Genomic DNA, 70,038 nt, shown 5'->3' with positions numbered 1-70,038 from the left:
CACATACAAACCGATCCCAAACACTCTCAGACAAACACAGAGATCCTAAACCACCATATATATATATATATATATATATATATATATATATATATATATATATATATATATATACACACACACACACACACACACACACACACACACACACACACAGAGATCCCAAACACTCTCAGACAAACACACAGAAATCACAAACCCTCACATACACACACACACACACACACACACACAGATCCCAAACTCTCTGACAAACACACAGAGATCCCAAACCCACACACACACACACACACACAAACACAGAGATCCCAAACACTTAGACAAGCACATAGAAATCCCAAACCTTCACACCCACCCACACCACACACACACACACACACACACACACACACACACACACACATGTACAGTTCCCAAACACTCTCAGTCAAACACACAGAGACCTTTGTAACAGTTTGCAGAAATCCCATGGCCCAATACATTGAGATTGTACATATAAGGGTTTGTTGAACATGTACAGTGTGTGAAGTGGTTACATGTGAGGAATAAACCATGTTCATCTGTTATTAATGTACAGATTACGTCCTTGTGCACGTAAAATACACACTATAAATGTGCACCTGGTTTTACGTTCTAGTGTCGAAAACTAGGGTAAAGCTTTATAATAACATTAGTACAAGGCTGTCCACGTACACACACACACACACACACACACACACACACACACACACACACACACACACACACACACACACAATGAACACACACTTGGCGCACTGATACTATACTGCCATAAGACCATTAGATGTTCTCCAGCTGTTCGTTAAGCAGCACTCAAAATCATTAATCAATTTTTTTAGGAAATTGGCTCTAATTGGCCTCCGGGGGGCAGAAGAGCTCCACCTTTATGGAAATACATCTTTCTGTCCAGACTAGATCATACATTGGTCTGCTTTTGGTTGAGTTGTGTGAGAAATTGTCTGGACACATCAAAAGCTTTTTTCAGTTCCTAGTTAAAAGGAATCTTAACCCAGTTGTTTGCAAACAGCATTAAAGCAAAATATGTAGTAAAACAAATATGAAAACCGAACAGAGATTCAGATCTAAAGTCATGGATTACGCTGCTGCACAGCGACCAATCGAAGCAGCGGTTAAAATACATTGTGCAACTCTGACATCATGGTCCAAGTGGGTTCTGGAAAGTATCTGAGCACTTGGATCCATGTGTTCCAATGTTCTCTGATCACACAGACATCTGACTTACCTTCTCTGAAGTTCTTACCTTCTCTGAAGTTCTTACCTTCTCTGAAGTGCTCATTATTGTCATTATACCGTAATGATGTGCAGGACCTCAGGGGCAACCACAGCTGACTTCAACCCTGTTGGTTAATGTTTATACCAGAGTCTAGTTTGAAGGTGTGTGGATCCAAAGCGAACTTGCATGAAGTTACATCGTATGGACAACGCACCAGGACATATCTAGCCATATGTGGCTCTTTCACAAAGTCTTTGAATGCAGTAGCATGAAAATTTCCCTTTACTTGAACTAGGAGATCCAAACCTGACATGACAATGCCCCTGTGCCCAAAGCCAGCTCCATGAAGATATATGAATTGCATGGGTTGGAGTGGAAGAGCTTCTGGGACATGGGTTAGGACAATGCTGAGGATGGAGCTACCAGGAAGGAGGAAAAGAGGAAGGCCAAGGAGGAGGTTCATGGATGTGGTGAGTGAAGACATGCAGGTAGTTGGTGTGACAGAGGCAGATGTAGAGGACAGGGGGGTATGGAGACGGATGATCTGCTGTGGAGACCCCTAACGGGAGAACCCGGAAGAAGAAGACGAAGGTCAAGCGCAGCACCAGAAGTCCTGGTCTTAGACTTGGAGCATTTCTTAATTTTGTTTAGGGATATTAATGTAAGACAACCGTGGGAACGAAATCAAAACTTGCAAGAAAGTAAAAAAAGAAAAAAAAAGATTTATTGTCCAACTCAAGCACTCGTACCGACAATAATTGCAACGTCATCATTTTTTTTTTTTTTTTTTATGAGCAAGGTCCCATTTCAATAAAGAGGTTAAAAAGAAAACTTTAAATCTTAAGAGTTTATAAAACTGTCAGCTGTAGCCATCATCATCATCACCACCACCACCATCCTCATTACCAACTCTGGTCTCATTTACTGCTGCGTTTAACGTTTTTACTTTACGATACTCTCTCTATACAGAATACTTTTAAAAAGCATCATCCAGTAGTGCGACGTTACGTTCCCAGTTCGTCTTTCACAGCGCAGACTCGTGGCCCGAAGTTCGTCTCTTCCAGCTCTCTTAATCCAGCTCGTAACTGTCTGAGGACGTTTAGTAACACAGCTCAGCCTTGTATATCACTTTTACTGCCTAACCCAGGACTCAATTCTCCGTCCACCCTAATGGAGCCAAGTGAGTGAGTAATGCATGCAGTTTCCAGCTGCTCTCCAGCGGCCTACACAGGCTTTCATCAGGGAATTCCACCATCCAAAAAAAGATGCAAGAGATTTATAGAGTCTCGATGCGTCCCTCTGTCCTGCGAAGATATTGTTTTTGTTTGAGGGGCAAGGAACCATTTTGACCCAAATCGAAACGTACACAAACGTCTAAACACGCTCGATCAGACGCGACATGTTTGCAGTTTGCTCCTTTAGTTTTGCGCCAGAGCTGAGAGGATAACGTCAGGAGCAATTAAGGAGGAGATGGATCGAGAAAAGTTGAACATCGACTTGTTTATGCACAAAGATATAAAAATAGACAAAAAGGACGCCACGGAGATTAAAACAGGCGCCATCTTGGATCAATTTTCTCACTTAGGACATAATCCGTATGAGATAGAAATGATGCAGATGATGAGCTACTTCCAGACTGAGTTATAGATTTAGTTATGGACAATTGCACAATTTTTTGGAAACATTTTATTTTGAGGCAAAGGTGTGTATATGTGCTTCACTCTCTGGTTGTAAAACTGAGGAAAGAGAAATCAGCCGAACCTCAGTAACAATTCAGATGTGAACTCTAGATGACAAGGAAGAAACAAACAACCAAAAAAAAGGTCTCCTTGTGACATGGTGTAATCCGTGCTTTTTCTCCAAAGTGTTCACGAGAAATCACCATCGATTATTTGGAATTTGCGCTCGGTCGCTTGTGAGTAATGAACGAGTCTCCTGCTCTGTCGATTGTGAGGATGTGATTAATTACCATCCTGCTGGTGATCAGGAAACAAAATAAGCTTCATGGTCTTTATTCCAAGAGGGAAGAAAAAAAAAAGGTTCACGCCTGGAATGGATTAAAACAAACTCGATATGATGAAGAAATCAGATACACTGTGTGGACAGAAGTGTTGGAACATCTGAATTTTCCAGCCGTATGAAGTTTTTCCCCAAACAAAGTTCTTCTTTGGATGCAGAGGCATGAAATCTTTCCCTCACATGAACTAGGAGACCCAAATGTGTGTTCCAGCACCACACTGCCCCTGTGCACAAAGCCATCTCTATCAAGATATATGGTTTGCATGGGTTGGAAAGGAAGATCTCCTGCTATATGAATGTGAACGCTGACTGTATCCCAGGTCTTCTCACCTTCTCACCTCCATCACTACCTGACTTTACTAACAACATTGTGGATGAATGAATTTCCACCAATCTCCACAGGCACGCGTCAAAATCTACTCGAACATCTTCCCAGAAGAGTGGAGGTTTTTATAACAGTAAATGGAGACTAACTGTGGAACGGGATGTTCAAAAACCACAAACCTCTGTCCATACAGTGAACGAAAGATGAGGAACGAACACAAACACCTTGATCAATGTCCATGCAAGCGCTCTCCATACAAGCCCCAGTCCTCTTATCCAAAACGCTGCTGGACTTCTGTGATGAAGACGGGGTACAAACGTCCAAATCTTCAGCTTTCATCTCCACTATCTCTCCCCAGATCTTCAAAGTCCTGACTCTAATCGAACACATCTGATCTGGCTAATGAACAACTTCGGGAGCATCTGAAAAATCTGCTTCTCATTAGGCTCACACCAGCACAGAGACCACCTGGGGAACGCTTTCAACACACACACACACACACACACACACACACACACACACACACGGCCTCTGAGCCTCCAGGGGCGTACGGGAAAACATAAACGGAGTGTACTGCAGAGAGAAGTGTGTAAACACTGAGACATCACGCTATGAAGCAGAGGCACGACAATACAGACTCAGAAACCATCTAAAGAGTAGCACTGAAGAGATGTGCTGAATAATCACATGTGTGCTCAGTGATTTTACAATTAAAGGTAAGGTGAGCAATTTATAATTAAAGGGAAGGAATTTTGTAATGAAATACAGGAGGGAAAAAACACTAATATCCCAAACCAAGCAGGACAGATTCAATAAAACAATGAATTAAATTACATTTTATTTGTATAGCACTTATTACATTAGACATTTTCTCAAAGCAGATTTACACAAATCATTCTGTATATATTATTATTATTATTATTATTATTATTAATCATTAAATCTATTCTAAATGATAAACTGCATTTCATTGCTGCGTACCTGTACTATGTAATTCACAATAACGTTTTCTCTCTCTCCATCCACCCATCCATCTATTTCTCTCCATCGACCTACCTACCTATTGACTTACCCATCTCTCTCTCTCTCTCTCTCTCTCTCTCTCTCTCTTCCTCCCTCTCTCCACAGGAATGAAGAAGCAATTAGATTAAATAATTTGTCAAAAAAAAAAGGGGATTGGATAAAATGAATTAGTGAAAATAGTAAAAAGGTGCTTTGCGGTTTACTTAAAATAAATTAAATTGTAAAAAAAAAAAAAAAAAATTAAAAATCTACAATAAATAAATAAATTTAAAAAATGTAAAAAAATTTAAAAAGAGAGGACGTTTTTTAATCGAAAGCAGTGTAGACATTTAAAGCACTGGTTTGATTTAAAGCTGGAAGTCCTGGGATTTGAACTTGGAGGAGGTGCAGAATTTGGAAAAGTGTCTAAAAGTGGAACTCGCTGCATTATTAGCACTCAGCACTGAAAAAGGCCATGACGTCGCCTCTGAGGCTCTCGAACAGAACACGTGGGAGGATTTGTTTTTGTTTTTTCCACACTCTTCTGTGGCACAGATGTGTGTTCCTTCACCAGCATTCTATTTAATGTTTTGTGCAGTTTACATGATGTTTTTGAACACACACACACACACACACACACACACACACACACACACACACACACACAGCAGGCAAACATTAGAGAAACATCATTTAAAAAAAAGTTTAGTTTTGATTGTTTGAAGGTCTTTCATAGTTTTCTGTGTACATTTAGAACATCTCTTGCACAAACTATAAGCTGAGACTAAGACACACAATCTCACACACACACACACACACACACACACACACACACACACACACCAGCTTGATCAACAGCACAGTGAGGACACCATGTCGCTTGACTAACAGCACAGCGAGGACACCATGTGGTTAAAACAGCGCACTGCAGGAGAACGCTGCCAGCACGCAGGTGTCCACCATTAGAAACAAGTACGCAGAGTTTGAGACAAATAAAGAGATATCGAGACCATTTCAAATCAGATACTACACACTTTTAATGCACAATCGTACAAACGGGACAAAAGATCAATCTGGATCAAAGTAATCCGAGCTCGTACATGTTTCCAGCTCTGAAAACGAAGTAAAGTGGTTACTTATTGTGCAGCCAGTAGTTATGATCAGATACATGGGGAGCTTGTAAAATGGCGTTGCACTAAACACAGACTACTCTGCCTGAGGAAGCGAGAAGATAAAACTTGTTCAGCGTGCTACCAACAACACCGGTCACATTCTGCACACGCAGGAAGTGTTTTCGCTTATTTACACAAGTGGGTTAAATTAAAAGGAGTGGTCCAGAGACAATACATCTACTTTATGTCTACTGGTGTGGGAAAAACGGGCACTTCTTAAAATGTATATGTGTATACACAAACTAGCATGTTAGCATTAAAGAAAAACTCCATGTAGGAACCTGAATGTCATGAAGATGAACAGATTGAAAGCGTGTGCCTTTGGATTGTGTAACTCCTGTAAGTGAATTAGAGCTGAAGGATAATCATTGGAAACCAGTGAACTTACGACTAGAAGTATGCAGCAGGAATGGGTTACAACCAAAAACGTTGGAATTTTGCCTTCTTGTGAGTGATCAGGTTTCAGAAATAAGTAACCAAGCTCCACAGGGTTTAAATGACTACTTTGGTTGTATTTTGGGAATGTTTATTGGGTTGGTTGTCTACATTTTCAGCCTTATGCTTAGAACGAACAGTGGAGGGTTTGCGTCCTCGCAGTGGCAGGTTGGCGATGCAGGGATCTGAACTCACGACCTTCCACGCAGATGTCCAACGTTGTAACCGCTAACCTACCTCTTCCCACAATCAGCAACCTATCAGGATTAGTCAGAATTCCTTTGGGTTGAGTTGGATTGGACAGACTGCGTTTAGATGGTTTATAAGTGTACAGAATTGCTCTGACTTCTTTGGGACGGGTCAAAAGTTCATCAAAAGTTCTTGCAAAACCCAGTGTGATCATCTTCCAGCGTCACTGACCAACACAGATCTGCATCAAGCACAACGCTGTGTGCTCCGAGATCAGGAACCGCTAATGGTCATCAAGCGGACATGTACTATATGGAAAAAGTGTTGTGACTCCTGACTTTTCCAGCTGTATGTGGTTCTTCCACAAATTTGGAGGCACACAATTTTACAGGATGTCTTGGATGCAGTAGCTTTACATTTCGCAATCCTGTTCCAGCATGACGACGCCCGTGCGTGCAAAGCCAGCACTATGAAGATATGCTTTAGACGGATTGGAGTGGAAGATCTTGTGCTATAAAACGCCGACCTCAAATGCTGACTGCATCCCAGACCTTCTCACCAGCACCTACATCAGTACCTGACTTTACTAACACCCATGTGTCTAAACGAATCTCACACAGATCTCCATAAAATCTAGAGGAACATTTTCCCAGAAGAGTGAAGGTTATTATGACAGCCAATTTGGACTAAATGTGGAATGGGATGTTGAGAAATGGTCAGGTGTCCACACACTTTTCTCCATGTAGTGTAATTGGTTAAGGAAAACAAAACATAAGGGTTTTTGCTCAACAATTGTTTACAGTCAATAATAGTAGAATGTTAATTTAGTAATTTCACTGAAACTTCTCAAGTTTTCTTAAAGGCCCCCGAAACGACTGTTGTATCGGGTTCTATTCGTTTTTTTCCCCCACTCTCTTTTTTTAATATGCAGCACGGTTCCGATGCAAAAGCTGAACTGCTCGCAAAAGGCACTTAAATGTCTGCAGAGAACAATGATCCATCATCACTTCGCTTTCTCCGTGTAAACTCCACGCAAATTAACACGGACCGGAGCTGCCTGATGTGCTCTTACAGGAAATGGACACATTTTTATCTTTTCCCTCACAACCGTGTCCTTAATTATATATACACATTAAAGAAAGAAAAAATGTAAATTTGATCTGTATTACTATCCAATTCACTTAATGTCCAATTCTCAGCCCTCTGAAAAATAAAACCCCTCCATCAGTAAAATTTTAATTACAATAAAATAAACAAAAAAACCTTAAAATAAACGAAAAAAAACCACAACTGACTAAACCACGTGCGTCCCATTTACACCAGGAACCTCTTGTTCGTGGCTTAAAGAGCGTTAAAGTCTCATCAGTTTAAATCAAAAGTATTGATTCCAGCATTGTTTATATTAATTATTTTTTTCTCATCCATCTTTACAGGACCTGAACTGCATTAAGTGTGAGCAACTTGCCCTCCAGAGCCTTTATTGTGAAGAAAAAGAGAAAACTGTGTCCATTTTTTCCTACCAAACAGTCACAATTCCAGCTTTCATTGCAATATAAAGGCTGACAAGATTAGCATTTTTTTTGGCAGGTGTTTTTCTTTGTTCCCCCCCAACAATCGAGTCCAGAGCAAATATAGAGATTAAGACGGATGAGACGAGGACAGACGAGGAGAAGGAATAAAAATAAATAAAAATCTTTCAGACATGTAACATCACTTTTCGGATGTGTTGTTGAGAGGAATCGGTCCAGAGGAGAGAAGCCGAGTGTTATTAGTGTTTCAGGATGAGCGCGTGAGAGGGAATGTCCACCAGAAAGAGTCCTTACCATGAAGGAGCTGAGACGATGGTGCGCTGAGGAGAGCGGCACGACGCAAAAGTGTCGAGAGAGAGAAAGAGAGAAAAAGAGGAGGAGACAAAAGAGTGGAAGAAAAGACTCAAGAGGGTCCTGTTCTCCCACGGAAAAACACTGTGCTTTTACTAATCATTTTGCACAATTTAGTTCTCAAGTGAGCTCAACATCTCTTATAAATACAACCAAATGCACAAAACACACTTCCTGAAATGAGGCATCAAAGGAGGCACTAAAATATCTATTGCATTGCAAGATCACTGCAAAACGAATGATAATTATAAAAAGGTACACTGAAAGCTTTAAGATAAAACGAGATCCAGAGCGTCGCAAAATCACGATTGTTCAATTTTTTTGGAATATTACATTTACATTTATGGCATTTGGCAACGCCCTTCTCCAGAGCGACTTACAACTGAGCAGGGGAGGGTTGAGGGCCTTGCTCAAGGGCCCAGCAGTGGCAGCTCGGTGGTGGTGGGATTTAAACCTGTGACCTTCCGATCCAAAGTCTTAACCACTTCCCCAAAATTTGCCAACAATAAAGTTCTTTTTAAACACTATGTACAAAAGAATTAGGCCACCTGCCTTTTCAACCACGTGATTCTTATCACAAAGTTGGAGGCACACAATTATATATATATTGTCTTATATAGATTTCATATGAAAACTTGGACTTTAATTACGAGTCCCAAACCTGTTCCAGCATGACAATATCCCTGTGGACAAAGTCTCTGACTATATGTTTTACGTGGGTTGGAGTGGAAGACCCCAGGCCTCCTCACCTTCATCAGTAGCTGACTTTACTAACACCCTTATAGCTGAATTATGACAATCTAAAACTTAATCTAGTGGAACATCTTCCCAGAAGGTTATTATAACAGCAAATACGTACTGAATGTGGAACAGGATGTTCAAAAAGCACACAATCTTCAGGTCAGGTGTCCACAAACTTTTATGTGTATAGTGTAAATAAGGCACTAAGCCGTAATTACACTGTATACAATCATTAAAGATTAAATAAATCAAAGACGTGAGATGTTTTGTCTGCTCAACAGTGATGAAGAGTGAAAAAGGATTGTCAAGGCACATTAATATCTCATTACTATTCGTTTTTTTCAGTAATTAAGTGCGATTGAGCTACACTATGGGCTTTTTTTGGAAAAACCTTCGCCTGAGTGTCCACATCAGTGCAGAAGACCCAAAAACTCCTTCTTCAGTGTTTAGAAACCTAAAATAAAAATTCAAATTTTAAAAAGTACAAATTTAAAGCGGCAGTTTGTAACTCGTAAATCCAGTCATTGCACATGAGATCAACTGCAATTGCAAGGAAAACTCCAACAACGTGACAAAGGCTTTGTGAGGTGCTGAGAGAAGGTTTAAATGAAGAACATGCACTGATCAGGCATAACATTATGATCACCTGCTCAATAGTGTTAGTCCCCCTTTTTCTGCCAAAACAGTCCTGACCCATTGAGCATCAACAGCATTAACTAATCTACAGTATCTCATCTGTTGGATCGGACCACATGGACCAGCCTCGGCCGCCCACGACCCTGTCGCCGGTTCACCACTGTTCCTTCCTTGAAGCACTTTTGATAGATTTTGACCACTGCAGACCAGCAACATCCCACAAGAGCTGCAGTTTTGGAGATGCTCTTACCCAGTCGTCTAGACGCCACAATTTGTGAAACTCGCTCAAATCCTCACACTTGCCCATTTTTCCTGCTTCTAACACGTCAACTTTAAGGGACAAAATGTTCACATGCTGCCTAATAAATAAATCCACCTACTAACAGGTGCCATGATGAAGAAATAATGTTATGCCTGGTCAGTGTATCTCCAACTGTACATGCAACGAGACCAAACCCACATGTGGACCAAGTCAAGTTTTGCTCTGTGATGCTTTATGGAGCATCAGACTCTGCTGTCATGTTGGATTGGATATTTTTAGATGACCTTAAATCTGTATCTCAGAAAAGGCATGTGATCATGTGCTTGAAGATCTACATATCTTTGTCCTTCATATACATGTTTTATTATATATATATATATATATATATATATATATATATATATATATAATCTGCTGTTGCGTCGATTAAAAACAAGGCTCTGACGAGACGTGCACGCCAACCTGAACAGTGCATTTTGACGTGAGAGAACAGGGTTCTCAATCAGAGAGGGAGAGAGAGGAGAGAGAGAGAGAGAGAGAGAGAGAGAGAGATGTTGAGAGTAGGGCTTGGTGGTGGTGGTGGTGGTGGTGGTGGTGTACTTTGAGACAGAATGAGGTTTCTGAGGTTTCTGTTTTGGCCTTTAAACAACAACAAAAAAAAAACCACAAAAACAATTAAAACGGCTTTCACGCTAGCTCAAAGCAGGACCAGAGGCTGGTTATAGGTGGAAATCCAGGGTTTGGAGCTTTGTTCGGACCATGGTTTGACTCCGAGAAGGGGCAGGCCGGGGTTTTGGCTGCAAGGTGAGACGCAGATGAGGCGAGGATAGCGGCTTGTCCTCTCAGCTCCTCCGGGATTTTGAGTGCTGAATAAGCCACTGCAGTGTGATGTCTGAGGCAGAGAGAGAGAAAGAGAGAGAGAGAGAGAAACTGACATTAGACAATCCCAACATTTCCAGTACAAATAAAACAGAAAGAAAGCACTGTACACATCTCTAGCACTTATTCTTCTTAATTTGACAGAGAAAAAGCCCCCCACAGCTCATAATGAGCAGATCAATATAACCACGGTTACAGAAGCAGTAGAACAGTGCAGGAGATCCAGACTGACCTATTACACCAGCATGAAGTAATACTGTACCATAAACACACAACCATCAGCATTTAGTCTATAGTTATAAAATCACACTGTACATTAGGGGTGTAACGGTACACAAAATTCAAGGTTCGGGACGTACCTCGTTTATTATTTCCCCCCGGTACAGTTACAGGGAAAGAAATGCAAAGCATAAAACTGCTTGTTATTTTGTTTTTATTAACGCCGTTTATTATTATTATTATTATTATTATTATTATTATTAACATTCGTGAACATCGACAGTTTACATTTTTCAAAAATGTTAAATCGAATTACGCAACACACGTTTTAACTTAATTCAATTTCCAATAAAATCGGCACAAATTATTGATATATTAATTAATTAGATAAATGGAAAAAGTACATTAAATAGTAATAGTCGGGTAATACAGATGTGTATGTGTTTTACATTTAATATTTAATTTTCTAAAGCTATGTCGTACTTATTTAAGGATACTTTACTCACGTCCTTTTATCCACTCAATTTATCTATTTATAAATGAATTAATTCCACCTTTCATTGCACATAAAACGCAAAATAGTCCATATCGCTACACTGTCGTAAAAACACCGCGATGACGGGAAGCGGCAGTGATTTCATGCATGTGCAGAACAAGATCCGAGTTTTCGCACGTGCGCAGTACAAACTGTGTTTCTGATGCGGACTGAGTACCATTAGACCCTTACTGTACAATAATAATAGATCAGATCTGGAATCCTCTGATTCTCTTCATAAAGTGTGTGGGACAAAAAAAATATGAATTTATTCTCTGAATTTGATCTCTGAATGGTACTTTTTTTTTATATCGTAGATGTATGAACATCACAAGTCATCGTTTTTCTACTTCCTGTGATTCCTGTGCTATGCAGTAAGGATCAGCCATAGGTCCCTAAAATATGGTTTATTCCCAATATATTGAAGCGAGGATTTAGCATAAGGTTGAGCGCAGCATTGAGAAACAACACTGGACTAAAATCAGACAGATTTTTATCTGTGCTGTTTCTTTTAAGCTCATTTCCAGCCTCGTTTCATGAGCGAGTGCATGCTGATCTCATCGCATTGATTTTCTCATTATGCGCTCACACACATGACGAGGCAAAAACAATCTCGATCACCGGCGTGTCGATTACAAACCGACACACAGAATGAGCAGTGAAAGCACAATATCAGGTATCAGCCCGTTAGATCCGTCACACTCACCTATATTGTCCTTCTCTTTACATGAGATGGAGTAGCAGCAGATTTCTCGGTCCTGTATCGCTGCCAAGTTCCTGAAAAGCGGCACAGACACAAAGTCATTTTCATTTTAACCACGTGGTGATGCTTGTTCTAATAAACACCATTGGAGGATAAAAGGAAAGGGCTGGGGGTTTCACGTTGTTGAGAATGTAGATTGTGCACAAACGAAGAACAAAATGTCATGTTTATTTAATTACTGCTCCTTTTTTTTCCCCAATTTCATTTCACTGCCGTCACATGACTGTAAACGAGTGTAATATGAAACACGCTTTCGGCTGCACGAAACAAGCCATGTCAGAAAAGAGAAAATGTGGAGCACACGCTTACATTTTCTCAATGAGCTGCTTCTCTTCCAGAGCGTTCGGGAGGTCTCGCTTGTTGCCCAGAACGAGAACCTGAGAAAACATGCACATGAGCTCAGAAACTCCAGTTAAAATTCACAACTTCATCATAATGTAAGATTATATTCCTGAGCTTGTTCTAAATCTAAGCAGAGATTGGGATTGTCGATATGGTTTTTTGTGAGGAGATGTTTATGAAAGGCAGATCTAATCTTACAGGAGGGAAAGTAATGTTTTATGCAACTATAAACGGATAAAAGAAGAATACATGATCTATCAATTAAAACAATTGTAATCACCGGTACAGTATGAAAAAAAGAATAAAACTTCACATAAGGAATACTCGATTGTAATGTACAATATTGATTGTACTGTGCAGCACAAACACAAAAGTGTAACCTCATACAGGAATGCCTTGAAGCTGAGGTTTTTCTAACAGATTGTGCAGCTCGTTTCTGGACGGCTCGATCTTGTCCCGATCTGCAGCGTCCACCATGTACCTAAAAAAATCCACAGGTGGAGATAAACACGTGAAGCTGTACTAAGTGTGAAAGAACAAATTACATTTATTTTATATCGGTTTAGGAAGCAGCACTTACACTATAGCGTTGACTCCTCTGCAGTATCGTTCCCACATGCTCCTGAAACGAGGCTGTCCTCCTATATCCCAGATCTACACAACAAACAAACATATAACAATCAAAAACTTAATGCCAGGTGGTTTTAACAGGGTTCGGATGGATGGATGGATGGATGGATGGATGGATGGACAGACGGATAAAAAGGTTTGTGGACACCTGACTACAAAATTTGTTATTTTTTAAGATCCCATTCATTTAGTCCCCATTTGCTGTTATAGTAACCACCACTCTCAGATGTTCCACTAGATTTTGTGGGAATTTTTGTGGAACACCATAAATAGTATTTGATAGACACCCTTATCCAGGTTTATATATGAAGGTTAGGGCCTTGCTCAATGACCCAGCAGTGGTAGCTTGATGAAGATGGGATCTAAACCCATGACATTCTGATCAGAAGTCCAACATCTTATCCACTGAGCTACCAGTTCCCATATATAGTTTTGAATCCCCAAAAGTAAGTACGGGTATGGTCTTGCTGATACACAAGCAGATTTGAGGTGATACTAAGTGGAAAAAAATAAAAAATATCTTTTCTGCCAATCATTTTAATCCTCATGGTTTCAATGTTCTCAGCAAAAATGCTGAGTAACTGAATTTCAATTGTTTCACGTTTTTACCAAAACACTTAATTGTAGCAAAAGTTATGAGCAAGTGGAGACACAGGATAACCAACAATTTGCTGTTAAGACGATTAAAAGGTTCATATTTTTAGGCTTGGCTCTATACATATATATATACACACATATGAAGCAGAAAACGGGGGGTTCTGGAGTTCAGTGTAGAATCGTTCATGAATAAAATTAAGGTGGATGTGGAGGAAGTGAAAATTGCAGCCAGGTGAAAATGAGCACAATTTAAGGAACAAATCTTTTCAAAAGTAAAGCTGATGCAGGACTTTTCTCTCGAAAGTTCTCTCTTATTCTCGAAAACGTAGCACAGATTATTTGTTCAAAAGAGAGAAAGTTACAGGTGAAAAAAAGAATCTGATTGTGTGTGTTATTGTGAGAGAGATACCTTTATTGTGACGTTGCCTTTGGTGACCTTCCTCATGTTAAAGCCCACGGTGGGGATCATGTCCTCGCTGAACTGCCCCGACTACACAACAGAAGAGATGAAATGAGTAAAGCGGACAGAGAGAATGTCATTTAAAAAGTAAAGGCACTATGTATTTTGTATTGTATTATGTTATTATGTATTTTATTCAGTTAGAAACCTGCTGTATTATATAAGAGGTAAACCGATGGATTTTACTTATACCCACAGCTAAGTTGGATCATACTTGCATATAACGATTAATCAACAGGTTTTTTTTAATTACTGGATTAAAAAAATAAAATAAATAATAATAAAATTACAAATAAAAAAAAAACACTCCATGTAAAATAGTACTTAACTTTTTTTTTTTTTTTAAAACAGTACTGGATCAGGAAAATGTGTTAAATGAAATAAATATGAATATAATAATTATATTAATAAATATTGAGGAAAATAAAAGATATGCATTCAAAATGAAATAAAGAGAAACCCGCAGAATAAATAAAAACTGTGAATTAATAAAAAAAAGAAATAAAAAACTTCAAATAAACAGCATGCGGCATCAGTGATTGACCTCTAGAGGTCTCTCGTACTGTATAACGCAACCCGGAAAAACTATCAGTATGGATTTTTTGCAGAAAGTTCCAGAAATCAACTCCAGGTGCCGATTAATCGGGAAAAACTGATGAATCGTTTACCTCTAATTATATTAATAGACAAGAAGTAAGAGACATTTTTGAAGAGATAACTGAAAAGCATCTCCTTCATCATGGTTCTAAATGTACAAGATCTGGACTTTTTTTTTTACCACAAGTTCTTTCTTCTTTCAAGCACAATGGCCATATTGAGCTGTACATTACAGTAATTCTCTCCACACAGTGATTATACTATTCAAGACACAGGCAAAATTCGGAAACCTCGTAATCCAATAAGCTGCAATTAAAAAGAAAAAACCCCAGCGGAACGTAAGTCACATTCTTTACTTGTTCTATAGATGATCAGAGCTCGAGTCCAGCAGCAGGACTTGATTAGTTAAAAAATTTTAAACTGAACAAATAGGACATGGAAAATGATATATTTCTCTTCGAAAGGTCTCTTAAAATAAATGTTCTTTACTACTGTAAAGATTCTTAATCTAGGTCACATTCCTGTATGTCACATTCTAGCCTTTTTATGATAATAATGAGCATTTAATCCACTAACAGTAATTAGGATTCCTGTAGGGGAAAAGAAGGAATTTCACCCAAAACAGCTGTAAATCAAACCTCTGGAGCAGAGGGGGAAAGGCTAAAGGCAGCTTTACGGATATGTGGCTGATGTGGTATAAATGTGTTTTGTAATATATTCTAAATCAAACAATATAACATAATATTTTAAATAATTATGTTCACTATATGGGCAGCCATGTGTCCACTAAGTGTCCATATGTCCACTATATGGGCAGCCACTTCTCCAAACTGTTAAAACAAACCTGGAGGCACACATCTGTACAGGACGTCTTTGTACAGGAATTCTCCCTTCACTTGAACTAGGAGTCTCAAAACCTGTTTCAGCATTACAATACCTCTGTACACAAAATGGGTTGGAGGGAAAGATCTGCTGTAGAGCTTCAACCATATTAAACACCTTCAGGATGAATGTGAATGCTGACTGCACCCCAGGCCTCCTCACCTTACCTACATCAGTACCTGACTTTACAAACACACTTTACTAACACAAATATCCACAAGCACACTACAAAATTAAGTAAAACATCTTGCCAGAATTGTGCAGGTTTTTATAACAGCAAATAGGGTCTAAATGTGGAATAGGATGTGCAAAAAGCACAAACAAATCAAATGGTCAGGTGTCTGCATATTAATATATGTATTAATATTTTTGTTTTCCTTTTTTCCCCTAAATGTGGCCTAAATATTTTGTAAAAACTTGAAACATGCACTTTCACAATCTTTCAAATGTTGGTAAAATAAAAAAATAATAATTTTAAAAAATCAAGAACCATTTAATTCATAAATAAATTAACCACAATGAACACCACTGGATATTCAGATATTGATATATATGAGCTGATTTGTAAAGTAACACTTCAGTAACCACCCCCTTAATATAAACCCCACCCAATCCCCCTTTACAACAAACTGTCTATCAGAAAATCGTCCCGAAGGAACCACAGGAGCTCTTCTAATCATTACAACCTCCGACTGAACCGCAGAAATTCCACGTCAGCTGCGACGGAAGAACCTCATGACCTCGGATTGATTTCGCTTTTTACCACCTGCAGTAATATAGCTGGGGTAATGTTCAGCATGAGGAAAATCAAATGTAAAAATGTGCCTGCGCTTCAGTAGAACATTCATTTATACCCTACAATCAGAAAGTTCTTATACCTCTGGTACTTTCCAGTTCTGCTTGTCCATCAGAGCTTTTGGTCTGATCAAACGTGATTTACCTACAACAAGCCCCAATATAAAATTCTTAAGCTCTAAACTACAAAATTGTGTCCTGAAAGTCCTCCTTTCTGTTTTTCAGTCATTCCATGGCCTTTGAAATGAATGTGGAGAGTGGAACTTCTCAGGGGTCAAAAACAAAAACTGAACAGGAAGAAAAGAAGGTCTGGTGAATATTAAATTATTATTTATAATTAATTATTATAAAAATGAATATACTCCTTGAGAAGGCTACCCTCAGACCGAAACCATCAACACGTGTTCAGATTTGCTGATTTGCCTGTTAGGGAAATAGTGTTGAGTAAAAAAACAACATGATCAACTGAATAACTGATTGAACACGTGTCTAATTATTATTATTTTTAGCTGCCATTGTTATTTCTAAGCGTCCTGGTGATGGTTTAATACAGAAAACATAAGGGAAAAAATTATTAGTAAAAAATGATTTTCTTACATGAGCTTTTCCACAATCTTAACATCATTAAGTCTAAAATATATAATACTAATATGCTATACTAAAAATAGAATTTATGCATGTGCATACATATATCTATTTATTTTTTGCTTAACTATCGGATATCTGCAAAAATCCACACTGATAGTTTTTCCGGGTTGCGTTATACAGTACGACAGCGGCCTCTTGAGGCGAATCACTGACACCATGTGCTGCTCATCTGAAGTGTCTGTTGTCATTCATTTTGGACGTAGATTTTTTCTTATTTTAATTTGAGAGTTACATTTTGTTTCGGTCTAATCGCATGTCTGATTTTCCTCAATATTAATTAATACAATTAATATATTCATATTTATTCCATTTAGCACATTTTCAAGATTCAGTACTGTTTTTATTTTTGTTTTTTGTGATCAAGTAATAATTTATATTTTTCATTTTTTGGTTGATTAATCAGTTATCAACATGTACAGTCCAACCTAGTTATCAATACTGGTAATCAACCACTAATGTGTATAATATAACGAAGTCTGACGTCTGATTGGTCCTTAGATATGTTCTAAAAAAGGATGAGCAAATTGTTTACAAAATGAATGTTTCCGAATACAGATATAAAACATGTATCAGTTTGTTTTGATCCTTCACTGTGTGTGCGATTGGGCTGATCAAGCTCGCTCTATAATCTATCTTTGTTCCAGTTCTAGACATCCACGAGGCTTTTCAGGAACCGATTTTCAAAGTGGAAGGTCCAATTTACATCTTCCATTCATCGTATTCCGGAGACTTGTCACGGGCACAGAGCCAAGCTCACTCTGCTACTGCAATACATCTTCTGAGAAAGAGACACGCCAAGAACGATTAGAGGCTTCTCGAGGCAGAGCGAGGTGAGGTGTAAAAGAGAGACTGCTCTGCCAAGTAAGTGTTTGTAGAGACAGTCACACACACCCAGGACCGTTTGCCATCTTTGTCGGCTTGACATCGGCTCACAGCGGTGATATAAGGAAACCAGCTAGGTCATGCTGCAGGCCAGATGACTAAGACATGTGACTTACAGATTGGATCACTAATCATCATAATGAGGTTTCTACGAATTTATTACATCATCCGTATCGTATTTAAAAACACCAAAGCAGTGATTTGATCATCTAAGAAGCACCTTCTGCACAAAGCACCCCAGAGGCCTGATGTTTTAGTTATTTGTGTTACATTTTGTTTCAATTTATTTGCATGTCTTAGTTTCCTCGATATTTATTCATATAATTAATATATTCATATTTAGCACATTTTCCCAATTCAGTACTTTTTTGTTTTTTTTTTCAAATTTCAGTGCTCAGGAATCTCCCAGAGCTTTAACTCATTTGTTGCTGCAATCATGAAGCTTTTGCCCGAGTTCATTCCAGGCCACTTCTTCTTCGCAGTCTACTGTACAACACCATCTACAGCCTGGCCACGATCTGCAATCACACGACCCCACGTCACTCATCAGCAGACGACCTGGTTCCCCTTTCAAGTTCATCCTCGTGTCATCACACACATTTTCTTTTTTAACTTCTTCTTCTTGCCTTCTCGTTAGGGATCCCAGTCTTCATCCAGTGTACACTTCGAACTGGAGGACTGTTCATTATATATATATATATATATATATATATATATATATATATATATATATATATATATATAAATATAAAAAGGTCTATTCTGAGGAATGTTAGGTCATGGAGATAAAGTGCATGCATGATCAGGCACCATGACACAGTTATGAAGAAGGAAGTGACTCGCTCAGAGGACAGAACATGAGGCATATCCAATAGCAGGAGCATTTTATGGAGGAAAAAAAGGTTCTCACTGAATTAACAAGCTGAGAAACCTGAGCGTTGCCTAGCAACACATCCGAATCAGAATTGTGGAGGAAACCAGCATTAAAGAGTCTTTAGTTAAACTGTAGAGATTACAGCTGTGTATATATGGACAAGTATGGAATGGGTTTTGCATTGGATTAGAGCTGAAGGTGGAGGTGGGTATCCGCCCTGTGTGTGTGTGTGTGTGTGTGTGTGTGTGTGTGTGTGTGTGTGTGTGTGTGTGAGATATCTCTCACCGCTATCACGTTGACGAAGGTGGTTTTCCCGGAATACTGCAAGCCGACCAGTGTGAGCTCCATCTCCTCCTTCCAGAAGAGCGAGCGGAACCAGTCCAGGAGCCGGTTAATGAGCGCCAACATGGTGCTGAGACTCTCCGGATAAAGAGCTCAGAATCTGGATGTACACACACGCATACAAGAGCAGCTAAAACACACGATCTGAACTCTCTCTCTCTCTCTCTCTCTCTCTCTCTTCTACCCCTCCTTACTTTCACTCCGCACCGAACCGTGACACAGCTTCCGGAAGGGAAGTGCGCGCGCGGTCGGTCATATGACCAGGAATGGCACAGGGCCGCGTCCTAAATCGGTGCGCGTAGTCGGGCTGTGTCTCATATCACCTTTATTCATATATATATATATATATATATATATATATATATATATATATATATATATATATATATATATATATATATATATATATATATATATATGCACTACTAAATAATATTAAACTATAGTGTTATTCATTAACATTGTTTATGTTTTCAACTATTGCTTAACGTGCATCTTATGCGTGTCTCAATTAAAAGTCGACTTTATTCAAAACGATGTTGTTGTTGACTTCAATACACTAAAAGGATCGATGTAAAATAGATCGTACCGGTTGTTAGTGAATGTTGTCAGATGTAACACTTTGGTCCTGGGACACGTGTTCTGCACTGTACACTACGGTTAAAATGACAAAGAATAATGGACTTGACTTGACCTACTAAAAAAATCTGTGCATCATGTTGCACTACTACCTATAAAGTAGGTGTAATTACTTGCTCTGATCGCTGATCGCTGTATAAGCTCCGCCCACTTCTACTCTGTAACTGCTGTGACGTATAGACCTGCTTCCTGGGGGGGGTGGCTTCTCGATCAAGTGCGAAAATGCGTCTACGTCATCAAAACAAGTGTATTTATATAAAGAAAATGTTTTTTTTAGACATAAATACATACATACACAGAAACAAATATACACACATAAATGACAAGTGTGAGAAAGAAAAGAAAGTATGCCTTGGGAAAGAACAAATACATAAATAAATAGATAAACGATCAAATAAATAAAGCAAAGTGCCAGTCACATGTAAATGACCTAATATCAATTCAAGTATTAGGAAAATAAATTAAAACTGTGGCACAGGTTTACTGTCTTACCAGCTTTCAAGTTCTTTGAGGATGGAATAGCACGGATATGTCTTGGATATTGCCGGACTTAATAATAAAAAAAAAAACCATGAATATAGGATTTTGACATTTTTCTGCTACGTGTGATTTGGCAAGCTTTTGGCAATGTATTCTTTTAGACAGTTCGTGGTTTGGCCACCAGATGCCGCTACTGGGCCCCTAATCGCTATCCCCTAGTCATTAACTGTTTTATGTGTTCCACCTGCTCCTCGTTTGTTGTGTGTATTTAAGTTTCCCCTTTAGGTTTGGTTCTGGTTGGTTAATTCCTGTAAGGTTCGAGAACCTGGGTCGCTCGAGCCCGTGGCAGACTGCTAGAGTGTCTTCCGCAGGTTCGAGACCCGCAAGTTCGAGACCAGTAGCGGCATCTGGTGGCCAAACCACGAACTGCCCCAAAATGTCTAGACTGTTATTTACAGTTACAATATTTATTTACATAGTACAATATTATTCTACAGATTATTAAGTAACAGAGCTGGGCATCCAGTTTTTCAAGTAGTTCTTCCAGTTGACCACCCCCTACTTGTGCTGCAGTGACTCTTGTACTTTTCTGCTACCCCCCCTGGTGTGATTGTCCTGCAATGTCAGGAATGTTGACTTCGGCTCAGCACAGTTGATGTGTAAGAATTTTGCATAAACCTGAGGACAGTTATTAGAGAATCCAAAAAAGCAAACAACAAATATAGGCAGAGCAATTGATTAAGAGAATCCGTTCTAGTGGTAGCTTATATTTATCTTTTACACTTTCTCCTCTACTGATGCCCTTTCTTTTTTTTTAGATAAACCTCACTTCGAATAAGTATTCACAGTTTTCTCACTGAAACCAGCATTGTGGAGTTTTTACCATAACTCGCCATTTTAGGCTGCAAATTAATTTTGCATGCCTCCGATCCAGAGTCTGAACCTGGGGCTTTACGACATGCATGTTGCTCTACCAAAGCACATGCCACCTTCTCTATTTCAGAGTCTATGGAGTAGGCCTTGTAGAAAGACAGTGTTTTGGGCCAAATCCATCATATTCATATCTATTGGAACAATCAGTGTTGTACCATCTGAGATCATCAAGGTCTTCATTGGCTTTCTGAAGCCTTAACTTTAAAATATTCAAGAAAATAGGTATTGGAAACTTATTTGGCCCCTGCTCTGATCTCAAGGGGGTTAGAGAAGGAAAACAACATAAAAAGGACGATGAGGGTGAGGGTTTCTCAGGCGTCATGCTTGCTGTATCCAGAATAAAATCAGACAAATTAGCATCATCTGATATTCTGCTTAAAACTACTTCCAAATGGAAACCTTTTGGAAGATCATTAATGTCAGATAAAGTACAAAGGTAATTGTTGAAATCAGGTTCTTCATATTGGAAATAAATCAGATCTCTATGTGCAGATTTATAGATTTATATTACAGAGAATAAAGTAGTTCCCTCAACTAACAATTGCATGGGTGTGGAGAACCTCCTGATGTTGTCAGGTTAAAAAGTTACTAAAAGTAGCCATGTTTTCTGGGAGATTTTTCATTAAAAAGGAAAAAAGGAAAGTGAACATTTTAGCTGACACCGTTAGGGCTGGGAATGGTTCAAAAGATTTTCAAAACCAATACTGGATCCTGAACAATAGCGATTTTAAGAAATCCGTTTTAACAAGATTTCATGACACATTGTCTCAGAGAAACTTCGGTTTTAATTTTTTTCAGACAGACAGACAGACAGACAGACAGGCAGTGAGATAGATAGATAGATAGATAGATAGATAGATAGATAGATAGATAGATAGATAGATAGATAGATAGATAGATAGATAGACGGACGGACGGACGGACGGACAGACAGACAGACAGTGAGATAGATAGATAGATAGATAGATAGATAGATAGATAGATAGATAGATAGATAGACAGACAGACAGACAGACAGACAGACAGACAGTGAGACAGATAGATAGATAGATAGATAGATAGATAGATAGATAGATAGATAGATAGATAGATAGATAGATAGACAGACAGTCTTGCCCCGTGCAGTCTAAATAGTTTTGATGATTGCAGAAAGGACAGACCTCTCTACGCGCTCGCGCTGAGTAACTGGACGGTCTCGCTCCAGTGGGCGGAGCATGCGCGATGACGGCGGAGGCCGCGCTCCAAATCGCCCAGCGCGTTAAGTTCCAGGGCACTCACACGACATTCGTCGACTTTCGCACGAGGGCGCGCGCACCGCCGTAGTGCGCAAAGCGCGATTCGGGACACGGCCGCGGGGCGCCGATATCTCGGGCTTGTTTTGAAGGAAGTGAGCAGGCTGAAAGGGAAAGAGAAACAGGACCGGGCCCAGGTTCGCGTCAGGACGGGACAACACAACACAACACAGCACAGAACAAGCCGGGCCAGAACACGGAGATTACTCAACACTTGCTCTTAGTTATCATCTGGCGCTCTGCGGAGGAGGATTTATCGCGGCGGTGATTTAGCCTGTGTGTGTGAGTGTGAGAGAGACAGACAGGGAGGAATACTCCACCTGTAAACCCACCCCCGAGCACCAGAACAATAGTGACACAGCGGAGAGTTCGCGTTAGCATCAGCGCTAGCCGTGTTTATTTATCTACTCTTCTCTTCCTCACACACTAAACACACTCATCTCTTCTGCTCCGATTCAGCACTGAGACCGAGGTGAGTTTTACTGTAGATGTGTATTTAATGTCTTTATGTCTGTCCGGTTCGAAATGCGATCTGGGTGTCAAAAGACTGCAAGCTAGTTAGCGGTTAGCTTCGATGACTAGCTGTTTTACTCTCTCTCTCTCTCTCTCTCTCTCTCTCTGATATGGACTGTAGGATTGAACGTTCATGGGTTTGAAAATGTACAAAATATGCAGACACGAATATTCGTCTGTAATGACATTTTCGTGGTGACGTTCTGACAGGAACCGTTAGCTGAACAGCTAATTTACATATTCATTTCTGGCGTGTGCGCGCACGAATAGGCGCGCTCCCGAGGGTGAGGGTGGCTGCATATTCTATATAATAATGAGATATATTTCTTTAAAGATGTGCTGAGGTTGGTGATGTGAGATGGTTCTTCAGGCATGAAGGTTGAGCCAGGCTGCTGAACTGAGTCACTGATCACAACCCGAAAATCCAGGTTATAGTAAGGTACGAGTTACAGGATGGGACGATAATAACCTGCTTATAAGGCTTTATAACGGGGATGCCGACGCCCTGAAACACCCAGGCTCCCATCTGCAACAGCACACCGTAAACCAGAGGGTAGAGAGAGAGAACTACTCCTGATGATCATCTGTTTACTAGACCATCCAGCCTTTTCCAGTCCTCGTGGTAAAGAGCTCCTTTGTGGTTCTGCACCATGTGATCCGACTTTGTCAAGCATCATGGGTTCCAGATTAATATGGAGTTACACCCAGGCCAGTGTAAGGAGTATTTGCTGAACCAAAGAGTACATGGTTTTAGAGATTAGGGCTACACTCGAGCACAGTCCGATTGCATCTGAACCTCAGGCTTGGACCAGTTCAACTAGGAGCTTTTTACACCTCGGATGCACGTTGTGTTGATTCACTCTGAAGTCTTAGATCACATCTGAATTATCTCCTGTCCTGCTTTTTACTGCAGCTTTAAAACTAAAACAAAAACGTGTTTTCAGATTTGTTTAAAAAAAAAAAAAAAGCACAGGAGAACTTGGAACAGATGCAGGACACATTCAGGACTCGTGTTTTTTTTTATACATAAAGAAGAAAGAGATGCCGTTGTAGGTTCATCCTTTTCCTTTGGTTCCAGCACTCGAATTACAGACTGGTCATTTTTCTCGCAGCACAAAGCAGAGATAATTATTCCACTCCATTTAGACGACTACACATCAGTAAGGTATTAAGTCCCATCTAGAGACCATAACAATCTCCTTGATCATGCTTCAGGAAACAGGAAGTGAGAAGTTGAACAAATCGCAATGTATAAAAAAATGCAGAAATCATCAAGGTCATTTCTCAGGATCAGGTCGGATCCTACGCACAAGCATCCTGCTTCCTTTGGTCTATACTGTAGACTTGTGTTGCGTTCGCTGATTTATCTCGCACAATTACGTCTATTTTGAGCAGCAGATCCTCATGCATGATTTTGGGAGGGTGGAGGTAACTAGAGTATCTAGAGGAAACCCTACACGGGTGAGAACGTGCGAGACTTCATTCAGTGCCTGTGATGATGTAACACTGTCCAAGGTTCATTCTGCCATGAAATTCCTGCCTTACCCACAATGCTATGCAACTAGCTGGAATAAAGCTTCCAGTAGGGTCTCGTTGGTGCTTCCGTCATGAAATCTGATTCCAGGGTGAAGGATCGTTCCCGTAGATAAACAAGTAAAACCTGCGCTGGATGTTTCATATAGTATTTCATGATCTTTGCACTAATCCAGCCAAAGACAAACGTCAGCACATTTTAGACCCATGGGTTGATCTCCTGCTGGAGAAATTCCTGTTCTTCTATGTGGACGGATTGTTAGGAAACGGTGTGTGTTTGTGTGCGCACATGAGAGACACGAGTCGCCGCACAACAGCACAAAGTGTCACTTGAGGAACTACAGCCATGAGGTGAACTTGAGGTGAACTCATTCGGTGTTGGTGTTTGTTTGAAGAACACACCAGATGTTCAGATGTGTGTGGTTTGAAGACTATAAAGGTTTTAACTTTCTGGTTACTTTGTTCAGACTAAATTGTGTACTTTTGGTCTTGAGGAGACTCGTGTCACCCCGAATTGTCCAAGATTTCTTGCTGAAAATGTGCTGAGACACACCGGTTGTGTCACCGTAGGATTTTTTGTCATCTAACGGTTAACGCAAAGTTCTCGTAAAGTTTGTACACAAAGCTTGAACTCCTCTGGAGCTTGGTAGGTCTCATTGAGATTCCTCACTGGAGTACCTGAGGATCTGAACAGAATTCAGTTTAGTCTGCTGAACATCATTTGACTACCGATGGAGCTGTAAAGTTCGGTCTTCTCGTGTAAAAAATATTTTCTGAGTAAATTTAGAAACCGTTCTTCTTAAGGTGGCATGAAATTTTCAGGTCATTCGAACGAGGAGACGCAAACCTGTTCCAGCATGACAATGCCCCATGTTCAGAAAAATAGCTCCATGAAGATCTGCTTTACACGTGTTGGAATGCATTGGAAGATCTTGATGGGCCTGCTATTGGGCACAGGTCTCAATGCTAATGAACACTTTTTTTTTTTTTTTGGATGAACTGCAACCCAGGTGTCCTCACCTCACCCTTCATCAGCAACTGATTTTAACAGCCTTGTGTCTGAATACATCTCCACATGCACACTCAAAAATCTAGTGAAACATCTTTCCAGAATAATGGAGGTTATTATAAAAGCAAATGGGGATAAACATGAAATGTTCAAAAAGCAAATATCATATAGTCTGGTGTCCACAAACATTTGTCCATACTGCACATGTTAACGCTTTAAGTTTCTAAAGAAGAAAACTGGATGGATATTGACGATGATGCTCAGGGTTTCAGTTCCAATTAAAAAAAAAAAAAAGCAAATAACCGTTTTAGATTTCTATCTCGCGTCCTGTGCGTGCTTTAAATGCTCTGCTGAATACGTGATGGTGTGAAACCGATCTCTATTCGCCCTAACTGTCAAAATTAAGACGTTAAAAGAGCGCCTGTGCGTTGCACCTCTGAGGTTATTTTCTGTACCCCACAGCCGTTTCTCAGAACCTGCCTCGTTTGTTCTCTCCTCCATTCGCCGCGTTCTCATCCATCTGGATTCGATTAGCTCGACCCCTGTTCCAGTATCCTTCCTCCACTCAGCCCCAGCTTCACGTTCATTTCCTCTAGGCTTTAAAGCGGTGCATGCAGCAGACTGCTTTGTGTTTTTAATCAGTTTATATGCATGCAGGAATTTTATACATTTCCTTTCATAATGCTGAACCATCTACAGCTTCAGAAGTTCTGGTTGTACCTCAGAACGTTGATGAACGTTGCTAACGTGTGCAACAACTAAATCAACTCGGTGTGGTTACAAACTGTCTGGTTTTAAACTGGTTGAGGAAGAAGGTTGTTCGTTTCACAGTGCTGACAGAGTGAACTAGGTCAATGTAGAAGCTGTTGGAAGTACGTAAACAAGTGGTAAAACATGAGAAACAGCTGCTACGTTTGTTTCCATTTGTACAAAAAGGGAAAGGGAAACAGATATAACAGCTAGTTTACACGATACTTGGGAGAAATCCTCTGTAACAGGCTTGTTTACATAACATTTATCTTCGTCGGTCGTACACTATGACATCAGGTAGCTCATAATGATCATTACGGTATGAAGAGACACAAACATTCCAGTGATGCAAAACTCATTCGCAGTATTTTATTGATCTGCTTTTAACGGTTTCAGTCTACTAGGGAGGACGACTTTCAAAGAATAAATGTAGATTGTACGTGTGGAGAATTCTGATCATTCAGCTCCAAGGTTAGGAGGGGTTAAGGTGTCGAAAGCTCTGTGAAGGACACTCCTCCAGTTTAACCTCAACACACCATGTCTTCATGGAGCTCGGAGCATTGTCCTGTCTGAACAGTTCCTCTTGGTTCCAGGGAAGGAAACGCGTAAGACGAACACCTCACAGTTTGAGGAGGTTTGTGGAAGAAGCACATATGGGTTTTTGCGTCCACTTACTTTTGGTCAAATGGTGCATGGTTTGCTCGAGCAGTTTTGAGAAAGGACGTTTGTTTATTCAGGTTGATAAGCTGTGGAGTACTTGTGAGAAGACGGTGCAGTTACGTTTGTTCACGTGTTTTTAAAAACAGTACCTTGAGATGCAGTGAGACGAAGCCCTGGTCTACAGATCTTGCCTTAAGTGTTTACAGGATGGAATGTGTCCTTGTTCCGCCTTGATCAGCAAAGTGTCCTGGTCCCTGTGGATGAGAAGTTATCAAAAAACAAGCCTGAATTTCTGATTTAATGCAGCGTATTGTTTATTTCGAGCACATTGTAGTTACATCCTGTTCAAGTCCTGTGCGTGTTATGAAAGTAAACCTGTTCAAAACATTTCGTGTGCTTCACCCGTTGGATCATTAGCGATGTGGAACACGCTGTTTCCCGTGAGGACCCGCGCGCGCGCACACACACTGTTTCACGAGCATTTACAGGCTGCACTTTACAGCTTTATGACATACGAGTGTATCAGTGTCCATTTACAGCACTTGGTCTCCCGGGCAAAAGTGTGTGTGTTTGTGTGTATGAGAGAGAGTGTGTGTGAGCATGCTCAGGCAGCCCTCGTGACTGGAGACCAAGAAAGAAAGGGAGCACACATGACTTATTCAAAGTTTAGTGCAGAAAGAAAATGATGAGTGTTTTCCTTGTTAATGGCATGGTGTTCAACCCGGTCAGCACCGAGTCACCGCAGAAGCAGCAGCCGCGGAGTTTCACTGCAGCCGCTGTGACCTAAAACCACTATGGTTAGGATTAAGAGATCACTGTGTAGTATGTAAAGGCTTATGACCTTGATATGGAGATATCTCTCAGGTTATTACTCCGTCCAGTCTTCCATGAACTTCCTGTAAACAGACCTAATAATATGGATTAAAACTAGGAATGCATCACCCTATTATCAGTCTGAGACCATGCTTTGTTTCTAAAAAAAAAACCCTCATCAATAAAATGTAATCCTGGCGTATATTGTCTTTCTCCTGGTGAAAGTCCTGACATGCCGTCTAGACGTATTTCACGATCAGTAATAAAACTGCTCTTTGGAAATATCAAAATGACCTCACACAACATCTTCTGAATATCCGAGTGCAAGGATGGCCAAACAGAGAGCACAGACCAGCATCAGCGAGCGTTCAGTATGAACTTGTGGTTTCTGCAAGTGTTCAGGAAAACATCTCGCACTATGAGCACATGGGTTCAGCCACGGGTTCTTTTTTTAGTCACATATCATATCTATATATAAATACACCAGTGCTCATGATGTGATTACTGGTTATGGTCCTGCAGTGTGTTTTAGGTTCTACACGTTTTGATTGTTGTTCTCAAACTGACTTTTTATTTATTTTTATTTATGTACCCTATTTTCATGTATTAATGCTTTGAGACCAAAAAAACTTTCTATTAAGTGAAAATTTAAGTAAGTATTAAATGTAAACAGGGATTTTTATAAATTGACTGACTCTGTTATTGTAGTTTCTACAAAGTTACGGTATCAGATATATATTAGAATTAAAAAAAGATATAACCGGACAACTATACAATTTGTCAGAATTGAGCAAGCGACGTTTTTTTCTCTTGCAACATCAAACGTATACACTGAAGTTATTTCTGAACTTGACCTCATCTTCATATGCTCACTGTCTCTTTTTTCTCCTTTCCTGCTTCCTTCAGCTCTGACACAATGACATCGAGGAAGAAAGTTCTGCTGAAAGTGATCATCCTCGGGGACTCGGGGTGAGTGTCCAAAGAGATCATCTGCTCGTCCTGGAGAGGAAATGTATTAACACTTTATAGATTAATGGAAAAATCGGCGAATTGAGAGTGTAAATCAACAATGCTGGGCTGCAATTATTACAGGGAGCCTGTACGTCATCTAACGTGACCTTCAGAAAGGGGTCGTGCACATTGATTTATTTTATATAAATACAAATATGGTAAGCGTATGAGGTAAATTTATTAACAATCTAATACGGTGCACAAGTATGCCATTCGTGACCTCAATCAATTTTCAGATCTTAAACATGTGTCTCTGGTCATGTGAACATCCAATGCTTCGAATGACCTCAAGGTGCAATCAGCAGCCATCTTGTATGCAGACAGTAAAGGGAAGGGTGAAAGAGTGAATTTAAATATAAACGTTCCTCGTGCATCAGTCACCACTCGAGTGCTGTTTCCTCTGATTTATTTTGTATTGTGAGTAAGTCGTGCATTTTTGTATGTAAAAGTGCTCTGAGTTTTCAGTTCCTGTTTTCTTTTTCTTAATGTGTGTGTGTGTAGAGTGGGCAAGACCTCTCTGATGAACCAGTATGTGAATAAGAAGTTTAGCAATCAGTACAAAGCTACAATAGGAGCTGACTTCCTGACAAAAGAGGTGATGGTGGACGATCGACTTGTCACAATGCAGGTACGGAGAGTCCGACCCTCATCACACTCATATGCATTCGTAGCATAGAGCCATTGCTGGGTTTTTTTTTAAAGCCAGTTCAGGACAAGAGTCAATCCCAGCTGAACACATGCAGGTGCAGAGAATTTAGATAGAAATAAAGTATGCAGGAGTGATGTACACGTACCTGTCTGTAGAGCATTCACACATCAGCTGAAGATGATGATGATGATTCTGGATTATAAGTGTTCAGATTTTTTTCTCTCTCTCTCTCTCTCTCTGCAGATTTGGGACACGGCAGGTCAGGAGCGTTTCCAGTCTCTGGGCGTGGCGTTCTACCGCGGCGCAGACTGCTGCGTGCTCGTCTTCGACGTCACAGCACCGAACACCTTCAAGACGCTGGACAGCTGGAGGGACGAGTTTCTGATCCAGGCCAGCCCTCGTGACCCCGAGAACTTCCCCTTCGTCGTGCTCGGGAACAAAATCGACCTGGAGAACAGACAGGTAGGTGTGTGTGTGTGTGTGTGTGTGTGTGTGTGTGTGTGTGTGTGTGTGTGGGATCCTAGCCTGGCAATGCGACAATGCGTCCTATCAGTTTTTTTTTTTCCTGCAAGACTGCCACAATCAGCATTAGATTACATTTAGACAAAATACAGAGATTTGTGTGTACTATGGGGAAAGAATCGCTCAGTCACTCTTCCTCTGTCTCCCTGCGTCTCGCAGGTAACCACTAAGCGAGCACAAGCCTGGTGCCAGAGCAAGAACAACATCCCCTACTTTGAGACCAGCGCCAAGGAGGCCATCAACGTAGAACAGGCTTTCCAGACCATCGCACGCAACGCACTCAAACAGGTAACGCAATGCACTCATTAGTCATTATTACCAATGTGCTTTTTAGATGTCTTTTCCCTGTACAATTCTTTTCTGGTTGGAAAAACTGTGTTTCAGTTAAACAAACATCATTGCATAACTATTTACCCCCTTTTGGACTTTCTCGCACCACTGACCAAAGTAATCTTTGTCTAACATGTTCCTTTCAGGAAACCGAAGTGGAGTTGTACAACGAATTCCCCGAGCCGATCAAGCTGGACAGAAACGAGAGAGCCAAGCCATCTGCGGAGAGCTGCAGCTGCTGAATACGTACAGGGGGCGCTAGTGATCACCCTTCACCCTCTCTAGCCTTGTTCCTCCTCCTTCTTCTTTACACAGCTGTCTTTTCTCTCTCTCTTTCTCTCTCTCCCAATTTCTTGTCTTTTCTTCCTCTTTATTCCCAGTTTCCCTCAATGTAATCACTGGCCTTCATAGAGCAGGCAGGCTTCCTCTTCTAGAATATACCCAATACAAATTTGCGCGCACGCAGCAGTGCTCAACGGGGCTTCACTTAAAGCCCAAAGAGATCATTATGAAGAGTTTTGGTGCACAAGTGTTTTCAGGCCCTCGGTAGCTCTTTTAATTGTAATTTTGCCAATAGTAGTCCTAACACCCTTCTTCAGACTTCCTTCAGTTTCAACCACACACACACACACACACACACACACACACACACACACACACACACACACACACACACACACGGAGTCCATTCTGAAACACTCAACACTTGAATGCTTTCTGAGACTTTTTATATATACACCACCATGCTAAACTGGAACCTGTAAGATGTGATGCAGATCGATGGGGCTGTGTAATATGCCGATGTATTAAAGCTCTGTGTTGCTATCAGGACTGTCTGCTCTCTCCGGTTTCGTCAGGAGGTTTTGCACGTCGCGGCGTCTGACTCTTAAAAGCATGCTCTTTTGCTTTATTTGCTTTTCGATACTTAATATTTAATGTCATATTACAGAGGAATACCAATGGTGTGGGGTCACTAAAACAGGTACCATAGCACTGACGTTAGTGTTTTTGGGATTATTATTATTTAATTGTTTTTGTTTTTTTTGGTTGGTTGGTTGGTTTTAGTCACCGATGTTGTGATCAGGACCACTTACTACGAATTCTTCCGTCAGTGACACAAGCAAACGTTCCTTTTTTTTCTTTCAAACCCCCCCTCCTTCCCCCAGCAGGGGATCGGTCGAGCTCCCTCGGATATGATATTACAATCGGTTTATTCTCTTCTGATTTATTATTGCTAATTATTATTATTAACTAAGCTGAATAGACAAAAAAAAGCCCACACCGAACTACAGTAGAGTGAGGACACCTGAAGCATTCATCATTACATCTAATGAAACATTTATTACAGCACAGCATAAACATCGTTTGAAAATAAATGTATTTCAAAGTAAAAAAAAAAAAAAGAATAATAAAAAAATGTTGAATAAATCTTTGCACGGTGCTTTTTTAATTTTTTGAAACATATAACAAAGCGGGCGTGTATGTTGATAGCGTTAAGAGTCTTCATTTTTTTTTTACTGTGTGTCGTCATGGAGATCGACAGCGACTGAACGATTCTGTTTAAGGCACAAAGTGTGAAATTCCCTGAATCCAGACGCCTCTTGGTCTGATTTGATAGTAACCAAGTAAAGATGTTTTAACTCCAGTCATCCTCTCTCTCTCTCTTTTTAAAATTTTTTATATATATGGTTTGTAAACCAACTTTCACGAAATAGAAAAAAAGGTCACACAAATGCATATGTCTAGAAGATGCAGATTGCAGGATCTGCAGTGGTCTACAAATACTCAGTGTCTCAGGAAGCAAAGCAAGAAAACTCTCAACATTCATTCAGAAACTGGACATTCTGAGGCTTTCAGTGCTGCCAACAATATCAAAGTTCAGGAGCGTTACATTTTTGGTGTCTTACTAGCCCTGTTTCCAAGCAGCCACTGCTGTAAAGGCCCACTGGCCTTTGACTTGTGCGTCCCTGACGGCTTTTCAGTATCTTCTGTTGCTTTCCTCTTTAGAGGTGAGCCGTTTTTCAGCCAGCTCATCATCATCTTGCTGCTGGCTGATGGCTGAGAAGAAGCCTAAAGAAAGAGAACAGGATTTTTAATGTGCTAATCAACTGCCAAACCTTAAATTCTCATCTCCTGCTCTGACTGAAGTTTGAACCAAATGCTAAACCAAAACAGGAAGTTGAGCCAGTGATAGCAGGCCATCTTTGTTCTTAAAACCGAGTAATGTGTTTTGATTGTGCAATTAATGAAGCACCTTTTTGACGGCAGGGTCGAGTGGCTGCAGGCATTCGGGGGAGTTGTTGCGCGAGTTGTTGACGATCGAAGACACTGGGTGAAAGGTCAGGCAGGATTTAGACTGAAGTAACTTTAAAGCTTCAAGTGAACGCACCTCCCCGAAATCCAACCATCGCCTCACCTCCTCTTCTCCATCCAGAATGGCTGGCATCCTATCTCGTACACACACACACACACACACACACACACACACACACACACACACACACACACACAGAAACTGCAAAAGAGGCCTAAACTCAGAGCCCTGGTTAAAATACACCAGAGATTATCTTTCAGTGATCCCTACACTTAGTGTATAGAGCAGTAGATGATACAGTGTGGTCATGCTCTACCTATCGTGGATGCTCTGCAGGTTTGGTGAGGCGTTCACAGTTATCACGGTGTAGGTGTACAGAACTTCCCCACCACCAGGAGGCGTCCAGCAGTCAAACAGACCCGCCATGGTGAGCAGACGCCATCCGGTCCACTCGCCATCCTGTTAATGAAGGGGACAAAGAAATGGAAATTGTGGCGCAGCATTAATAAATATCATGATCTGATGAGGTCACGGTTTGAGGTGCCGTTCAGGCATGTCTTCAGTAACACAATATATAGCTGTGAGGAACTCGGGTCACATGATTGTTTTTGCCTTTTAGAAATCCACAGCAGTCTTTTCAACCTAAACGCATTAGATCATAAAAAAAAAATGATCAGCTTTCATCTTTATTCTGAATAAATATATGTGATATGCAGCAACCATGATGAAATGCAACTCATATGATCACATACATCACATGAGCTGTGCTTTCTCTCTCGAACATCTCGTTTCTCCACCTGCTCCGAGAGTTCACTGTTAAATTACTGACACGCTTCCTCCGTGCTCCATCGTGGTTTCTCAAGGTTCAGGAATTCAAATGGATCCAAAATAATTACATCCACAGCAAAGCTTCAGACTCTGGACTTCTTACCGCTGCTTTTTCTTCACATTCACTCCGTTCTTCATTTTTCAGTTTTCTCTCATCCTCCCCGTCCTGCTGATCTCGCTGGTTCTGGGGGAAATAGATGAAGAAAGGCTGTTTGTCCTTCTGCTGCCTCCTCCACTCGTAGAAGCCGTCGGCTAGAATGACACAACGCTGCCCTTTCAGCAGAGGGTCCTGGGGGATGAAATGAACGAAACAAACATGTAGTTATGAACAACAACAAAAAAGCGCTTATGATACGGAAGTATTCCAGAGTGTAAATGTTTTGCCCAATTCTGGTGATGTCTACACCTTGTAAGACTTTTTCTCCAGCAAGTTCTCGCCACGGCAGTTGGAGGTGCTGTACTGCATCTTGTTCGGGTCGCTCTCCTTGAACCAGGCCGGAACCAGACCCCAGCGCATTGCCGCCAGCACGCACTCGTCCACCGCCGCTTCCTGTAGAACACCGACAAGGCAGAAAATCCAAACAAAAGAAGTCAAAAGAACGAGTAGTCTCAAAGAGTGATTCGTTCCTCTTCTAACCTACAGGACACACATGAGTAAAGCATCGCAACATCTCTGTAGGAAACAGAATTTACTCCCATAGATGCTACACAATGCAATATTTTTTCTTTCTTTGCTCCGCATCTTGACATTATTGTTACATTAATTATTGGAGTCACGTAACAAAATAACTAACGACACAGACCAGAAAATATGAGCTTCTCAATCTGTTTATCATCATTTGTCCTTAGCTGCATTGTGATATTTTCATTATTGAAACTATAGTCAGAGTTTGTGTATGTAGACGTGTTGGAGGATCTAATTAATACAAATTTAACATTTTATTTCTGATCAAAGGAACGAAATGACTCAACAAACGATTTGTTCATTTCGATTGAAAAAAAAACCTAGTCACTAAAATGATCCGATCTTCCCATCACTACTGACTTTAGCCTTCCTGAGACACAGGACATTGTGGTACAAGGCTCTCGAATCTGCTGCTTTTTTCTGGAGTTCATGCCAGCTAGATGCCTACAAAGTACACATTTAAGAGCTCTTTGCCTTATTAAAGTGTCTGTTGGACAACAGAACCGGACTGAAGGACTGAGGACTCTTGTTGTAGGAGGGTTGGTATTTATCCGCATCATCGCCCCTCCACTGAGGCCGTCGCTGCTGTCCAGACCGGTCTCGGTAACAAGAAGCTCGCCGGAGCTCATCAGGAACGAGGGTGCAGGCGGTCCTTCCACACATGATCTCTGGCCACATCACATCACAGCAAATCACACAGACAGACCAGATACAGTATTTCATTACTTAATATTACACATGAATAGAATGAAAAAAAAAACCATATATATATATGAAAATAGCTCAAATGTGTTCTCGTCACATTATTTACATGTATTTAATTTATCTGTGTAAAGCTGCTTTGAGACAATGTTCATTGTTAAAAGCGCTATACAAATAAAAATTAATTGAATTGAATTGAATTAATTTATTAAATTTTATTTGTAATTTATTTTTAAACATTTCCCCCAGCACACAGTGTTAAACGTTAAAAATGTTAAAGAAACTTTTTTATATATTTTTTTAAAATACTTTTTATCTTTGTTCGGCTATAATTGTTTTTTGATGTTTTTTTTTTTTTTACTTGGCTTCCCCCACCACCTGCATTCCACTGGTTTCCGCCTCCTGCGTTCTGATTGGCTGGTACCCACGCCACTCATTACAAATCGAGCTCTGATTAGTGGGTTTTAAAATATTCATGACATGCGCAGCCAATGAGAGCGGGATTTGTAGAATACGGGTAGGTGAAGTAAAATATAATAGAAAGACGCTAACTCGGAGCTTACTATTGGAAAAATCCGACTGATGCAAAAAATGTTTATGAAATATAAATTAAATGATACGTTTTTTGGGTAAATGATTTACTTACCGGAGCGGGTTCAGAAAAGTATACCGGTTTATCAGAGTGACGTTAGCCTGCTAGCTTAGATTTCTTTCTATGGTGAGAGGAAAGGAAAAAATAGGATAAATACGGGTGAGAAGAAAAACAGAAGTGTGTGGATGATTAAAAGTTATTCGACGTTTCTTGAAAGAGAGATTAATGCCATTTATTATTAATTATGGCGTAAAATAATATAAATGACAGACCTGCGCGCGCAGCAGGTCGAGCATCCGGGCACTGCAGTGCGCGCGCTCAAACACGCAAATCCGTGCGCACGCAGTGTGACCGAGACGCAGTGCACGTGACCGACAGATACCCCAGTTTCTAAATCCTTAGACCCCTGTCCCGGAGTCTCCTGTCCTTCGTGCACCTAGCGCATAGCGCCACACTGTGGAAGTGACACTTACCATGCAGAAATATGCTGTTAAAACAAACATTAAAATATTGGGTTGTGTTACAGATATTTTGTTGAAAGTTCTTGCTTGTTTTTAAATCAATGTTGTCCATTAAATTATAGTCAATTATACTTCAGCACAATTATTGACCCAAAGCCCCACCCACTGTGCAGCCTCCAGTCTACATTTACTACAGGGACAAAAGCATGGGAAAACCTGACCTTTCTATCCATATGTGCTTCATCTCCAAACTGTCAGCACACACTTGGAGGCACACAAGGACGTGGATGTAAGAGTGAAAGATCTCGTGCTAAAGAGCTCTGACCTCAACCCTATAGAACACCTTCAGGACGAATGTGAAAGCTGACTGCACCCCAGGCCTCCTCACCTCACCTACACTCACTGCTAACACCATAATGGCCGAATAAATCCACACAAATCTAGTGGAACATCTTTCCAGAAGAGTGGAGGTTAACAGTAAATTGCCACTAATTGTGGAATGGGATGCTCAAAAAGGACATACACATCTCAGATGTCCACGAACCCAGATCCTCTTGATGCTCACGTTCCACCCAGTCAACATCTTTAGACAGATTTATATGCAGGATACCACTAAAGCTCTTGGTTACTGATTAAGAGGTCAGGGTTCAAGGCTTCACACTGCTAAGCTGCCCTTGAGCAAGACTTTATCTGCTCTAGGTGTGGAGCATCATGGCTGAGCCTGCACTCTGTCCCCCCAACCTGCTGACTGTGCAGAAAGAATCTCTCTGAGCTGTAATATGTGAGAAATGAATTCAAATCATATCTAAATGTACACAAGCATATTGGACTAGTGCTTTATGAATACTTACTGCATCATGTCTTGTTTTGCTTCGTATTGTGTTTTATATATGTTATATATTTTGCAAAAATACACGTTTGTTCAAGCCTATGACAGGAGGGTGGATTTGATCAGATGCCCCACTGAAGTGAGAGACTGCGGAAACCCACCGGATTATTTGGATGATCATATTTGAAATGATATTCTTAGTCGTTTGTGGAATATATGACTCTGAACAGCTTCGACATCTTATTCATCTTCTGCTTTATTTTCCCCTTGCTTACGTGGAAAAAGCACGGAGAGGAAAAGGAAAACATTTAATCACGAAAATCATGGCGTCTTGTACAAAACACATATCGGTAAACAATATCCTGGTTCACTCCTCCAATTGTTTCCTGGTGAGCTCACAAAACTGTAACACTTACTCGCTGCTCACGTGAGACATGTACGGGAAAAAGGCAAACATCGTAAAAAGAGACGCCGGTATCACGTCAGGATACGAGCGCAAAAAACATCAGCGCGCTTCTTTGTGCCTGAAAACGAAACAGCGCCTCCTACCTGAAAACCGAAACGGTACAAGGATCGGTCCAGGTGGTCTGGTGGTGTCATGCTGACAGGATTTCACACAGTGGTAATAATAATAGTGTTTTACTGATTTCTTAGTGCACATCATGTGGCTCAATGGGACGTGGAGAATTAAGAACGCGTCCAAACCAGACATTTAAACAAATGCAGTTCACGCTTAAAACTTCATCTCAGAATCAGGACGTTCGCTCAGACGATGCTGCTGTTTCCCCCCCGCAACGTGAGTTTCACGCATCGTTCCTCAAATATTTGACCTTCTTAACGACACAGAATTTTCCACCTTCAACATCTCTCACATTACACACCTAAAACACCGGTCCTTGTGTTAAAAAGCAACAGAAAGAGATGAGTGAGACTTCCTGTGTGAACACTCAGAATAAACATCTCAAGGGGAAAGAACAGCACGAGTCACGTTGTCTGTCAAGAGTCCGACCTCGAATCTTGTCCGAAATAAAATAAAATAAAATACGAGTCACATTTTTATTTCATAATTCTCAAAAATAAATCCAGTAGGAACGTAGGATTGTCCTTCATGGTGGTCCTGGTGGAAATGAGAGGGGTGTAGGAGGTACACTGGTGGTGCTGCATCACATCTAACAAATGAGACGAGAGCCGGGCCCTGACGCGACACGAACAGCATCGGGTCGCGCTCGTCTTTACCCGTCCAGCTGTTTGAGGATTCGCTCCCTCTCTTTCAGAGCCTTCCACGCTTGATCCTTTTCTTTCTTTGTCGGAGTGCGTTTCTTTTGCCTGGCCGCCATGATGCGCCGGAAAGCCTCCATCACCTCGTTGTCGGCCACGCGGACACACTGGCGCAGCTCCTGCTTCCTCATCTCCTCCCGCGCTAACCTGGACGACACCATACACGTGAGAACGTCTGGCTAGAGCATGAATGATGTAAAATCTTTTTTTTTTTTTTTTTATTGGAGAAAGTTTGCATTCAGAGCATAGGGCAGATGCACTTCTCCAGAACGACTTACATTTATCTCATTCATACAAAAGGGTTAATGGCCCAAGATTCGCAGCTTGGTGTGACTGGGATTTGAACTCATGACCTTCAGGGCAAATGCCTTAACGTTTAGCTTGTGCTTACTCGTGTAATCAGACATCTGTGTAATCCGATTCTTGCTGTCGTATCATACATTCTTTCTTTAGATATAATTTTCATTCGCTTCGTTACATCACTGTTACGCGAATCCTAAGAAACAGATCCTGCACCCTGAAGAACATCTACGTATCGGTTTGTGGAACTCACCGGAGCAGCTCCTGCTTACGTGCCCGGTTGTGAGCGCTCAGAGCTTTCAGCTCGGCTTGCCTCTTCTGGAGCTCGGCCAGCACCTCGTCCTCCGAGTCTCCTCCTGTGCCCTGTCTCTCCTCGGAGTCTAACAGACCCTGAGCCACCAGTTCTTCCCTGATCCGGGCCTCCAGAGAGCGCGTGTGGGGAACGCTGTTACGAGCGAAGAGAGAAAAAGATGGACATTATAAGTACACAAGCTCAAAAACTGTTCATCAGGTATTGATCGTCAGGTTATGGAACGTTACCTGAAAGCTTTCCCTTGGCTGCGAGGCGACGTCCCAGCTCCATCGTCCTTCACTGGAATGTCTGGAATGGGGGAATCCTCCATAGGGGATATGATATTCTCCTATAAATAACAATAACACATCCTGGTATCAACAGAAGCTGTAACTGGCATGAAAAGTAACTTTGCTCCCGATTCATTTAGCAATGGAGTATCGAGGAATGGTTTCAGCCCTACTGCACTGTACTAACTATAGTAATACATCAGACTAGATGAGAGCACACGTGATCAGACCTCCACCAGAGCTTGCAGCAGGCGCTGTGTGAGGGGACCGAACGGGCAGCCGTCCTCCGGAGGCTCGTGCTGGGATTCAGACTTCTTCAGCAAAGCGTCTACGTCTGCACAAAGCGACACGGGTTAATAAGAGCAGTTTACATCGTCTTAAACCGATCGTGAACATCAGAGTCACCTTTGGCGTCGATCTCGGAGAGCGGACCGAGCATGCTCTTCTTCTTATCGTTGGCTCGCGCTCCTTCTCGCTGCTCTTCCAGCAGGTCCTCCTGCGCCCAGCGCTGAGAGTAGTGCTTCCCTAGAGTGGGAATCTGCAACCCAAACAACACACTTCATTTGATATCAAACCCAGACACACACACAGGTCCTGCTGAATAAATAAGGCATGTGGCAACGGATCTTAAAATCCAGAAGCTACACTGGGTGGGTAACATTCAGAATATCCACCGTTCCACAATTTCGAGATGATACCTTGTAGTACTCGGCTTCGTCCTCAGGAGGTTTAAGAAGTTCTTCAAGAACTTTGATCTCTTCATTGGTGATGTCTGCACAGTAGGGCTCCACTGAAGCCCAGAATCTGTGAAGGACAACAAGCAGAACGTTCTCCACACCGTATCTCATCATGTTATGAAAACTAGGTCTGCACAGGAAGCTATGATGTGCAGTGTCATCATCTCTGTTCATCTCATGCATTATTCAGGGTTCCTACACATTTTTCTTTTCAAGATTCAATTCTTTTCCAGACTCTAATATGGATATTAGGATATTTAACATCTGAAATAATGATTTTATACTTTAAAAGGAGACGATTTATTTAGACAACGGTCATTTACAGCCCACGCTTCCTCACAAATCTGACACACTGCCAATCCGGATCAAATGATAAAAACGGTCAGTGGGAATTTCCATCCCACCTGTTCGGAGCGTCGTTTTTGGGGTTACGGGGTATGTCCTGTGGATCTTCACTGAATTCGTACTCCTGGACTTTGGGTTGCAGATTTTTGGATTTGGGTCTGCCTGGACCAGGCCCGGGCCCATGACCCGCCTTCCCTTCCAGCTTCGGTTTCTTAGGCTTGGGATGTCGAGAAGATGCGGCCGGATCGACTTCTTTGCCCATCTTTAGGAACCTTTTGTCGCCCTTTTTGTCCTGCCAATCTGTAAGTATCTGTGAGGAATGAGTGCAAGAGTGTTCATGTAAGAGCAAGGTCTTCTCAAGATGAAAAGGAAAACAAATGCAGAATACTGACTTGTCTCTGTTCCTCCAGGGCTCGGAGACGTCGGCTGGCAGAGGACAGCAGCGTCTCCAGCTCCAGCTGCAGCGTGTCCAACTCCTCGATCCCGATGCCATCGTCCTCGGTGCGTCCCAACACCGCCGTGTAGCGAGGACACACTTTCACATGCTCCACGGGCTTGAAGTCGTAGTATTTGAGAGGCGGGCAGTCCTTCAGCTCACTCATCTTCTCAGTTATGAAGAGCTGGAATAGTGTAACACACACAATCAGTGTCATTTAAAATTACTGATGTTCTTTAAACAAGGCTGTTGTGGGAAGTATCTCGATATGTTTTCACCACTATTATAAATAATCAGTTTATGATTCAACAGTATTGTGAAAAAATATCACGATACGATTTCACCGCCGAGGATCGTGAGAACATCAGGATGTGATTTCACCTTCTAGTTTTGTAAAATCACGATTTCATTATTGACTATCGTCAGAGTATCGCGATACGATTTCACCAACGTGTATTGGGATTTCGCAATACGATTTTTCCCACCAAATCGTTCTATCTTCTAGAGTTTTATAATGTGAAGCTAAATCGGTTTTAAATCCTGGAACCCAATGCTTCACCATGTGTAAGGAATTTATAAAGACATTTCTGAGATGTGTTTCACGTCACGTTTGAGTACATAAATATAACAGTATATGAAAACATGGACCATAAGCATTGCATTACACTGAAGGATCTACAAACACACACACACACGTTATATACCATCCAAAGCGGTGATGTGAAAACCTGTACATGCGATTAAACGCTTATATGATTGGAAATAAATCTAAGAGTGAAAGATAAAGCACATAACTGGGCTCTGAGGTGAGAACATGTGCTTTCACTCAACATTCACATGCCCAATGCTGTTTGCTAGCTCGCTTAGCAGGCTTTTCAGCTAGCTAAAGGGAAAGTGCAGGTGAAACTACGAAACCGTTACACTGTTCTAACCTTTCAGTCAGCCTTCATGAAGTATTTGCAGGGTTTAATTCATTTACATCGAATATGTACGTGAATGAGACGCAAATTCAAAGAATGTATTCCAAATATCGACACGGTTATATTTACCTCCGAGAATCGGCCTCCATTAGCGACTGTACCATTCAGTAAATCAGAGGGGGGGGAGCGGTGGTGTATTAAAACTAAAATACGCAATGTTTTTTTTCAAATTACACGATTTTATAGACAGTAATATATTCGAATTTCTGTAATAAAAAGAGATGCACCCTTTTTAAAATGTAATGTTGAGTTTTTGATGTAGAATCAATGACAGCACATAGGCTTAACCCCCCCCGTATAAACAGCGGCGCTCTAATAGGGTGTTTTAATGGTATTTTCCAGTGAAGGCTGTGAGTCAAAAAGTGTAAAAAACAAAAATGCAAAAACAAAACAACACTTTCATATTGTTTCAAAATAACTTGCATTTATTGTGAGAAATCGAAAAAAAAAATTACAGGTTTTACAATTGAGCAGAAAAATCAAGCAAACTGGATAGGATTTACTATTTGCCATATATGGAAGAAAACGCGATTCAAGGCACATTCGGGGCTGCCGCTGCTACCGTAATATTTAGAATAGATGGGACTCGTTGATGTCGTTTTTGTGTAATTCCACGGTTTTAGTCTAGAAATGTTATAAATATAATATAAAGCCTTGTTAAGAGTCACAATAATATGTCGTTGTTTTAAAATAAAAGATTTTGTCTTTGGTTAAAATAAAAATGACTGCCACAAAATTTGAATGCGTCGCTGCAACATGATTTACGACAACCGACGCTGAAGACGTACGCAGCGCTACAGGCGTAGGTGTAATTTTTTTCCCCACAAGCTTTCCGAAAACCCCGCCCTCGACGCTTGGATTGGTTAGTACTGATGCTTTTGATTGGCTAGAATATCAGACTGACAAGGTGTTAACCAATGGAATATGATTTAGCGTAGGAGGCGGGGGAATCAGGAATACGGGTAGGGGAGAAAATAACACCAGGCGTGGCGTAAATACTTCCGCCTTTCTCAAAGGACCACAAAAATGGTAAGAAGATTTCCTCTTGAATTAAATGGCGATATTAGGGTTTTAAGATTAATTTTCATTGTCAGATTTTTCAGGTGTAAAGAGAGCGATCGATTCTGCGTTGACTGAGATCGAAAGATGAAGCTGGTCAATGTGAAAATCCGCAGTGATGCCTGTACTAGCTCGCTAACGTTTCCTAGCTAGCATACATTACCATGTTATAACCATGTAGTGTATAGTTACTTATTTAGGACATAGACTACATGTGCATACATCTGTAATTGGAGGTGTTTTTCTTGTGAATTTATTTGAATGAAGTGATTGATAGAAACAGGGAATCACTGTCACTCCCTGAGGATGATGATGATGATGATGATGATGAATATGAATAAGTGACTAACCTTGCATACATTCCTACAAAAGTAAAAATACCCTCTAGAGATGTTTTGGTTGTATTGTACTCAACTGATCCAGAATAAAACCTTCTCCAACTCCTCTCTGGACCAGACTCAGTATAGCACACTGGCTTGAACACCTTGTGATCCAGATGATCGCATTAACCCGTGTTGATTTTTTTCCAGACGGCGACTCTGCGTCCGTACCTGAGCGCCGTGCGCGCCACCCTACAGGCAGCCCTGTGCTTGGAGAACTTCTCCTCTCAGGTGGTGGAACGGCACAACAAGCCAGAGGTGGAGGTCAGGTGAGTCCGAGAGAGCCGCCTCTCCTCTCCTCTCCTCTACTCTACTCTCCTCTCAAGTGCTGCAGAGTAAACGACAGACAAGAGTTAAATGTTTATATGTAACATCTGTCTTACAGGAGCAGCAAAGAGTTGCTGTTGCAGCCGGTGGTGATCAGCCGCAACGAGAAGGAGAAAGTCCTGATCGAGGGCTCCATCAACTCGGTTCGGGTCAGCATCGCTGTCAAACAGGTACCGCAGAGCGTCCGAAAACACCTGATTCATAAACGTGAGAAATAGGTCTTATTCGGATGACATTTTCCAACCCACAAAAACCAGGTGATGAAGATAAAGGTCAGGGTCCAAACACTATTAACGCCATTCGTTACTGTATATATTTTTTTAATCCACCTGCAGTAATACTGTTTCCTGACCTCGTACAGCTACACAAAACACTGCCGTGTTAAAAATCCACCAAATATTAAATCCCTAAGAAAACCTGACCGATACAGAGACTTTCCGCTTTTACTGTATAACAAACTCTGATCTTCTGACCAGGCGGATGAGATCGAAAAGATCCTGTGCCACAAGTTCATGCGCTTCATGATGATGAGAGCGGAGAACTTCTTCATCCTGCGAAGGAAACCTGTGGAGGTGAGAGGATATATATATATATATACTGTATATATATTATTTTTATTTGTGTCAGTACTTCAGGACAGATGAGTTTTTGTCTTGTAAAATAAACAAAAGGACAGGTTTATATCTGCTGCATGGTTTCCGTGGGGTCCTAAAAGGTCTAAATTTACTGTCCTAAATCACGTTAAACATAACGTAAAATCTGATGCTCATTGAAATGCTCATGAATGTTGGTCAGTTTGCGTAGTGTCGTAGTTCTTTCCTGCGCTTGTCTATAATATAATTTGCTGTCCAATCCACTTTCTGTACCACGCGTTACACTTTTCAGCTATGAGGAAGTGCACGTTTAGCGAATCCTTTAGCGGAAAAAATTTATTTGGGGTCCGGTTAAAGCCAGTCGCAAATTACGTGTTTGTGTGTGTGACTTAAATTTCATTCTTAATAGTCGTAAAAAATAAAATCTGACTTTGTGAAACCTGCTGAAACCCTGCGCTATAACTGAAGCGAGAATGTCACGACCTAAGCGTTTTCCGAGAAACTGTAAAAAGGCTGAAACACTGGTGTGCAATCAGTCAAACGGTGAACTCGAATCAAACGGATAAATGAATAAAAAAACATGGCATAATATAATACCGGTTTAAAAATAAGAAGTATGAACACGAGCGGTGAAACTGCTTTAAAAGAATCAGCCACAGGTTTAAAAACAGGGAATCGCGTCCCAGCATCGCATCACTGATTGTTTTCCTGTCACAGAAAACCCGTGCGTGTTTGTCATTATCTATGAAAAGACTCAAATTCCAGACGTGTCCACGTTCGCGGATCCACTCCATCATGTGAAAATCATTGTGTATGAATATAAACGAGGAAAAAAGAAGACTGTGCGAAAAAAGAAAGTAAAACCCTATGGGACAGGATATAATACAAATCATCAGCTCTTAAAATGTGCTGAATACAACAGCAAGAAGTATTTATTTACAGAACTGGAGCCGAAACGGAGAAACCGCGTGTGAACCGCAGTGTAGCACTCGGTGTTGTTCATGCGTGGCTGTATTTACCTCATGCTACAACCGGATTGTTTGTATTATATCCTGATTTGTAAAACCATAGAATTCTAAGCGGGTGTAGTTTCTATTTCACAACTATTCGTGCTTAAATGTCAAAACTCGAATAAAACGTGTGTGGTTTCATCAAGGGCTACGACATCAGCTTCCTCATCACCAACTTCCACACAGAGCAGATGTACAAGCACAAGCTCGTGGACTTCGTCATCCATTTCATGGAGGAAATCGACAAAGAGATCAGCGAGATGAAGCTGGCGGTCAACGCACGCGCTCGCATCGTCGCTGAGGAATTCCTCAAAAACGTAATCAAAGGAATTAAAAATCGATTGGGTGAGTAAAGATGGAAGTCGTGTTTATCTAACGGTGTGTGTCGTTGCAGTTCTGAGGATGCGCCGCTGCGCTCTTTGCGGAGATTCCTGTAGCGAGAGGCATCGCGGGTTTTTAAACCTCAGCAGGAGCTCATTGTCATCCAGTCAGTAAAACGATCCCGAGGACCGACGACACACCGAACGATCCTGCGATGTCGTACGCAGCGTCTCTCTCTCTCTCTCTCTCTCTCTCTCTCTCTCTCTCTCTCTCTCCCCTCCCCTCCCCTCGTCTTCTGTTAAAATGTGCTTCTTGTTCCCATGGATATTGAAGTTGTACATTAGAACCGTCAGGAAGAAAAAAACATTTTCTGATAACAAAAAAAAAAAAGAAGAAGAAAATACTCAAGATCAAGGCAGGTCCTTAAAAAAAGTGTTATTCAAATATACGTCAATATTGATGGGCACAGGAAATACTGTCTACACGTCGTAAAAGTCTCCAGCGGCTTCGGATTCCCTGTTTCGTCTTTTATACAATTCATTGTGACAGAAAAAAAAAAAGTGGGTGTTTATATTTTGACACAGCCTCTGATTCTAATTTCAGGTGAAAAGTAAAGTAACGACAAGAAAATCAAATGTAAAAAAAAAAAAAAGAAAGAAAGAAAGGAGGAATGTAAAACTGATGGTAGCGATAAAACCAATAAAGATATATTGCGCTTTGTGTAGCCCTGAGGAATTCATTTCTCTAAAAAAAAAAACAACACAAAGAAAAGTGCTGTGAAAACGGAGCTCGTCGGAGAGACTATGAAACGAATCTGAGGTGTAAAAGCAGAAGGATGAATCATTTCCTTCCTCTCTGAAGCGCATTGTAAAGTACGTGATGAGGACAATCGCTGTGCAGGCCGACTCGTAGAGCTGAAAGGAACATACATGGTGCGAACACACACACATTTTGTGTAGATGACATTTCCCCTTCATTTGAACCAGAAGATCCAAACCTGTTCCAGCATTACAATGCACAAATCCAGCTCCATGAAGATCTGCTTTACATAAGGTGGAAGATGAAGAAGATCTGCTGTAGATCTCCAACCCTATTGATTATAATAAATGTGAATGTGGAGCGTGCTCAAACAGGTTTGGGTTTCCAAGTTCAAGTGAACGCACACATATGGAAGCAACAGCCACATATGGAAGGGAAGGTCAGGTGACCCAAGCAGTGGAAGATGAAGATTTACATCCTATTAAGCAAAATTAACTTCAAGTCAGAATAAAATAAAAACACAAAAGGCCAGATTGTTCACTTTTGAACAGAACATCTAGGGTTTTCACATTACAAGCAAATTACGTTACACATGTGCAGCCAACAACAACAACCACTGACCAAATCACTCATTAATCCTGAATCATGAAATGTAGAAAGACAAAGCAGCAGTCGGAGAAGCGCAGAAGTCGCAAGGGGCTTTGTGTTATAATATTCGTTTCTTGCACCACTTCATTTTCTCGACAACATTGTTTCCTCGTGATCAGTACTTTTCTGGGTGTTCGGCGTAGGAACGGGGTCTAGATGCAGGTTCATGGATAATAACCATAAACATTTGGTTGATGTGATGGGCTTGTCCACACGTGTTCCGTGAGGCTGCATCCAAAACATTCCTCATAAACAGTGTTTATTTTGTTCTGCGCATGTTCTAGAGGATCACAGATTATAACCATTTTTATAGCCGTCACGTCCACGGAAATATCAAGTCGTGATGTACTCGTGCATGGACTCCTAAAACTGATCACATTGATTAAATAATACATTTTCTTTAAGTGTTTTTATATATGGGTCATAAGATCTTGAATTTTGATCCCAAGAGATAATAGACAGAGAGAGATTGTGTGTGTGTGTGTGTGTGTGTGTGTGTATATGTATATGTTATGTGTTTGTGTGTGTGTGTGTATGTATGTGTGTAAGTGTGTGTGTGTATGTGTGTGTGTTTATGTGTGTATGTAAGTGTGTGTGTGTGTGTGTGTGTGTGTGTGTGTGTGTGTGTGTGTGTGTGTGTGTGTGTGTTTGAGAGAGATAATTACCTGCATCTGCACCATCAGCAGGTCTCACACACTATGGAAGTGTAACAGTAGGTGAAAATGTTTACAGGTGATTAGAAGTCGGTGCATTAATTCAGAATGCTGATTAAACTGAATGGAACAAAATGTAAACACCGTCTATCCAATCAGAATCCAGTATTCAGACAGACCGCGGTATAAGTCGGACAACTCACGTCACGATATACAGGTTTCCTGACAAACTTTCTTTAAAAAAAATGTACATTTACATAATGTCTACAATAAAACATTTATCTTTTTTAAGGTATTTGAAAATGTATTTCTCTAAAGATAAATAACAAAAAAGAGACACTTCCTATGATGCATCATGACAGGAACACATTCACAAAACGCTATAATGCATTTATAAGACTTGTATTATAGACTTGGTTATAATTCTCATTGTTTCTTCTTTTTTTGATGGAACACGTTTTTATACACGATTTAACACGCATCACGTTAACGACTCGTGATACACACTATATGGACAAAGGTTTGTGCATAGCATTAGAAATGTATAACGCATTTAGTCCACATTTTCTCCTGGAAGATGTTCCTCTAGATTTTGGATTGTGGAGATGGACATGCGTGTTAATAAAGTCAGATACTGGTGTAAGTGAGGTTAAAAAAGCCTGCAGTTCAGTCCGTGTTTACATTCATCCTAAAAGTGTTTAATAAGGTTGAGGTCAGAGCTCTACAGCAGGCCACTGAAGATCTTCCACATCTTCCAACCCATGTAAAGCAGATCTTCATGGAGCTGGCTTTGATTTTAATCTCCTAGTTCAAGTGAAGTTTATCCAAAGTTCATCTAATTTAATTGAGACATCTTTTAATTTTGTGGGAACAGTTTGGGGAAAAGCCACAAATGGCTGGAAAATGCAAATATCCCAATACTTCTGTCCGTATCGTGTCACTGTGTTGCATTTACAGAACATTATTGTAACAATAGATCAATTATTTACACGAATAAACTCAAAATTCTCGGTTTACAGGAGGTTAATGATAATGTGCACCAGATCTTTTTTTTTTGATTTATGAAACTTTATTGCCAGACACATTATTTTTATTCCAATAATAAACAGTGTGTGAATACATCTCATTAATCACACACACACACACACACACACACACACACACACACAGGATGATTTACAGGTCCGGATGCACTTCACAGTTACAACTTAAACTCACTTAATTAAAAAATAATGAGCTCAGGATTAAAATAGTTTCATTTCAGATTCACCAAATAGAAAAAAGATCTGATTTGGAAACTCTTTTTTTTTTAAACACACAAAAGGCAAATAAAACATTGGTCGTCAGAGTCATTCCAAACGCAAGACACTATAGAGACAAACAGGATTCACACACGTGACGTAGTGATAAATTCTATCTGTGTTTTAACACACGTGCACACACACACACACACGAACAAAGTTGTCATCCTTCCCTCAAAGTAACAGAGAGATACGAATTAAAATGTCGGTTTGACTCAACCTTAGGAAGAGTCGTGCAGGAGCTGCACTGCAGGAGCCCCCACACCACCACACACACACACACACACACACACACACACACACACACACACACACACACACACACACACAATATATGCGTAAATATAATCCCATCCCGATATAATTTAATTTGCATTGTTGCGTTTAACAAGTGTACACACGTCCCCAAAACCAAAAAAAACAAGTTTTGTTTCTCGCCAAGTTTGAGAGCGTGTAGCGCCCTGTGACGTCATAAAGCACGATTCGTTATCATGTGATTGCTGCAGAGAAACCCGTAAAAACTATTGTCGAAATAAATCCACATACAGTCAACTAGTAAAAATGAAATCAGCTGTACAGTGAACACGCTTTGGTCTAGATGCAATCAGAATTTATTTGTTGTCAATCTGGTTGGAAAATGTTTGTCCTGTTCGGCCTGCAATGATACTCACAGACAACCTGATAAAACCGTGATAAAAAATTATATATATATAACTGTTAGTGTGTTTACAAAAGACACCTCTCTCTACCCCAAATGTAGTCTAGACCCAACCAGGCCACGTGTATTGATGGGTTTTCTGCTGTAAAACGCACGATGTGCAAACGTGTAGCGCACAAAAATAGCGCTTACTGTTAAAGTTTGCTTTAGGAGTGAACCAAACCCGATTCCGTTTCGCTTTCACTCTACTCAAATGCTCTAAAATTCACATCTACAGTAAATCACACACTCCACACGCAGTACATAAAGATTGTTGTTTAAAAGCCGCTGCTGAGACGCTCCTGTAGTCAGAGGCCACGCCCCTTTTCTTAACGAGATAACTGTGTGAATTGATTCGATCGGTTCTAGAGGAACAAAAGCAAATCTTATTAACAATCCCAGAACTGATGTTACAGGGAACCGGTGATCGGCTCATATCTAATGAACATTACTTTATTATCAGAGTGTAAAGTCTAGACTCTGAACCCCAGGGGGAGAAATGACGTCTCCATTACGCGAAACTCAGGGTCCTGTTGGGACGCGATGCCTGGAGGACAGGGGACTCCTGTAGAAAGGGTGAGGTGACGCACAGGAGAGAAGGGCCGAACAGATGAGGTCAGAGGTGAGGTGGGATAGTGCACAGGGCGTCCTCTGTGGTCCGATGCACGTTTACATTCTGAGGAGAAAAAAATACATAGAAAACAGAAAATATATCATTGTGATTGGTGATTACTGAGGTATACGAAACTGTAAAAAACTAAACAAAACAAACAAACAAATCCAATATACCTCCCATTTCAGTAATCATTTTAGTAAATCTTCTCAAGAAACTCCACTGTAGAAATGAAAGTTTAGAGTAGTCAGTGTGCAGCTTGTGCAGCTGTCCTCTGAAAATAACTCAACATTGTCTAAATAATGGCAACAAAAGTAAGTACACCCTAAGTAAACACGTCAAAACTGTCCAAAGTGTGAATATTTTGTGTGAGCACCAGTGTTATTTATCACTGCCTTAATCCTCCTGGGTGTAGAATTCAGCAGAGCTGCACAGGTTGTTGCTGGGATCCTCGTCCAGTCCTCCATAATGACATCACGGAGCTGCTGGCGCTTCTCCACTTTCCACTTGTGGATGGCCCACAGGTGCTCAATAGGGTGGAGGTCTGGAGAGATACTACCACTCAGCAAAGAAGTTGTACATTTGGCTGTGTTTTTGTGGTCGTTGTTTTGTTGGAAAGCTTCAGAATGTCACAGTACATGTTGGAATCCATGTTTCCCCTCGATGAATCACAGCTCCTGAGCCATACAAGTTTTTCTTAGTCTCCTCAGACCACAGGACATGGTTCCAGTAATTCATGCTCTTGGACAGGTCGTCTTCAGCAAGCGATTTGTGAGCCAGATTCAGAAGTACTGCTGTCCAAGCTGCACATTGACTACTTTTTCAGTATTGTCCTTTAAGAAGAAATGCTGAAATGGTTGGTGAAATGTGAGGGGTGCACTCACTTCTGTGAGATACTATGTATATCACCGATAGGTCAGTATTTCAGTGCTTAGTGAAGTTAAAGACAGAGCGTTCATCCAACAAACGAGTGTTAAAGGGCAAAGTTGTGGAAGAAAGTCCATGTTTTTATCACAAGCGTATTCTTATTTATATACTCTGAGCTCATGCTGGTCAATGCAGATGTGATTACATGACTAATACCTTCAAACCTGCTTAAAAAACAGAACTGAGTCTATTAGAATCATAGCAAAAGTAACTCCTCAATCATGAATACACCTAATTTTCCTACCCGTATGAGGTTCCTCCTCAAACTGATACCACGAGATTGGAGACACACGACTGAATAGGGTGTGTTTATAAGCGGCGGAGTGAAATTTTTAACTAGAACCCAAACCCAAACCCGTTCCAGCATGATGTTCCACCAATGCCCCTGTGCACAAAGCAATCTCCATGAAGATATGCTCTACATGGGTTGAAACATGTGGAAGATCATGATTGGCCTGCTAAAGATCTCTGGCCTCAACCATATTGAAGAGATTATGGATCAATTGGAACTCTAACTGCACCCTACACCAGCACCTGACAAACTTTACGAAGGAACTTGTGGCTGGATAAATCTCCACAAGAATACTCCAAGGTCTAGTGGAACATCTTCCCAGAAGAGTGGAGATTATTATCAGAGCAAATGGAGACTAAATGTGGAATGCGATGTTCAAAAAGCTCTATGATTAGTTTTAGTGTCCTGAACCTTTTATCCATAAAGTGTATAATGAAAAAAAGGTATTGAATTGTTTCTAATTCTTAAAATGTATGAATACAAATGGGCTTCAAGGTCTATTAAACACATTTTATTAGCATTTCATTTAGACATCATCATCACCACTGTATAAATAGCATATAAAATCACGTCCCCATCAGAACGGAGATTTTCACGTTTTAAAATAAAATCAACAATACCCCCAATGATTCAATTTGGCTCTTTGTTAACCAGTGTGATTAAAACGTGACTTGCGTTTGCCACAGTAAAGCAGATATTCTTTCAACATATACATTCCAGAAAGAGAACATTCCACATAAATTAGACAAATCGACCCAATCGGAGTGTCAAGGTGCGAAAGTAGCTTAGCTCAAAAAGGTCTTTGTGCGTTAAAGATCGCTGGCGTTCACTGCTTTTTTTTTTTATTCCCACTGCATTACAGCGCAACACATACTGTAGGGTAAGTTTACATAAACATTTATGATTAGTTAACTATTTTACACCTTTACATTTCGCTACAATAACTAAACGGTTTATAGACTACGGTCTGGTTGTAAACAGTCACACACATCCTGACATGAGGTTTGATGAGGTTACAATATTTTCCTTAGTGTCGGATCACAGGAGGAGCGATTATGATTATATTATTATTATCACTGCTTTAATCGATAATCCAATGATTCCAATATTCCAATAAAATATATAGATTGCCCCATGTATGTGTGTGTGTGTGTGTGTGTGTGTGTGTGTGTGTGTGTGTGCACGCGGTCTGTCACTGATGAGCTGGCACTGTTAGCAAGGCCTCCTCTGGCATCCGCGTCACATCTACATTCTGTTCAACACAAACACAGAAAGCACATCACACAGCGAGTAAATACAGCGAGAGAGGCGTGTTAATGGCCTGGTGATGTCCAATCCACGACACACACACACACACACACACACACACAGAGAATGGCTCTGCAGAACAAGAAAGCCAGGATGAGGAAGCTTTGAATGTATAAATGGAAGTGAGTCATTTGTGTAGTATGGATGTTGAGGGAATTAAAAAAAAAACTATTATTTATTATATTTAAAAACATTTATAATTTTTTTTTTTATTTCCATTAGTCCAAAATACACATGGTGCAGTAATGCTGAAAATTCATGGACATGCTAAAACACATTTTTTCCCAATAAATAATAATAATAATAATAATAATACAAATCTGACCACCAGTATGAACAAAGCTCATATTATTATAATCTATATTAATGTAATGTAGTTGAATTTGCTTGATTTATTTACAGGGCACTGTATTCTTTTTTATGCACTTAAATGTAAATAGAAGTTTTAGATTTTTCTTATATATTTGGTATATTTATATTGTGCTTTTATTATTTATTTACATTGAATTTCGTTTATATTTCGCATGTCACATATAAGTTATATAATACGTTTGAATTATAAATTGCAGTTGAATTAGACACTGTATTTATACTGCATTTTATTTAAATGAACTGATGAACAATGTCACACAATATTAATTGATAATTTAGCTCTAATTATAATTGTACTCTATCAGTATATAATTATGGTGCATTTGCATATGCAGTTATTAGCATACGACCAGTCATCAGTTAATAGTTGTTCATTAACGCTTTTAATTATTCTTAATTAATGCAGTAAATGAAGAGAATTCGAGTCTGATACTGATCCCCAAACCCACGACAGTCACACGCCCGTGAGTGGATTAAACCCTTCGCTATGTTGACACGTCACGCTAACGTTGACCTTTAGCTGAGCACGCGACCCAATCAACATCGTTACCACTCCACAGTGTGATGTTCAAAACATAAAAAATGAATAAAAAAAATAAATAAATTAGGACTTTCCTAAGATATAAGTTTCAGTCTAAAGGAAGATGCCAAGTATTGTATTGACGTGTGTGTTACCTCTGGTCTTTCTCTGTGGGTGTTCACCGCTTCCACTTTCAGATAGATGGACTCCACTTTGCAGCCTGCAGAAGAGAGACATGCAGTCATCCAATCACATTTACATACTAATGTTGTACAGACAGAAAGAAAGGCAGACGATAAAGGGATAAGGCTGTGCGTTACCGTAAGCCACTGGCGTGAGCTTCAGCACTGTGTGTAAGGGGCACTTCAGGTACGGCAGCTCCTCTGTTTAAACAAACAGGATCATTAAATGGTAGAATGAATTATATATGTCTAAATATCATGATCATAAACAATACAGCTGGAATCGAATATTGAGCACAGTGTTATTGAGGTGTATTAATTTATATATAGTGTTTTTATATGGGCAGATTGTCACCAGACGGCAAAACATAAACAATCATTGAATGAAGCGATACGAGGAAGACCCTATTACACCACAATTCACGGAAAAAACAATAACAAATAAATCCTATAAGGAAAGCTGCCTGCGCTCTTACCCGCTGATTTATCCAGGAAGTAAGCCAGCAGACAGCGCATGACCGCTTGGTGGCAGATGACCAGGATGTTCTCCTGCCGCTCCAGCTCCATGATGACGGGTTCGAGCCGCTGCACCAGATCTTCGTAAGACTTAAATCAGACACAACAGGTCAGCTGAATAGAACTATTCAGAGACACACTGTGAATATTAAAAAAACTGCAGAATCACTGATCGAAAGGAACATGGACTCGACAATCTAAACAAAGGAGATAAAGATTTCTCTCTCGCACACTCCCAACTTTTATCATCCATAAAAACAACCTCATGCCGTCCTCAGCAAATCCTAATGGGTTTGTTTATCGCGGCTTATCCTGTCTCGCAGGAAGATTATCCTGTGTGTAATTATTAGTAGCCTGGTTACCCTTCAGCCCTCTGGCAAGCAATAAGCATTCGCTCCTTCCATCTCTCTCTCTCTTTCTCGTTCTCGCATGCAAACAAACACAGAGTGAGGCTATAAATAACCGAGTCTGCGATGAGAACACGGGTTAATTAAGGAACATCATTTTGTGCTGTAACACCCCAAGCGTCTCTCACCTCTCCTTTGGGATATCTGTAGCGATACTTGTCCTGGTCACGCAGCGCAAACTCCAGAGGAAGCTTCTGCTGAATCTCCTCATACATCAGCTCCTCGCACACACCCTGGACACACAGGAACATTAAAATACCAACATATGGGGGATAAAAAAAAAAAAAAGAAAACACAAAACATGCTCAGGCTCGGGCTTTTAAACAACACAGTTATGGGGGAAAAAACGCAAAACTTGCTTGTCGTTTTTTATTAATGCAGTTTATTATTATTATTATTTTATATTTGTGACAATTTAACATTTTTTAAACAATTTGGAATAAAATGCCGCTTGGTTAAATAATATATAAAATAATAATAATATTTTATTAAAAAAATTATAATAATAATATTTTATAAATAATAATAATATTTTATAAACACAAAACAAAAATCTATTATAATAATCAATAATAGTGTGTGTGTGTGTGTGTGTGTGGTTGTGTGTGCGTGCTTTACATTTAATATTCAATTTTCTAAAGATTTGTTCTACTTATTTCAGCAGACTAACAAATGTCTTCATTCCTTCACTCCCTTGATATGTGGAATTGTCAAAATGTCCTTCTTTGAAGAGAAATTCTTGAAGCTGGATATAAAACACTAGAGCTGAACTGAAAGCCCTGCACTGAAATCTGTGAGATTATTTTTTTCTTTTGAACCTGAATGATGAGAATGGAGAGTTTTTCCCCCCCGACTCACAGCATCGATCTCGTTGAGAGCCTTCCACTGTTCGTACGGCACGCCCAGAGCCTCAGCAGTCTGAATCGTTCTCTTCATCTGACTTGTCCACACCTTGAGATCGCTGATGTCTTGTGAGTGGAGGAACTGTTTCAAAAAGCGAGCAAACTGAAAGAGAGCAACATTGTAAATACCTTATTAATATCCAAATCATAGTTCATAATTAATATCATAATTATAGTTCATAATCAATTTCCTAATCATAGTTCATAATTAATATCATAATCATAGTTCGATGATTTTCTGATTAATAATAAAACTTGATTCTGTACAGAATGTTTGACCAGAATCACCACTGAAGTGAGAACAGTTCACTGATCCCTGCTACCCCTCACCTCCTTCCCCCTGGTGGTGAGACCCGAGTCGCCTCCGATCCGCCCTTTGACGTTGAGTTCGCTCTCGCCGTGCCGGCACAGGTAGATGGAGCGCGGTGTGATGTGGATGTTCATGAGGTAATACACGATTCGGCTCTGGATATGATCCTGGACTCGGTTCACCAGGTACCTTCGACCCACATCGATGATCTTAATGAAGGACAACTCTCTTAAACAACAGAGCGAGAGAATGAGTCACTTTAACATCAGAGTCGTTGTCTTATATTCAGATATACAGCAAAGTGTGGCACAGATTTGCATCACAGAAATACTTGCATCACAAGATTAATTATCATGAATTATCATCAAGTTTCTATGTTCATGGCGAAAGTTATACAAATATAAATCTAAATAAGATGTTCAACATTTAACAAGTTTCTCAAAGGGGTAGAAGTTTTACAGTCCAGAAAAATGTGTTTAATGGACGAAAAAATAATTAAATAAATTACATTCTCAATCTTACAAAAAGTAATACCGTGGCCTCAGTTATCACAACACTGCTATTATATCACCGTATTCATAATCTAAGCAGAAATGCCTCGTGAATATCAACTTATCAAACCGCACTGTTTCTGGAAAAGTGATTATACGAGTCATTTTTGAGTATTTATTATTTTTTGTATTTTATTTAATTGAAAATAATATTGATTCGAGGAAAAGTTTGATCAATCTAATCAGACACATGCAGCAGAAAAATAAATGGACTTTTTTATCTATCTGTCCCACAGATTTGTTCTTAAACTCTAAAGCTCTTTCAATGGCAATGAACATTATAATGAATATGCAAATGAACATGGTCCATTTGTATTCTAATCTGTGTTCTTCTGGAGTCTTTACATATGCATGTGAGTTTGTGTCACCTATTGAGATGTAACAATGCAGCAATTGTTCCACTTCTACTGTGCATGGTGCATAATTTGCATATATTGTTTGCCAGCGTTAAAAAAAAAAAAAAGCCTGTGATGAAGTGAAAACAATGCTGTAACTCTATAAAGACTGTTTTTCTTTCCCGTACCTGTCCAGGACCTCGTCCAGAGGCTGGTAGGTGTTCTCATAGCATTTGATCCTCTTCACAAAGTCCTCCACGGCCTGCTCGGTGTTACAGTCTATGTAGTCCGGGCTGCCGAGCTTCACTTGCTGAGAAGGAAAAAAACATAATGATGAGTAAGTGGGAGAAAAAAAAAAAAAACAGAAAACGTGACTGTTTAATGCACACTAAGGACACTTACGACAATGTTTTCAGCGATAACGTCAGGGTCTTCACATACAGACTCCACAAAGAAAACCTGAGAGGGAAAAGATGCTTAAAAGAAAAATATAAAACAGATAATCTTACATTTTAAAAAGAAGCAGAATTGCGTGTTTTTTTTTTATAAGCTCAAACCTTAAATCCGTTCTGTTCAGCAAATCGAACAATGGTCTCTCTCCGGTCTCTCGTGGTATTCGTCGCATCGAATACCTGCAGGAAGAGAACCAGGAGATAAAACCGTATACACAATATAAGACAGAGAGCACATGACGATCAGGAACAAATCAATACAAATCCATTTTCTCTCACCGCCACTTGTCCCCCGTCCTCAGTGAGATACCGATGAACGTCGTTAAGAGCTGCCGATGCGCACTGCCTGAGAAAACAGGAAGTCGGGTTGCTTAAAACGCATTGCTTGCAATACAAGGACATGATTACTTTAACAAGCAATTCTATCTACAAGACACCTGCTTGCACATACTTCCTAATTTTCAGTCCTTCCTCGTTGTCCGGGCGGAAGAACTCGAACGATTTATAGATCTTCACACACTTGCGTCTGTACTGCCCGACGTTAAATTCTGCGCGAGAGCAAAAGGATAAGGAAAAAAAACACACTTTCTGAATTACTGTGACTTGATAAACTGCCTCTGAATATTATGTATTTATAATTAAACCATTTTTTATATTACTTCTAAATACAATTTTTCCAGTCGAGCCACTCTGATATCTTGTGCACAGTGTAGTGATGAGGAAGCTATAAAAAGTAAAGCTTTGCCACTAAAGCATTTGATACTAAGAAACGTTTATTTCTGCAGGAAAATATCGATTGATGATATTCGTGATTGGTTTTAAAAAATGTTCCTGCTTTGAATATCTGGCAATTACAATTTTCTGTTGAGTCTCGACGTGTCAGGACGTGTCTGTCGCGTACCTTTTGTTGGAACGCCGATCCAGTTGAGGTAGCGAGTGAGTTTTTTGGAGATGTAGGTCTTCCCCCGAGCTGGGAGGCCGACTGTGACGATTAAAGTGGGACAGTTGGTCATGCATACTGAAAAGACAAAAAAAAAAAAAAAGATCATTAGGTCATGAATGAAATAGAAAGAAAGCGAGAGATACTGATTTGTTTAACCGTATTCATGGTGCAGAAGGACTGCATTTTGATTGCAAAATGCTTTTCGAACCCGGCGTTCTGAGCGTTTATTACAGCTGTAAATAATGGTGTAATAACCGAGCTGATAGCGACACAGCCAACGTCTTCTCGATCTCGAGCAGCGTCTTGTCTCAGTAGATCAGGGGTCATGCGAGAAAAAAAAGATTGCACAAGACGATCTCACAGCGATGTCTGAAGATTGTGAAATATCAAGAAGAGTGCAAATGTAAAAACAACCTCGAAATCGGTTACAAAGATTTTGAGAAATGTATAATGGATTATTCCATTTTCCTCAAAACATCAACAGAGAAAAGACAGAGAACCAGTGTGACTGAAGATCACACACACACACACACACACACACACACACACACACACACGTGTTTCATATATTACAATAATAAAAAAACGTGACAATCTTTTTTTGCAATATCATCGACCAATTATAAATCATCTACTCAAATACAACTTTTTACCTTCTGCAGTTTGGGAGAAAATGTTTGACATGACATTAGCAAAGGAGCATGTTTACAGACTAGCTTTAGGGTTAGACTTCCTTTCGTTTTATGTTTTTATTAACAACTAAAGCCAACTTCACATAAAGAGGTGTATTTTATTTTTAAAAAAGCAACAATAAATAATACATAAACACCAATTCGTGTTTAATGTCGTAAAATAAACCTAAAAAACACCAAAAAAACAACAATACGCCGTTTCACCACCTTGCTAATCTGCAATCCGCACTAGCGCACTAAACAGTGCGCAAAACTAGTATTAAAGGGTTTCCATGGTGACGCGGGTTCCATCGGCTGCGTTCGTCAAGTGCGTACTGTCTAGTTCGCGAGTGTGAATCCTGTACCGTACTGTACCGCAATGTGCGCAAGCCCGAGACCTCAGGGAGGTGAAATGGCCGAGGATTTGCGAGCGCATCCTACATACCCTTCCTCTGAAAGATGGGCTTCTCCGGGAGTCCGTTTTTGCAGGGCATCCATATTTTCTTCAGCGGGTTCTGGGTGAGTTCTCTGGACGGTGTCGGGCAGAAGTCATCCGTCGTGGTGTCCATTGTGCCTCTTTTCCTTGTGTGTATGCGGGTGTGAGATCTACTGACTGCTATCACGCGTCCGAGGCGTGTTCGGGGGGTGGGGGGGGGGGAGCTAAACCCAGGGCAACATGATTGGTTCGGATTGATCGTTTACAACCCAGTCACGATGTAAAAAAACCCGCCCTGTGTACCAGAAGAGACCAGAGCTGAACCCGAGCCAGGATTCATCCCAAAGACCCAAAGCAGGAAGAGGGTCGTGTGAGCGGAACCGCAGCCGGAGGATTACCGTCGTGTCTCTAATAGAGGCGCAAATTCTACTGTACCGTATTGAACCGTAATATACCGTATACAGCTGATAAAAGAGGAAAAGGATGAGTTCTATCTTCGTTTTTTTCCCTTCATTATTATGTTTTTTTTCTTCTTCTTACCTATTAGATTTTTCATTATTTTATCTGATGTCTGTATGTTATTCCTATACCTTATTTTAAACCGTGCAGCTGTTTTATTACTAAAAAAGGTACAAAAGCACATTTTTGATTAAAAAACAAAAAACACACACAAAGAGTAATAAAGTAAAAAAAAAAAATAAAGTCAGAATAAATCCAAGATAATTAGTCAACATGTTGGACATGTGGTTTGGACTTTGCTTTTAAACCTGGATTGTCGTGGTTAATTAATATAATAATTAAAAAATCAATAACAAAAATGTCAAAAAAAAAAAAAAAGTTTAGACTAAATATTAGATCTTCTGCATCCTCTGTAACGTCTTTTCTTATTTTCCAACTTTTACTGTACCACTATTATTGTATTGTCTTCGAATACCTAGTGAAACAAATCCATCTCTATTTTTTTTTGTGATTTATTACTGATCCAGGCTTTGGCCTGCTCATGACCTTTTAACACGGGAACAACCTCAAACATCTGAACATCGATTCTCCTCACACATTTATTCTTTTTTTACAAATCACCCCTTCAGAAGCAATAAACAAAGTACCTCGTGTTTACTCATTCTGCAAATATGTGGATTCTAACACACACTAATGATTTGCTTTGAATATACTGATTTGCCTGAAGACCACAAAAATACACAATAGAAACACAAGATAATGCAAAAGAGTGAAAGCTTAAAAAAAAAAAAAAAAAAAGTACGACACCTTTTGAGATATGTAATAATATTAGATTTCTGGTATTTCAAAACCTTATATAAATCAGACATTTGAGATCAAGCCTTTGAATTTTAGGATTGTAAATCTAGATCATAGCTACGGCAGAATTTTGGGATCGTCAACAATGTAAAAAATAAAAAAGGTTAGAAATGTCCGAAGTCGCAATGTTTATATGTCAAAAATTCAAGACGAGAATATAATTTTGATAGGTGAAGATTTTCTGATAATAAGTCGGACGTTTAAGAGACAGAATTTTTTCATAATTTAAGTCCGAGTTCAGATTTATGCCACATCATCTCATCATCTTGTCAGAAATTTTAAACTGAACCAAGTCAGAACACTAAGATAATAAGGCAAAAGTGTTAAGATGACTTCATCAGAATTTTGAGATGATGAGTCTGATCCTGCAGCAAAACCTTAAGATGAAACCTCAGGGGTTTGAAATGCAAGAAGCACAAAGGCCACATTACGCAGTTCCACACGGCCACAGGCGCGACTTGCTGGATATTTACTCCATTAAGATGTTAAAACAATGTGATTACGCAGTCCGAACTAATTTAAAATGGTATTTATCCTGTTTATTTTTTATGCATATTTTAGCATACCGTAATTTCCGGACTATAAGCGCACCCAAATATAAGCCGCGCCCACTGAATTTTACAAATATTTTTATTTTGAACATAAATAAGCCGCACCTGTGTATAAACCGCACTGTAGTCTACACTGAAACTAATGTACTTTACACAGGCTTTAACGAAAGACAGTGTCTGTTAGACGGTGTAACGGGTGAAATTTGTTGCACTTACTTTAAGAGCAGAGCGGTATTTTGGGAATAGCCTGGCACTGCATTTTTCCAGTATTACTGCGTGTGTGCAAGACCGAGGAATATGTCCTTATTATTTTCTGATGCTCATTTCTAAGTTTCTTTGACTGAACCGTAACGCTGTTGCCAAGAAAAATAAAAAAGCACAAGTTTTGGAAACCTGTCTGTGCTTATATGATTTCATTTGCAACTGGAGTTAGCGAGCTCTCCCTTCACCCAGACTCAACAGCGTTACAACAGCTTGTATCTAAACAGTAGCCGACCAAGAAAGTCATTGTTCACTGTCTTCCTCCTTCCTTTCACAACTATTTATTTTTTGGTATCGTCGTGCGTTTAAAAATCAACACCGGTGGAAGTTTTCTCCCGATGCCGTGCAGCTCAGAACACAGGTGAGGTGCGTTTTTCCGTTTCCGTTCAGAAATTTCATTGGTCTAATGTTATAGAGTTCAGTTTTTTGGCTTGAAGTTTGTGAAACCGGGAAAACCCAGGAAAAATCCATAAATTAGCCGCTTCATTGTTTAAGCCGCGGGGTTCAAAACGTGGGAAAAAAGTAGCGGCTTATAGTCCAAAAATACGTTACTTAATTACTATAAATATATACGTATACAAAATTCAACACTATGAAACAATACAGTCATTAATTTAGCATCTTAACAATAAAAAAAAAAAATCTTTCAGAAATTTTGGTGCTACTGATCTGTATAAAAAGAATTTGAAATACCGCTCGATTCCTTGTCTTTTTACAATCCCACCTTTTAATTGCTCTCATATTTTATTTTATTTTTAACTCCATGCGTTATAATAGACAACACAATAAACCCAAAGAAATACATTTACCACTGAATGTTGAATGTTGTCAGCTCTAGTATTTAGCAAAGGTGTGTTTGTGTGTGTGTGTGTGTGTGTGTGTGTGTGTGTGTGTGTGTGTGTAGTGATTTGACGAAATCGACTTCCTTAAATCCTTTCTCTTTGTTCATAGTTTGCACCAGAAACTATTTCGGATTTTGGATTTGCTTTATGACTACAGTATAAATGATGTGATAGAAATCTGACTTAAAAACCACTGAAAAAGTTTCCCAGACCGTGTCCTGTGTAAAATCTTTCCCATGGACAAATTGTTCAATCGGTCCGGATCAGCGCCACAACACGACTCTGAACATCCACAAGGTGGCGCTGAGAGACACGAGCAGTCAATAGCAATGTGCTATGAATTGTTGAAATAAACCTTCAAGATATTCTTTGTGTGCGTTTTATTTATTTCTATTAAGACGTAAAATATTAGACCCTGAGCTCTGAGACTTACACGTTCAACGGACGACGGTGGTACCGATTTAACAAACAAGATAGAAACCTAAAAAAAAAAAGCCAACAATAAAACCACAGCCAAAAGGGGAAACGCTGAAATAAAAAGATTTCAGCGAAACAAAAGAAAGAAACACTGAAGAGCAAAAAAACAAGGGCAGTGAAATACATTTCACCACAAATCTGAACACATCACCTTCCTTCCTCTGACTGTAAGGTGAAGGGTGTTGTATAGATGTGTAAACAACTAACTCTTGTTCCTACCCACAATAAAGACCATACATTAAATGGACGAAAGTTATGGACACCTGACTCCAACATTAATTTTTAAACATCTAATTTCCACATTCACGCCTATTAGTGCTGGTATAATGACCTCCACTATTATATTTTTAGTTCTGGACTGTTTGTGGAGATTTGTGCAGATTCTTTCAGCTCTAAGGTTGTTTGTAAAGTCAGGAAGTGATGTAGGTGAAAAGGTGAGCAGGTCTGGAGTGCAGTCAACGTTCACATTTATCCCAAAGGTGTTCAATGGGGTTGAGGGTTGAACAATCCAACCCATTCTGAACCAACCGCACGTTCATGGAGACGGCTTTATACACAGGTTTATGTCTCCTAGTTCAAGTAAAGGGAAAATCTCCTGCTGCAGCATCCCAAGATTTCCAACACAAATGCTTTCGGCTTTGAGGAACAGGTTTGGGGGGAAAACGCAGGTGTCCCGATACTTTTGGTCAGATAGTGTGCGTGTGGAAATGTCAAATTACGCATTAAAATATATATATACACAACATATAACAATTGCGTTAAAAACATTCGGGCAAATTTTAAAACAACAGATTGCAGTTTCTCTTTATTTCAATGTTAACTTTAAATTCACATTAAATCATTAAACTACGGCTCTTGTTAAATAAACACCTCCTTTCAGAAACTATAAAACGTTTTTCTTTGTAAAAAAAAAAAAAAAAACAACCTATAATTTAATAAATAAACGCAATTTTGTGCAAAGACAAAAATCATAATTTTTTTCATTCATTTTTGTTGTTCACTTGCAAATAAATAAATAAATAAATAACCACTATATAATGTATACTAACAATCTGTAATGAAATAGATTATAATCTGTATAATCTACATAATCTAGTGACGTCTTGTGAATATAATTACTTAAAGGGTAAAAAGTCCTGCGTCATACATTAACGAGTGTTTATCGATTAAATGAGAGGAAAAAGAAAAAAGAAAAAAGCGATGCGGTGTTAAAGAAATAAATCATAACAGATGACAGAAAACACGGCTTCATCGCAATAAATAAAGTCTATATAATAATTTATTTAATCATATACCATTATTAAAATTATATACCATTAAAAATTAAATATAGTCACATGACCATTTCGTCCCTCAGCTCCGTCTGCTGTTTTTCCCCGAGCCTCCTCTTATCACGTGATGAATCTGAACACTGGAGTAATAAGCACTTTAGCTCAGGACAGGGCAGGTAGAGTCACGCATGTTTACGCCATGTACGATAGCGGTGTATATTCAGGCCTGGTCACTTTCTCCTCCACTCTACGCCGTGACATAATCCGCACTCCGTCACGCCAAATACCCCTGTAATCTCCGACCTACAAACTCTCCGTAGCTGTTGGATCTCAGGAGAAAACTGCGATTCGGCCTGCAGGGTAAACAGCGTGGCCCGTTATGGAAAAGCGTGCGTACTTCAAACAACATTAAGCTGCGCCTCACTTAGCACGTGTAACCCAACACGCACGTCACACACGTGCACGTTTCTGAAAACATTACAGTGCAGATGAGCGTGTACACCACCACACACTGCTATATAAAGAGCTGACGCAGCGTGTAAACGATCGTGCCAGTCTGAAAGGGTTTGGAATTACGAAAATCGCAGTATTGTTTATCACTTCCCCATTTCTAACAACGCAAACTGTACTTTACCTCATCGCTAGGCTGAGATCAAGTGTGCTTTCTTTAACGATACACTGCTAAAACATGAGCACAACTTCAGCACAGAACCCTTTTGGAGTTCATGGAGAAAAAAAACAATAGCATAACTGATCATTATCATCATGAGTTCAGTAAATAAGGCTCTCGATCAGATGGTCACAAGTTCAAATCCCAGCACCACCAAGCTGCCAGTGCGGGGCCCTTGAGCAAGGCCCTTACTCCTCAACTGCTCGGTTGGAAGTCGCCCTGGATTAGAGAATCTGCCAAATGCTATAAATGTCATTTATAATCTATAAATGTTTTTTTAGGTGTTTATGTTGATTTTGTAGAACATCCCCAAGACCCGTCACAAGGTCACAAGGCCCTGACGCTGGAGACCCCTTCCTTAACCTTAAACACTACACAAACCTCAAAGCAAAACAATGATGTGATGTGTTTCATACAATCAATGAAAAAAAAAAAAGGAAACTCCTGATTTTAAAGCCGAATTTTTGAAATAAAGACGCACAGGTAATAAAAGGTCAAGTTCATTCCCCGTTTTCTTTTCAGTGATCAGCCGGTGCATGTCCTACTAGACCTTATCTCCTGAGGTCCATTGATTTTAGATGACATTTAATCGCAGACACTGTGGATTATTTTCCCCCAAAAGTGTTGCAATTTAAACAGACTAATTCACATCAACCTTCATTCTTCTAGCTGTTTATGGTGACGGATTATTTTGTTGACAAGACAAGTCCGCTCTGATTCAAGTGCATGGACACTGAAGACTCACCTCCATGAATGATCACAAACCACAAACGTCCCTACAGACAGCTTATAAAGCCTACATGCATTGCCTCGAATTAGGTTACGTGGATCACGTGTCTGTCATGCAAATCATTCAAAAGCTGCTGGTTTCCACAATTAATCAACAAAATCTTATTTTAAAGCAGAATTATTTGCATGAAGATGCACAGGAGCAGCGAAGCGATAATGAAAGGTCAAGTTCATTTTCTGGTTTTTGTAGTGATCAGCAGGTGCATGTCCTACTAGACCTTATCTCCTGGGGTCTATTGACAATGATGGTGTAAAGTGAAGATAGCAACCAAAAAAATGGATGATCAGATGGTCACAATGGTTCAGTAACGTAAAATACAACTACTAGACATGTGCATGTGTGTATATATATATATATATATATATATATATATATATATATATATATATATATATATATATATGTGTGTGTGTAGGTCATTTAATTCATGGTCACAGTCAACAACAAACCCACAGCACCCTGTGTCCAAATCCAATGCAAAGCAACGCCACCCAGTCAGAGCTTCTCCTTACACACACCACTCGTTCAACACGTTCACTCACGTGTGCATGCATATACTGACATACGAGGCTTTCTGGGGTCAAGTGCATAAAACGTGCATTATTATTTCCCCGTGTTGTGACGCGGAGTGTGTGTGTGTGTGTGTGTGTGGACGTGTGTGGACGTGCTCTGGATGCTGCACCACCGCCTACGTGCGGACTCGTGTTTACTTCTTCCTCCTCGAAGCGCGAGAGAGGAAAAAAAAACACGCCGTTCACGTCCATACCAAACGACTCCCCTCTCCTTCAGCTCTAGAATAGAAAAACGTGTGTTTCTTACCCGCCCTGTCACGATTTGGTGTGTTTCTCGACTTGGCAGCACCCCTCATGTTTAACACCGTCCGTCCTCTGCCGTTCCTGAGTGTTGTGTGTGTTAATGACTCGGAGTCGAATCTTTTTTTGTTGTTATTGTTCGAGTCATTCTAAAGAATCGACTCCCTGAATCGAATAAATCCCAAATGTAATAATAATTTAAAAATCTGTACTTTAAAAAAAATATTTTTTATCTTGATGATTATTCAATTTGGCTGTTATTAATTAAATATAATTATGTCTCAAAATCTTCTACATAACTCATTTTATTAAAAAATTACCCACTTTCTCATTATCTATAGATACTAGTATATTGTAGTGAATGTAACTGTAGACTATATGAAATGTCTAAATATGTAAAGAGAGAGAGAGAGAGATGGGGTGTGTGTGTGTGTGTGTGTGTGTCTGTGTGAGTTGTGATTCAAACAAATGCACATCTCGACTCACTTGTTCAAAAGATTCGACTCATGCAAGTGATTCCAGAAGCTACACACCCACTTTTGGGTTGAAAGTAAATAAAGAAAAGTCACACCTTTTCTGAGCATGAAAAATGTACTGATTGTGTTTAGAATTTGATTCATTGTGTCTTTATTATAAATATTCTTCTTCTTGTTGTTATTGTTATCACTATTTTTATTATTATTATTATTATTATTATTATTATTATTATTATCATTATTATTATTATTATTATTATCAGCCTAAAATCATATTAAATTATTGATGCTTTATACATTATTACTCGTTAACAGATATGTTTATGCTTAAAGGTCATGAGTTATAGGAAGACTGGATTTTGATGTCATATTTATGTTTGAAAGCATCACATATTTCTCTAAGCATTATAAAATATGGAGGTTGGGGCAAAACCATGAAAGTTTAAACTTTGAAGTATACTTAGAGTTTTTAAAAAAATTACTATTATAATCAAAATCTAATATTTTATCAAATCCTTCGAGTCAGACATTCAGGTCTAACTGGATTAGGCCAGTGTGGCAGGGTAGGTAATTATAATGCCGCTCCCGCTGACTTTTGGTCGAGATTGAGAAGGACAGTTTGACCTACCTGTAGCTATCAATGTGCTTTTGCATTCAGACACACAATTTAGCTCGGACACCAGAAGGTTCTGCACCACTCAAATAGCCAGGTGTAGAGATGAAATCAGCTGAAAAAATCAAATGAAAAGTCAAAGGATAAGTAAACAGTCCGACATCTCCTTAGGTGAACCCCCCACCCCCCACCCCCAATTAAAAATGATTTTGTACACAATCAAGCCTCAACTAAGAAGGAACTTCTGTGCCACTGTTTGTTCATGTTCTTGCAAAAAGTCTGCTGAATTCTACCTCATCGTGAAGAAACACAAATGACTCAATGCACAGCGAGACGCAGATGTTACAAAATGCACTGCTGAAGAAGCAGGTCTTTGTTCTTAAGAAACACCTCAGATTAAATGAGGATAAAGGCACACCTTCGGAATTGAAAAAGTCGGATTAAACAGTGCGAATATCACAAAGGTAAGCGAATCTCGTGTATCAGCCTGGTGCCGGATGGAGAACATTTGGTCAGTGTGATGTGTGTGTGTGTGGGGGGGCACACAAGCAAAATCCTAGCGCTGAGAAGATTGCAACAGTTCACCAGGGCCTCTGCTATTTCAGGAGCTACAATGATAGGTCTTATCAGCTCAGCTCAAGATAATAGCACTAATTATGAATAGCTGCGTGACTCTGCAAGAGGAGATGTGGAGTGACACAGAAACAAAAGATAGGATGGAAAAAAGATAGAAAAGTAAGGATGAGATTGAGAGAAAAATGTATGAGAAAGAAAGAGAGAGAGAGAGAGAGAGAGAGAGAGAGAGAGAGAAACAAAGGCAGGTTTGAAAGACAGTGAAGAAAGAAAAGGTTGAGAGAGAAAAGCTGAAGGAGTCAGATGGAAGGGTCAATGGCAGACAACAGCTTGAACTTTCTCTGACCTCCTTACAAACTTCTGTGTTCACCCCTTTCACACACACATACACACACACACACATACACACACACATGTGCGCAACTTACAATCATCTCATTTATACAACTGAGCAGTTGTTAGGGATGGTGCTGGGATTTGACCTCACAACCTTCCAACTTTTTTGGACTGAACGACCACCCCCCCAAAATTTAGCAGCACATACAATTCTTACAAAACTAGAATTTGGCTGATGTTTAATGACCCAGTTACAATAAATGAGGCCACAATAGGAATGCAAACGAAACTAGATTTCAGCTCAACTCCATTACATTATTTTTGTGAAATGTGGTGCAGAAGTTTGAGATGCATCATTCTGTCTCTTAATCCAGCACAAGGCATTTACATTTATGCCATTTGGTAGACTCTCTTTTCCAAAGTCCACTTACAATGATCTCATTTATACAACTGAGGGGTGAGGGCCTTGAACTCATGACCTTCCAAACCAAGTCCAACACCACTGAGCCAGCACTTCTCCACAAGAGAACACTATGGTGGTAAAGATGATGATGATGAGATTGGTGAAAAATAGTTACATTAGTCAAAATACTTGAGTAAAGTGTAAATCTTAAGTACAGTAACAAGTAGTCAAGTATTTCCCAATCATGTTCTACTCGACTGGTTCCAGCTGGTTTAACTGAACTATTTCACCATCATGAGCTCAGCTGGAAGAAACTTGGACAGTCCAGCTGCAGGATTTAGAAAACTCCCTCATACATCAGCTGTGTGTGTGTGTGTGTGTGTGTGTGTGTGTGTGTGTGTGTGTGTGTGTGTGTGTCCTCCTACAAAGGATCCCACACACCCCTTTCTCATCCTGTAGTCATTTGATTTAGATGAATTGAAGATCGCTGCTTTGTGATAAAGTATTTATACATTTTCAGAGAAAGAAGATACAATCAAATACTCATAAAAAATTAAAGAACAATGACGATCTCCTCCCTGAACCCATCCCTGTCCTTTTGAGGTCCTGGAAATGCAAGAGGGTAAGTTACAGTTTGGTCAACTATGTAGTGAAGAAGAAGAGATAGGAATCAAAATCACAAGGAATTTTACAAGCAATACGATGTTTAACAGTGTAGGCACTAGGACACCACATAGAGACATATGTACACACACACACACACACACACACACACACACACACACACACACACACACACACACACACACACACACACTCTCATAGACACAAACAGTAACAACAGCAACAAAAGTGTAACGATACACTTCACTGTCTTGAGAAATGGGTGTGTGGTTGAGAGATTGTTTCAGCTCTTGGAATGAAGCTGTTTTGGTTTTCTTGTGGTTCTTGTTTTTTCACTGACAGGACATACTTGCCTGAAGGACATTTTTAAAAAAGGTTGTGGTCGGGTGTGCAGGGTCCGAAAGTTCTTGTTCTGGTTGGACAGACACTATAGGACAAAAAAAAGAATTGGGAATACCTGACTCTTCCAGCCGTACATGGTTCCTTCCTGAAGTTTCCATAAAGTCGCAGGTGCACATTGTACAGGACGTCTTTGTCTGTGGCATGAGATTTTCCCTTCACTTGAACTAGGAGACACAAACCTGTTTCAGCAAATATTCCTTGGGTTGGAGTGGAAGATCTACTGCTATAGAGCACTGGTCTTAACCCTATTGAAAACCTCTGTACCTAATACCGTTTTTGGCTGAAAATCTAGTGGAACATCTTCCCAGAAGACTGGTGGTTATTATATCAGCAAATACTGAATGGGATATTCAGGTCAGGTGTCCACAACCTTTTGTCCTGTAAGCTGGTAGACGACAGTCATTCTGATGGTCTGCTACATCTAAACCTTGGCCAGAACAGAGCCAGACTGATACAGATGATGTTCAGCCTGACTCAGAGAAGACTGTATAAAATATTTAACATATATATATATATATATATATATATATATATATATATATATATATATATATATATATATATACATAAA

The 70,038-nt window shown here is 40.1% G+C and overlaps 6 protein-coding genes across 14 annotated transcripts; 2 read left to right on the top strand and 4 right to left on the bottom strand.

Annotated features, from left to right (window-relative positions):
- Nucleotides 1-10,544: 10,544 nt before the first annotated feature.
- Nucleotides 10,545-20,091, bottom strand: arl8bb (ADP-ribosylation factor-like 8Bb). 2 transcript variants are annotated; one of them, XM_046874944.1, is made up of 8 exons: nt 19,951-20,091; nt 19,305-19,461; nt 14,291-14,371; nt 13,235-13,308; nt 13,042-13,135; nt 12,622-12,689; nt 12,256-12,326; nt 10,545-10,808 (listed from the first exon to the last, which is right to left on the bottom strand). In XM_046874944.1, the coding sequence occupies exons 2-8, from the start codon at nt 19,425-19,427 to the stop codon at nt 10,759-10,761; spliced, it is 561 nt and encodes a 186-aa protein (XP_046730900.1). In that variant the 5' UTR covers nt 19,428-19,461; nt 19,951-20,091; the 3' UTR covers nt 10,545-10,758. The 2 variants fall into 2 exon arrangements, with proteins under 2 accessions (XP_046730900.1, XP_046730899.1); XM_046874943.1 differs by lacking the exon at nt 19,951-20,091 and having other exon boundaries at nt 19,305-19,549.
- A 2,706-nt stretch (nt 20,092-22,797) lies between these two features.
- On the top strand, nt 22,798-31,323 carry rab7a (RAB7a, member RAS oncogene family). Its single transcript, XM_046874942.1, has 6 exons — nt 22,798-23,177; nt 28,890-28,952; nt 29,496-29,622; nt 29,887-30,105; nt 30,325-30,453; nt 30,642-31,323. Exons 2-6 carry the CDS (start codon nt 28,900-28,902, stop codon nt 30,735-30,737), a joined length of 624 nt encoding a protein of 207 aa, XP_046730898.1. The 5' UTR covers nt 22,798-23,177; nt 28,890-28,899; the 3' UTR covers nt 30,738-31,323.
- On the bottom strand, nt 30,821-36,025 carry hmces (5-hydroxymethylcytosine binding, ES cell specific). 2 transcript variants are annotated; one of them, XM_046874940.1, is made up of 8 exons: nt 35,889-36,025; nt 35,671-35,737; nt 34,797-34,990; nt 34,044-34,187; nt 33,741-33,926; nt 33,126-33,268; nt 32,750-32,942; nt 30,821-32,565 (listed from the first exon to the last, which is right to left on the bottom strand). In XM_046874940.1, the coding sequence occupies exons 3-8, from the start codon at nt 34,983-34,985 to the stop codon at nt 32,383-32,385; spliced, it is 1,038 nt and encodes a 345-aa protein (XP_046730896.1). In that variant the 5' UTR covers nt 34,986-34,990; nt 35,671-35,737; nt 35,889-36,025; the 3' UTR covers nt 30,821-32,382. The 2 variants fall into 2 exon arrangements, with proteins under 2 accessions (XP_046730896.1, XP_046730897.1); XM_046874941.1 differs by having other exon boundaries at nt 35,671-35,733; nt 35,889-35,987.
- A 1,119-nt stretch (nt 36,026-37,144) lies between these two features.
- On the bottom strand, nt 37,145-41,868 carry tada3l (transcriptional adaptor 3 (NGG1 homolog, yeast)-like). 3 transcript variants are annotated; one of them, XM_046874483.1, is made up of 9 exons: nt 41,634-41,868; nt 40,541-40,768; nt 40,208-40,458; nt 39,765-39,870; nt 39,472-39,604; nt 39,297-39,400; nt 39,025-39,125; nt 38,738-38,929; nt 37,145-38,331 (listed from the first exon to the last, which is right to left on the bottom strand). In XM_046874483.1, the coding sequence occupies exons 2-9, from the start codon at nt 40,748-40,750 to the stop codon at nt 38,139-38,141; spliced, it is 1,290 nt and encodes a 429-aa protein (XP_046730439.1). In that variant the 5' UTR covers nt 40,751-40,768; nt 41,634-41,868; the 3' UTR covers nt 37,145-38,138. The 3 variants fall into 3 exon arrangements, with proteins under 3 accessions (XP_046730439.1, XP_046730440.1, XP_046730438.1); XM_046874484.1 differs by having other exon boundaries at nt 41,517-41,639; XM_046874482.1 differs by lacking the exon at nt 41,634-41,868 and adding an exon at nt 41,289-41,409.
- A 625-nt stretch (nt 41,869-42,493) lies between these two features.
- LOC124402577 (actin-related protein 2/3 complex subunit 4) lies at nt 42,494-45,978 on the top strand. Its single transcript, XM_046875697.1, has 6 exons — nt 42,494-42,593; nt 43,154-43,272; nt 43,389-43,500; nt 43,807-43,902; nt 45,080-45,250; nt 45,328-45,978. The coding sequence occupies exons 1-6, from the start codon at nt 42,591-42,593 to the stop codon at nt 45,331-45,333; spliced, it is 507 nt and encodes a 168-aa protein (XP_046731653.1). The 5' UTR covers nt 42,494-42,590; the 3' UTR covers nt 45,334-45,978.
- Nucleotides 45,979-47,290: 1,312 nt separating this feature from the next.
- Nucleotides 47,291-66,202, bottom strand: pfkfb4a (6-phosphofructo-2-kinase/fructose-2,6-biphosphatase 4a). 5 transcript variants are annotated; one of them, XR_006928674.1, is made up of 15 exons: nt 59,059-59,456; nt 57,901-58,017; nt 57,451-57,547; nt 57,279-57,345; nt 57,105-57,179; nt 56,950-57,006; nt 56,736-56,857; nt 55,682-55,889; nt 55,308-55,454; nt 54,578-54,682; nt 54,003-54,132; nt 53,665-53,727; nt 53,500-53,564; nt 52,285-52,396; nt 47,291-47,307 (listed from the first exon to the last, which is right to left on the bottom strand). XR_006928674.1 is itself a non-coding variant. In XM_046875034.1 (14 exons), the coding sequence occupies exons 1-14, from the start codon at nt 66,094-66,096 to the stop codon at nt 49,929-49,931; spliced, it is 1,362 nt and encodes a 453-aa protein (XP_046730990.1). In that variant the 5' UTR covers nt 66,097-66,202; the 3' UTR covers nt 49,211-49,928. The 5 variants fall into 5 exon arrangements, 4 of the variants coding, with proteins under 4 accessions (XP_046730990.1, XP_046730988.1, XP_046730991.1 ...); XM_046875034.1 differs by lacking the exons at nt 47,291-47,307; nt 52,285-52,396; nt 59,059-59,456 and adding exons at nt 49,211-49,988; nt 66,048-66,202; XM_046875032.1 differs by lacking the exons at nt 47,291-47,307; nt 52,285-52,396 and adding an exon at nt 49,211-49,988 and having other exon boundaries at nt 59,059-59,452.
- Nucleotides 66,203-70,038: the final 3,836 nt, after the last annotated feature.

This window comes from Silurus meridionalis, chromosome 19, assembly GCF_014805685.1.
Source record: "Silurus meridionalis isolate SWU-2019-XX chromosome 19, ASM1480568v1, whole genome shotgun sequence".
NCBI lineage: Eukaryota > Metazoa > Chordata > Actinopteri > Siluriformes > Siluridae > Silurus > Silurus meridionalis.
The sequence above is the reverse complement of the archived record's forward strand: the minus strand, read 5'-3'. Positions and strand labels throughout refer to the sequence as shown.

What these genes read in the sequence shown, in the direction of transcription:
- tada3l (XM_046874482.1), bottom strand. An exon ending in CCCTGGAGGAACAGAGACAA is followed by an intron (nt 40,459 to 40,540) that starts GTCAGTATTCTG and finishes CATTCCTCACAG; the next exon opens with ATACTTACAGATTGGCAGGA. An exon ending in ACGAAGCCGAGTACTACAAG is followed by an intron (nt 39,605 to 39,764) that starts GTATCATCTCGA and finishes TTTGGGTTGCAG; the next exon opens with ATTCCCACTCTAGGGAAGCA.
- LOC124402577 (XM_046875697.1), top strand. An exon ending in AAGCCAGAGGTGGAGGTCAG is followed by an intron (nt 43,273 to 43,388) that starts GTGAGTCCGAGA and finishes TCTGTCTTACAG; the next exon opens with GAGCAGCAAAGAGTTGCTGT. An exon ending in TCAGCATCGCTGTCAAACAG is followed by an intron (nt 43,501 to 43,806) that starts GTACCGCAGAGC and finishes TCTTCTGACCAG; the next exon opens with GCGGATGAGATCGAAAAGAT.
- rab7a (XM_046874942.1), top strand. Translation starts at nt 28,900, where the DNA reads ATGACATCGAGGAAGAAAGTTCTGCTGAAAGTGATCATCCTCGGGGAC. An exon ending in ATCATCCTCGGGGACTCGGG is followed by an intron (nt 28,953 to 29,495) that starts GTGAGTGTCCAA and finishes GTGTGTGTGTAG; the next exon opens with AGTGGGCAAGACCTCTCTGA. An exon ending in TCGACCTGGAGAACAGACAG is followed by an intron (nt 30,106 to 30,324) that starts GTAGGTGTGTGT and finishes TGCGTCTCGCAG; the next exon opens with GTAACCACTAAGCGAGCACA.
- pfkfb4a (XM_046875033.1), bottom strand. Translation starts at nt 59,182, where the DNA reads ATGGACACCACGACGGATGACTTCTGCCCGACACCGTCCAGAGAACTC. An exon ending in CTGAACAGAACGGATTTAAG is followed by an intron (nt 57,007 to 57,104) that starts GTTTGAGCTTAT and finishes TTTCCCTCTCAG; the next exon opens with GTTTTCTTTGTGGAGTCTGT. An exon ending in ACAGATATCCCAAAGGAGAG is followed by an intron (nt 54,133 to 54,577) that starts GTGAGAGACGCT and finishes GTCTGATTTAAG; the next exon opens with TCTTACGAAGATCTGGTGCA.
- arl8bb (XM_046874944.1), bottom strand. Translation starts at nt 19,427, where the DNA reads ATGTTGGCGCTCATTAACCGGCTCCTGGACTGGTTCCGCTCGCTCTTC. An exon ending in CCTTCGTCAACGTGATAGCG is followed by an intron (nt 14,372 to 19,304) that starts GTGAGAGATATC and finishes TCTGTTGTGTAG; the next exon opens with TCGGGGCAGTTCAGCGAGGA. An exon ending in AGAGGAGTCAACGCTATAGT is followed by an intron (nt 13,136 to 13,234) that starts GTAAGTGCTGCT and finishes GGATTTTTTTAG; the next exon opens with GTACATGGTGGACGCTGCAG.
- hmces (XM_046874940.1), bottom strand. Translation starts at nt 34,985, where the DNA reads ATGTGTGGAAGGACCGCCTGCACCCTCGTTCCTGATGAGCTCCGGCGA. An exon ending in TGGAGAAAAAGTCTTACAAG is followed by an intron (nt 33,927 to 34,043) that starts GTGTAGACATCA and finishes TTCATCCCCCAG; the next exon opens with GACCCTCTGCTGAAAGGGCA. An exon ending in TCGACCCTGCCGTCAAAAAG is followed by an intron (nt 32,566 to 32,749) that starts GTGCTTCATTAA and finishes CTCTTTCTTTAG; the next exon opens with GCTTCTTCTCAGCCATCAGC.